The 72,089-nt window shown below is 40.2% G+C and overlaps 1 protein-coding gene and 1 long non-coding RNA gene across 4 annotated transcripts; one reads left to right on the forward strand and one right to left on the reverse strand.

The window, feature by feature from the left end:
* The first annotated feature begins 11,389 nt into the window (after nt 1–11,389).
* On the forward strand, nt 11,390–15,999 carry LOC131243029 (uncharacterized). Of its 3 annotated transcripts, none has more exons than XR_009169813.1 (6): nt 11,390–12,290; nt 13,073–13,193; nt 14,275–14,421; nt 14,523–15,050; nt 15,186–15,321; nt 15,830–15,999. It is a non-coding gene; the product is annotated as an uncharacterized LOC131243029 (long non-coding RNA). The 3 variants fall into 3 exon arrangements; XR_009169814.1 differs by having other exon boundaries at nt 13,077–13,193; XR_009169816.1 differs by lacking the exon at nt 15,186–15,321 and having other exon boundaries at nt 11,395–12,290.
* Nucleotides 16,000–62,948: 46,949 nt separating this feature from the next.
* On the reverse strand, nt 62,949–70,064 carry LOC131243030 (zinc finger CCCH domain-containing protein 32). Its single transcript, XM_058242085.1, has 3 exons — nt 69,732–70,064; nt 66,053–66,163; nt 62,949–65,271 (listed from the first exon to the last, which is right to left on the reverse strand). The coding sequence occupies exons 1-3, from the start codon at nt 69,843–69,845 to the stop codon at nt 63,274–63,276; spliced, it is 2,223 nt and encodes a 740-aa protein (XP_058098068.1). The 5' UTR covers nt 69,846–70,064; the 3' UTR covers nt 62,949–63,273.
* Between the last annotated feature and the right edge of the window lie 2,025 nt (nt 70,065–72,089).

Genomic DNA, 72,089 nt, shown 5'->3' on the forward strand with positions numbered 1-72,089 from the left:
CAGGACCCACGCATCCCATGTGGCACGAATCTCTAGGTAATCATGAGGGTGATGGATGACATCACCCTAGTTATAGCCACCCTACCCTAGCTATAGCCACCCTACCCCCTAGCCTTCTTACAAACATTTATTGCTAGCCACCCTCCCTTACAAGTAATCATGGCCTACCTAAGCTACTCTCTCTCCTTACAACCCCCATCTTCTCTCTTTTCTCATCACTTTTCCCAAGCAAGAGAAGAGGCTCACGTCCAAGCTCCTCCAAGAGAGAAAAGTGATATTGGTGGCCCACTTCCCATCCTAAAAATCCTTCATCCAAGCCATCCACTTCTCATCTCCCTCCATCAAAGTGAAGCACAAGGAGATCGGCTTTCCAACAGACTAAGAAGATCGACGGTGGGTGCTCATTAGGCTAGATTTTTCATATTTTGATGATGGGCCAAGTGAGGCCTACCGATTGATGGTGTGGATCTCACTTTGGACCCTTGATGTGGCCGATGGACCACTTTGATCCTCATGATCATTCCATGATGGGGCCATTCTCCATGGACCCCATCATGATGTTTATTTTCCATGTATGGATAGGGTCATCTAGACCTTACATTTGGTGGAGAAAGGATCTCCACCGTTGAATCCTTGATTTGGTGGGCCCACATGTATTGGGACCCACTTGATGTATGATTGAATGCAAGGGAGGGCTCATAGTGGCGGAGCCCTCCATCACACGGGTCCCACTCCCTCTCTCTCTCTCTCTCTCTCTCTCTCTTTCCCTCTCTTTTCCATATATTTTTGTGTGTATGATGATGTGTTCGCGTGGCCCACTCGGATGGACCCCACTTTGATGTATGTATTTCCCATGCCCTCCAACCCCTTCTTTGGTGGCCCACATCCATAGGTGGGGCCCACCTCAATGTATGTATTATGTCCAGACTGTTGGACGCTGGACGTTGAATGGAAAAAACACAAATATGAGCTTGGTTTAAGACACATTTGGGGTGGGCCACTTGTATAGGCTCCACATTGATGTATGTGTTCAATCCATGCCATCCATCCTATTTACCAACTCATTTTAGGCATTGAGCCAAAAAATGAAGTCCATCCGATCTTTAGACAGGCCATAGCGTGTAAAATAGTGGTTTCTACCATTGAAAGTCACCCAGACATTTTTTATGCGCCGAAAAACATCGGTTATTGGACTCGTTTTGACGGTCTTGAGCCAGGGTGGATTCTTTCGATGCGGGCCCCATACACGAAAAACCTCAGAAAATGCGATTTCAAAAAATAAAATAAAATAAAAGAGGCAGCAGACACTGCTGCTGCCAGAGGCCTGCAGGCAGCGCTTGCCGCGTGAAGGCGGGAAGACGACTAGGCAAGGACCCATGGTCCCAGCCGTGGGCCCCACTATGATGTGTATTTGTCATCCAATCCGTTCATTTGGTAGGCCCCTTCCTGAAGTGAGCCCCCCTTCAAATATCGGCCCGATCTGAAACTCATATGGCCCACATCATAGGAAATAGTGGTGATTGAATGGCTGTCATTAGACCCGTTTGGGCATCTAGAAGCTTTGGGTCAATATAAAATTTATTTTCCTGTCTATCCAGGTCCGTGCGACCTTATCAACAGGTTGGATGGAAAGCAAACGTTATGGTGGGCCCCCACGTGGGACCCACAATGATATATGTGTTTTACTCCCACTGTCCTGTCGGATGGTGGAGCCCACAAGTAATGTATGTGTTTTAGTCACACCGTCTAGGCTGACGGTGGGACCCCCCTCCACTAGGACATATGTGCTTTATTCGTGCGTTGTCCATCTATATGGGCCCACCATGATGTATGTGTTGTATCCAAGCCATCCAACCATTTGAAGGCTTGTTTTAAGGCTTGAGTTCAAAAATGTCACTGATATAGTATCAAGTGGACCACATAGCAAAAGTAGTGGGGATTGAGCGTCTACCCTTGAATCCTTTTGTTTCACAGAAGTTTTGGATCATTAGGAAATTTGTTTCCTCTTAATCCAGGTTTGTGTGACCCTATGGCCAAATTGGATAGAAAATAAATGATACAGTGGGCCTTGAGGATTTTAATGGAGGAAATCATTCTCACCACTGTTAATTGGAGGGTCGTCCAGTTGATCTTTTGATATGATTCATTTATATGTATATATATTTATTATATGTACATATGGATGTACTTGTGGCCATCCGTTAAGACCCATTTAATACACGTAAGGCCCATGTGATTAGGCCCATTTTGATGCCTTCTAAGGCTCATGGGTTATGGCTCATTGCAATGTACATAAGGCCCATAGATGCGGCCCACTTGATTTATATAAGGCCCATGTGATGCGGCCCATTTTATGTATCTAAGGCCCATGGGTCGAGGCCCAATGGGATGTCCTTAAGGTCCATTGCAATGCGTGGTTTGTGTAATGATGTTTTATGGTGGGCCATGCCTTGGGAGCAATGTCGGTTTGACGTCCACATTGTAATAATGTTGGTTAAATGTCCGCATTATGACTCTCCCTTGGGCCCATTGATAGGCCCATACTTGTTATGTGTAGGCCGTCTAGGCCCATCTGCATTGTAAGATTAGTCTATTACTTTATAACATGCTTAGTATAGCTCCATGATTCATGCCCAACGCATCATATGCATGCTTAATATGAGGAATGTTTGATCATAGCATAAGCCGTTGGGCTGAAATATTTACGGGACTCCTTATGAGACGGAGTACCCCACATGATCGCGTGGTACTCGCAGGATTGCTGCATGATTATTCGGTGTGACTCATGCATCTCGCATATGTGTGACTTGATCACTGCACGCGCTAGTGACATCAGGGTCGTGACCTCTACAGACACATCGTGGATGGTCGTATCGGATACCGAAAATATTGGTTCTAGCATTGTGGGCACTTAGGATGTCCTTAGGTGAAAATCTCATAACCTTTTTGGTACCAAGAGTTGCTCCAATATCTAGATTGAGTGGATACACGAGTACCAGAGGGCCGAATACTAGTAGGCCGCGTCTCTCACTATGTCGTGGTCGGTTGAAAGGGGGTGTGGCCTTATCGGCCCGAGTGAGGGGGCTATAAGCTAGGCTGAGTTTGACCAGCTCGCAAATGAATCCGCTATCGACGAGCCGGGTAGGTATTGGCAGACTACTGGGTAGGCAGATAGTGAGGTCTATTCCACTTACTTGGCTGTGCAGCTAGGGAGGACGCAGTCAGTGTGAAGTGTATTAGACCCCGGTAATATCCAGAGAGGGACTGTACTGATATGTGTACTTGATAAGGATTGGCATGCTTGCTTTGCATCTCACATATGACATTTGGCTACATAGGCCTCGCATCGCATGACTCCGGTATGGCCGATAGCATTCATGTCTTGCATCACATAGTTTTAGTACCGTTGATAGCATTCATAGACTTACCGCATATTTTTACATTACTCTGATATTGTATACTTGGCACTCACCTTGCGCACACACTTACACCACCCTCTAAGCTTTTGTAAGCTTATGCACGACTGTTGCGTGCAGGTGTCGTTAGATAATAGCAGCGCTAAGGTAGGAGTGCGTACCAGACTATTTTGGATCTTTTGATCACCCTGTATTTTTCCTTTTTAAATCGTACTTCAAGTTTTTAACATAGTGGATATGTGGTGATATTGTTTTGTGACTTGGTTATGCTTGTGGTTATGCTTCATTACAAAAAAAAATCATACTAAAAGTCCTCCTTGTAGGATCCCAAGATCAGAATCTGGCAAATTTACATGCTCGAGTATCGACTAAAAATCTACTTGCTCGGCTATCGGTTATAAATCCACATTGCCGACTATCGACTATAAATCTACATGCTCGTCTTCGCAATTAGGAACCTATATGCTCAAATATCGTATCTACTAAGTCATCATACACAACCACCCACAAATAAAGCCAAAACGACGCTTGTCACTCTATGTACGACTCCTCATATGGAGATATTGTCGTAATATCCTCCTCGATCACAGTAGCATTCACTTTCCCTTTCTAATTCTCGCATTAACTATTAGGAAACAAAATTGATGAACACACATGGAACGAGCTGACCTCCCTCAATTAGAAATTTAAAACCTCTCGCTCATATATCAGTTCAAATCTGCTTACTTTCCGAGCTCATAAACATAGAACTCAGTAGTAGGGGGCAATTGTTATGGGTGGAATCAAGCTGACCTGATGTATGAGACACGTGGAAAAAAGACCATCAGAGCAGGCCCTCTGAGCTACCAAAGGACTAGCGAAGATGAGTTGACAAGGAGGCTCAATGGACGAGTTGAAATAGTTGACCAAGCTTGGAGATAAGGCTCATCAACAAACCTCGACTACCTTGACTATGGATGCCTACCTTGAGCTATCTCGACCTCGGATACTAACCTCAACCTCAAATACCGACCTCGACCTCAGGTATTGACCTCAACTTCAGATATTGACCTTAACCTCGGATATCGACCTCGACCTCGGGTGCCGACCTCTACCTTGGATACCGACCTCGACCTCGGAATTGAAATATTTGGAGAGAATCTTGTGACATGAAAAGATAAAATCAATCGAATGAGGTTATAGCCGAAAATCATGCTGTTCGAGGAAAAATCAGAGATATTCTCAAAATTAGATTCCAACTCCAATACGGGACCTTTCAGCGTATCCAACAAATTCACTCAGATACGTAGACCGCCTAAAAAGCTTATAAATATACCTCCTGCCATGGGTAAAGGGTACACACAATTATCGCGATTCTACTACGCCTATTGTGAGTCCATACCCCTGACTTAAACATCGGAGGGTCGTCGACTACAACCAGCACTCCAATGTCTCCTTGTTCTTCATCCATTTACAGGTACTCAGCGGCTCGTAGGAGGTGAAGCAGGATCGACCCGATTTGAGCAATAAAATTTTCCATTAGAGTGGCCAGAGTTATTTTTAATGCACTGATCTTTTATGCATATGGTTTGTTTACACCCGGCCAATCACAACCAGATTGAATGGCTCGCAATATGCCAAGTGGCAAGAATGCCACATTTGGTGTAGACAAACTCTAAAGGGAAGGAGGTAGATGCATATATATATATGTATATATTTATGTGAGGAGTATTAAATGCTAGAGTCCCATCAAAGCATCTCTCTAGCAATAATTAAATGCTATAGTCCCATCAAAGGAAACTCTACAAAGCTTCTTATCAAGAGGTCCGGTGATGTGAAGATTCCAACAAAACTTCCTATGCAAGATTCTAGTAACATGAAGACTCCGGTAAAGATTCATATGTAAGAGTCTAGTAATGTGAAGACTCTTACAAAGCGTATAATGCATGTTGCAAGATTGGAATGGTAAGAGGAGAAATGATCACTTTTATACTCATGGCCTAATGTAATAGGCCACACTTACATGGAAACTCAAGAGAATTTACATAGCAGACTAGCTTGATCTCTCACGTTGTTGTACGTTATGCAAAGCTACAACCTCCCTAAGTATATGAAAGTAGAACATGAAGAAGAGTTCCATACCCTCGTCAATACAAATAAATCAATTCTCTTTTCAGATCAACACTGCATATTAATCATTAATCTCTCATGGACACGTATCTCTTTATTTTATTCTAGTTTATCTCATTATCGCTCGCCAACACAACATTGCTCATAGTATGGGGCCATTGTTTTTATTCCTAGTTCCTTATCCATGGTATCCTGTTGAATCAAAAGGAAGATCACTCAGTTTCGAATGGAAGGCTAACTGGCTTTCCCGTTACGTGCTAGGTGATTTCGTTGACCATTTTTTCATGAAGCTTAGTTCACACTAGACGACAAATATATAGTTGAATCACGATTGTCTTGCTACGTGCTTGGTTCTCACTAAGTCCATGAGTGGATTGTCACCCCCACTGGCCATCTCGTCACGGAGCCCAATTCCAACCAAGTTACAAATAAATTGTCGAAGATCCACCCTCCATCAACTGTCTTGCCATGAAGCTCAGTCTTCGATCAAGCAATGAACAAATGACCATCCTGCACTTCACGATTGTTCTACTATGAAGCTCAATCTATGCTGGTGATGGACGAATTGTCGACCCTCAAGTTAATTGTGAGTGTCCATATTGTAAAATCATTAATAAAATAATTTTAGCTTTTATCTTCTTTATCTATTATTCTATTGTTGAAGTACAATTGTAATCACGCCAATATTGAAGTCCTTTCAACCAAAATACAAGAAAAAGAGTGCATTTGAATGAAAAATCGTCTCCTTCGTAAATTGCATGATCTCATATGATTGGTGGTTGGATAGATGAATGATCTTCACAGATGTAATCTTAATTGGTCTATCTTAGCGCCTGGGGTCACAAGGCATTTAGTTCGAATCAAGCCACATTCGGCTCTAACACGCTTAACACACACACACACACACACACAGGGATAAATTTATGCTAAACATAGTCATCATAAGGGTTCTCACCTAATGGACGGAGTAGATTTCACGTATACAATATGATGGGCCTCATAGGTTGAGTGTTATATCCTATGCTTATATGGGTGTTGTCAGCAATTTCAGTCACAACCTAACAACACAACTCACAAAGTGAAGAAAATTTTGATACTCTAACAAACTATGGTGGATGATAGGTTGTAACACCCTGTACCTCTGGTACATGGGTGTTACCTCTGAGAACCACGTTTATGGAACTAAGATCGATTAACGAAGCGACCTAAACTTTACATATGTAGGTTGGGACTTCCAGTCAATAATAAAACCGACCACCAAGAGCTAAAGGAGCCAAATCGAACCCAGCACCAGTCGGAAAGGTAAAACCCAATAAACACTTAAGTTAAGACAGCTTATAGACAAGTTAACTAAGTCACGTTGGCACAATACACCCACTAACAACCCTGGAGGAGTAAATTATGGCCAACCGAATGAACAATGTGCTCTCGACCGCTATTTAACCGTTGAGGCCAACTATCAGGCCAATCCAGCTGTTAGTTTAGTGTACACTAGCTAGATAAGGCTTAAAACAGGTGATGCTACCCACCTGGGCCTCGCATGTGCCCCAAACTGGACCGGGGCCCCTATATAGGGACCCCTAGACAAATGAACAGTGTAGATTTATCATAAACATCATTCTAGACCTCGCACAAGGTGCGTGTGCACCTTATACTGTTGTGCACGACGTGCACTAGACTAAGGGGAACGGTCAAACAATCTTTGACCGATAAACTCCCTCAAATCTCCAGGGACTCTCCCGCCATTTCAAGATTTTGAAATTTTGAGCTTCAAGCCCCAAAGTGAGCCATCCTGGCTACTTTCCGGACAATCTGAACCGTCCATTTTCCTCGTGGGGTTCGCTCGACCGAAACGGTATAGGGGTTTGGACCCGTGAATAGGAACAAAGGAGATGGGCTTGGATAGTCCATTCATTTCATGTGTGGCTAGGATCCGAGGGAGAGGACCATCAGATGGCTTCTCTTGCAAGCCAACCTCCACATTACCCAGGTGATCCAAGCCTTCCACGAGCACAGCTGGGGAGGGTCCTTTCATGGCCAAAAAAGCTAGGAAGGGCTATAATGGTGGAAAAAGCAAAGTTCCATTTTTGGTCTCAGAAGAGCTGGCACGGCCGTCAGAGGTTTCCCTCCCTTGCCTATAAATGGCACCACTACCCTCCTGATTCCAGACATAAAGAGAAGGGAAGGAAGGAAAGAAGGAAAGGAAAGAGGAGATAAATAGAGAGAGAAAAGAGGAAAGAAACAGAGAGACAGAAAAGAGAGAGAGAGTGTCTGGCCAGGTTAAACCGGCCGAACTCCTCCTATTTTCTCCTTCATTCGGAATGGAAGTCATCCGTGATTGGTGGCCATGTTGGTCGTGAGGCATTTTGACAGAGCCAGAAATGAGCTCTATCTGAGGCTCTGTCATGGACTGAAATCCGGTCTGCAACAGGCCTAGATTTGGGCTGCTAGGAGTCCCTTATCTAGGCCCTGCAAAGGACTCAAGCAAGCCGTAAATAGAGCTGGGATAGGGCTGATTTCTCCAGTTTAATGTCAGCTGAAACTTATAGCTGAAAGTCGACTGAAAAACCACTCGAGAACGGCTGTCATGGGTAGCTTGAAAACTGCCGATTTTCAGCCTTAAGGTTAGCTGGAAATCAGCCATTAACAGTTAATAATCCTGCTTTAAAAAAATAGCTGGGTTCCCAGCTTGAAAAACGGCCACAAAGCAGCCCGCAAACGCCCTCCAACCGGCCCTACAACATGCTAAAAACAGCCCTCCTGGCTGGATCGTTAACTGGACTGGGACAGGGCCAGATTCAACCCAAAAAGTAGGCCTCTATGAAGGTTCTAAGCAGACCGAAATCAGGCCTGCAATGTGGCCGACGCAACCATTGGATTGCACCATGGGTTGAGGCCCAAAAACGGCCACCGTTCAGGCCAAGTCATGGCTGAGGAACGGGCTAGAAAACAGGCCGTGCATAGGCTATGATCTTAGTAAAATACACCATAGATGGGCCTGAGTTTGGTCGAAATCCAGGCCTTTAATCAAGGCTGAAACCAGTCCTCTGATGGACTGTGTAACTGTGTTGAAAATGGCATCCTGCCTGGCTGGGGACGTCCTTCAGTTGGGCCCAAAACTGAGCCTCGATCCGAGCTACCAATACTTCACCAGCGGGGCCATGGATGGGGCTGGGAAATGGGCCAACCGCACCTAGCAACAGGTGGGCCGCTTTCCACTGGCCAGCGAGCCCTGCTCGTTTGCAGGTGGGCCTCATCTGGGAAACCATCCCAGTGGGCCACGCCACCTTTAGTCTGTGGGCCTCACCAAACATCAGGGTGGGCCGCACTTGGCCAGTGGGCTGCACCACAGGAAGTTCTATGGGCCACACTCAAAAATCAGGTGAGCCATACCATGCATCAGTGGACTTCATGAAGCTCTAATAACAGGAATGACTCAGGTGGGCCACCCACAATAAAAGGATGTGGGCCGCACCATGTACAGCAAGGTAGGCCGCGCCTGGGATAAAAATCCCATTAGGCCACACCATGTACAGGTGGGCCACACCAAATCTAAACATCTGGTGGGCCCACATTAACCCACTGTAGACTGCACCACCTCAGCACTGTGGGCCCCACCATGAAATGCTGTGGGCCTCGCCATACAAGACTATGGGCTAGCCCCGCTTGGGTTGGTATTAGACACCACAACTGGGCCCACTTAGGCCCAGTCTAGGCCTTGGTTATGGAGATAACCGGGGCCCAAAAAAATGATCAAAGGCTACGGACTATGATAGTTTTTAGTTACGAACATAAACTGTATCTAGATTGCTACGGCTTAAAACTGTAGCTAAAAAGTGCCCAAACCGTAGCTAAAAGATAACACCTCCGCGTTCATATAACTTGCGATAGCCCCATAAGGGACTCTACGAGGCCCATTAAAATGTGTGTACTCCATCAGATACATCTATCCGTTTTGAAAGAGAATGTTAGGGCAAGAGCTCAAAAAGGAAGCAGATCGAACGCTCAAGTGGAACACACGGTAGGAAATAGTGGAGATTAATACCTATTATTAATTGATGGTATGGTTTAATTGAACCTTTGATTTGCCTAGATGTTGGGGTCATTCCCTAAAAAAATACAAAATTAATGGACGGAGTGGATATATCAAATGCATCCCCTCGCGCCCTCTCTCTCTCTCTCTCTCTCTCTCTCTCTCTCGATCTCCCACGCCCCGTGTGAATGCGTTAAAACTTCTTCAACCTTCTATAGAAACCCCAACCTCAGATTCTTCCTCTCTGAAATTTCAAAAACAGAAAAGAAAGAGAGATTAAATAAGATCTCTCTCTCACGAAAATCGGATCGGAGAAAATGAAGCAGTCACTGTAGCGGAACGATAGTGTCGACGAGGAGCAGCTCAGCTTCTTCTAAGCATCCTTTAAACCTCACTTCTCCCAATACCAAACGCTCCAAGGTTCTCTCATCTTTAGGGTTTCTCTCTCTCTGTTTTTTTCTATTTTCAGCATTTTGATTTTGATGAGGGATTTGCAAAACATCAGATGGATATTCCACCTCCGCCAGACGATGCCGGCAACACTAGTTGTACACTTCAGAGCGATTTGTCTTCTCTTCAAGAAGGCCCTCAGCTTCCCTTCGATCTGACCCCTGTCAGCGTGCTGAAGGAGAAATTTGCAAAACATCAGATGTGGTGAATCGACACTGTCCTCATCTTTAGGTCTGATCTCATACTATCTATTTTATTTTCTTATATTTCTCTCTGTACTTTCTCAGTTCTCATCTTGATGACAGTCTGCTCATTAGGATCATAATGTCAAGAACCACATCTGTAGTGACATTGCATGGTTTCATTATCATTACAATTTACTGTTCCAAAATAAACATTAGATTGGTAGAACTAAGTGATGAAAATATTGAACAAACTAGGAAAAACCTAAACCTGTTTTTCCCAACAAACTAAATCCTCATTTAATCAATTCCATCGCAAAACACTCAGAATCTGATAGTCATATTTCATATATTGGATGGCTAAGATTGTCATATTGAAGTCCTTGAGCACCATGGTAATCCAAGGTGGGGCCTAATTAGTAGAATATTCCTAATCATACTAAATCAACGATCAAGATCACTTGATTGGTGTAACAATTGTCAGTCCTGTAACTTTTTTTTATTTTGTAACTAGGTCATGGGAAAAATGGTTCAAACGGTTGGTACATACATTAAACCTTCAAAGCATTTAAACCATATCTATCAAAAGGTAGTTTATGGAGACACTTTGAGGGTGTGTTTGAAGTAAGTTTGCATTGAGTAGCATGGTCATTGGATCAAATGGAAGGTGATGAGCTCATGTCTTCATAATGAACAAAAGAGTTCACTTGCCATTTGGAGCCACTTTCATGTACTTCCTGCATTCCGGTCAATGTGAAACAGGTTTCTATGCTTTTTTTTAAAAAAATTGCTTTTTTTTTTTTTTGTTTTTGTGTGTGTGGAGTATCTCCAGATTCCATCTGGTAAAGAATGATAAGAATATGCGATATGGGTTTTTTCATTCTTTGCTAGATTCTCTTCTATGGTATTGTGATTATTGAATCTTTCCTGGGTATGCTTGGCTGTTTCTGTTTTTTATTTAATTCTGTTTCATTTGGGTTTGATTTTGTATTGATCATAAATCAGATATTATCTTCCACTGCTTCAACTGAATCAAGATGAGAGGAGCCGATGGTGCATTGCCAACTATTGAGGCCAGGCATCCGTCGGCGAGACCGCCGTAAGCATCTTTCTTATATTTTTTCACATTCGATCTTTCTCCTAATTTTGTGCCATTTAGAGCCCAACTATAAGAAGTAAATTTCAGAATATTTATTTTTCTTTTTAAAATTGCATTGTTTTTAGTTTTTAAATAGAAAAAGAATAGTTTTCGCAAGTAATTTGTGAATTTTCACCATAAAAATATGTTGATGCATTTGTGGAGCAGGCATGGATATGATTACATTGAATTATTGTACAAGGGTGTGAAGGGTTTGAAAACAAGAAAATGGTAAGTGTTTACTTAAGTCAGGCAAATCATCTTTTGGACACATTGGATGTATGCACATCAGCTGGACGCATCCAAATTGTGGTCCTCATTTCCAGAAAGTTGTCACCTTGATAATATGGCCATTGGGAATTTTGAGTGTGTTATGGACTATTGATAGCCCATTACCATTTTTTCTTCTCTGCTTTTAGCATTTCATCCGCCATGAATGTAGCATGCATTAATTGCAGAGTCCGGACTGTTTCCTCATCCAAACTTTTATGGCTTAATTTATCCACGGTGATAATTTTGTTTATTGGCAATTTAATGATGGCTTTTTAATTTGGATGGTCGGGATTATTTTTCACTTAAAAATTGAACCACAAGAAATGGGAACTTCTGCTTAGCCTCAGTCATTTGGTTGTGTTATTCGGAATTGATTGTGTTATCATTTGGTTCTTCCTTAGTAATGATATGTCTGCCAGGAAGTTATTGGGGAGGAGAGGCTCTGGAAACTACTATTCTTTACTAAATTTACCAAAGGCACAAGGGATGATTTACATAAATTGTGAATTTGTCATTGCTTGAAATTTGAATCTCCAGTGCTTTAGATGAAAAATGCTATGAAAGTACTCTTTTGTTTTGCTAATTCTTCTATTCTGAGGTCGGCACCATTTTCTGGTAGGTACTAGAAGATGGCTGATGCTGAGGATATTCAACCTCTTGTGTGCAATAATGGAACTGGAATGGTTAAGGTACCATGTAGGACTTTCTATCATAAAAATTGTAATTGAAAACCAAGCTCATGATGTTTGTACAATACTATTTGATCTCATTTCCTACAAGCAAGGCCCATAATTCAGCAATCCAAACCATCAGTATGATTGTCCCCTTTATGGATGACCCATGCTCATCTCCCAATTGGAAAAACCCCGACCCTTTAATAGTTGGCCAAATAAATGGACAGTTAAGAAAGAAAATGCAGCCAACCTTCACATTCAATGGGAAAAAGCCAAATATTATATAGCTAGGATCTTCCAATATAGGGTACTTTTTGTCCATGATGTCCATTGTATCAATGGTTTTGGGATCACTGAAGCATGTGCCCCACCTGTGCAAACTGAACATATTGTACAAGCTCTCAGCTTAAGCATTGTATAATACCTCCTAGTTAAACCAATGACCAGGAGATTCCTCAACATGATATGCTCTATTGCCCTGATTTGATAGTTCAAAAGGATGAAGAGTTTGATGGAAATGTTTCGAATAGAGTTAAAGAGTTGGATGGGTGGGTGAGGAGGAGATGTGCCTATATAGTGTTGGGGTTGCATGCGAATGAAACATGGACGTAGATTTTTTGTTTTACTCATTTCTCTTTCATTAGTAGGTGTATTTCTTTTCCGATAGGCCAGCGGTAGAGCTCTGTAGCCATTTTCTCTAGATAGTTACAATAGCTCCATGGAGGTAATGTTATCTTATCTTGCCATGTTTTATTTGTTTGATCGATTTGTCACTTTCTTTTCGATTTGTGAACAAGGCAGGTTGCACCGGGCGACGTGGTCGAGAAGATTGTTGAGAAGAGGCAGAAGAGGATGATTAAGAACAGGGAGTATGCCGCTCGATAAGGGGCCAGGAAGCAGGTGGGCCTGTAAAATCAGGTGGGACCTACCTTGGTGATCGATAGTGTTTGTCTTGCAGACCCAGTGTTTTAAATAGCGGTAGCATGATGCAAAGCGCTCAGCCCTCTATAGCGTGTAGCGTAAATACATAGCGTGTAGCGTAAGCTACACGATACTTTTATTTTTTTAATTTAAAAATAGGACAAATATAATAAATAGTGAAAAAATAGAAAAAATATAAAAATTCCTAAAAGATGATTCATTTTATCAATTATAAGCATGTTTTAAAAAGTTATTGGTTATCATTTATCAAAAGCCAATCCACATATATGAGCCAAATCAAATAATTATCGCATCGACAACTTTCTAAGCAAACCACTTTAATTAATAATGTCTAATTGAAACCACAAGTCACAATTATAAAAAGAAATAAAAATCTCATATGTTAAAAATATTAAGTATAATACAAGTGTCACATTCCTCAACATTAGAAATAAAGAAAATGTGAAAAAAATAAAAAATAGTAAAAGAAATGCTACATAGCACTATGGCCACGCTACGCTATGTAGTGTACACTACGACCCCTGTAGCGTACTCTATAGGGGATTTACGCTATTTGGGTTGTTACATAGCGCTACGCTACGTAGCGTACGCTACGAGCACTATTTGAAACACTGGGTAGACCCCACTATGGATTGTGATCGACAAAAGATGCCCTCCAGTGAACAATAGTAGCCTTTCAATCAGTAAACTTACTTATAGCATTAACATGTGGACCATTTACTTTATTTGATTTCCAACCTTCCATTTCCAAGGTAGGCATTGGTTGCTTGGTTTCTCCACTATTTTTTCAACATCACCCATCCACATTGGGGCAGACCACATGAGGATCAGGATCCATTTTGGGTGTCTTTACCTATACAAAATTCTAGCATGGACTAAAATGCCACTGGCTCTGATTGAACATTGCATATTTTCTCCCGCTGTAGTAATTTGGAAAAAAAAAAAAAGAAAAGAAAAGAAAAAAAGAAGAATCCTTAAATCATTTAGTTTTAGTAACTACAAAGAATCATGGTTGCATTAATATTCTTATGGGAATGCTTGATTGATTGATTTTCAGGCGATGTTTTGAGCCATAGAGATTGGGTCCTCTCGGTCCCTTCCATCGGCCGCTGCATTGAATTGGGTGCCGAAGGATGGGCTTGGACTGCTTAGCCGATGCATATACACTGCTAGCCTTGGATCTACATTAGATGCCAACTTGAAGGTATGAGTATTGTTACTTGTTTTAGAATTCAATCTTTTGGTGGCATCAGAATTAAGTTTGGTGATTGATCTTGCTATGTGTTGTTTTTGTCTCATATGCAGAGGGTAAGGTTCTCAACATCAATCTTATTTAGCTTGAGCGTTGGAGTTGAGTTGCTGACTCCAATGTTTCCCCAGTATTTTTTGCTTCTTGCAACTATAGCCAACATTTCGAAATCAATTAGTCTGGCTGCCTACCTAGCAACCGGTGTAAGGTTTCAACCTTTTGTATACTTTTGATTCACTAATATACAGGCCTGTTATACTTACATCAAGTTGATGGTAACAACATAAGGGCCTGTTTACAACACCCCTAAACTTTAGGCTGACCAACATGTTCACTGGTTTGAATGAGTATGCCATGGTAATGGGTCTGACCCATTGTTGTGGCATTTCATTTTAATGATTACATGTTCGAGGAGAGTGTTTGTCTGCTCATTAGAGCCACTTGGTTTGTGCCTCTACCATTGGAGGCTCAGGAAGAAGTCTCCTACGAACAAGAAGTTATCTATCAGTATGAGGATGAGGAAGATAACGATCTGGATGATGAAGCTTACTTTGCCAGCTCCTAAAACCTTCGTATTGGTAATCGTAGGTGTTTTATACCTCTTTAGTATATTTGTTTATTCCTAGTGAGATTTTTGTCTGTTGATACTAGCACTCTTTCTAGCATTCAATCACTGCATGATTGTGCCACATGTGCAATGTTTATGTGCATGCATACAGGTTGATATATTCCGCTAGCATCTAGAAATTGACTATTGGATTGAAGAACATTTTCCCCCACTGAAGATCTGTACCATTTTTTACAGATATCACAATGATATTGATGTTCCCGTCTTATTGCAAAGTTGCAATGAAGGTTTCTTTCATTTCTTTTGCTCTCATATGTTTTTGCTTGGATATCCATATGCTTATAAATGTGTCAAACAAGTCTGTTTTAGACTTCATATGGTAACTTTGCTTTTTTGACATTTAAATGCTGAGAAAGAAACCATTAGAGCTATTAAAAGTAAAATTAGGAGTTAGGGGCATGCTAGTGGAGCGATCTGAACTGTCGATATGATGGACTCCACTATAAATTATTGCTAATGGCGAGTTCTTCTTTGCAGATGCTTTCAGACAACCAAACAAGCTGTAGTTGTTCATCAGCCAAGCAAAAGTCATACCCAAATCTTGCGTTGTGACTTTGTATTATTTGTATAACCTAATGTTGTGTAACAATGTTGTGTAACAGTTTAATTGAGTTTGTTTTGAAAACTTTAAATAGATCGTTGTTAAATGTTTTGTTGGTATTGTGGAGCGATCTGAACTGTCGATATGATGGACTCCACTATAAATTATTGCTAATGGCGAGTTCTTCTTTGCAGATGCTTTCAGACAACCGAACAAGCTGTAGTTGTTCATCAGCCAAGCAAAAGTCATACCCAAATCTTGCGTTGTGACTTTGTATTATTTGTGGAACCTAATGTTGTGTAACAGTTTGATTGAGTTTGTTTTGAAAACTTTAAATAGACGGTTGTTAAATGTTTTGTTGGTATTGTGGCTTTCATGATTGATTGTTTCATGAGTGGATTGAATGAATGGATTAGTAGTTTAAATAAATATTAAAAAAATTAAATATTTTTAGCCTCAATTTGTAACCAAGGCTTGGATTTAGCCTCGGTTGTTGAGAACCAAGGCTGAACTTCTCGTGGCTAAAGGCTTTAGCCTCGGTTGTTGAGAACCAAGGCTGAACTTCTCGTGGCTAAAGGCTTTAGCCTCGGTTGTTGAGAACCAAGGTTAAAAATAGATTTAGCTTCAATTGGAGGCAACTGAGGCTAAAATTTGGATTTAGTCTCACTTGAAGAACCGAGGCTATAAAAGCCGTTTTAGCCTTGGTTGCTAAAACCGAGGCTAAAGCCTTTAGCCACGGGGATTTCAACCTCGGTTTGGATAACTGAGGCAAAACTAAGACTAAAGGCTTTATGCTCAGTTTTTAACCTTTTTAGCCACAGTTTTAAACAAAGGCTAAAGCCCCCTTTTCGTGTAGTGCTAGGTGGAGCTGATATTCCGTTTCTTCTAATGACAAGCTGCTTGAGTGTATGTGAAATCCAGTTAAGAGTCATCCTACATAGATTAATTGCATTTAGCTGATCAGATGAAAAACTATCTACAATAAGGCTAAGCTGGAAGTTAACTAAAGTCAACGCCGGTTACAAACTGATAGTATGAAGAAATTGTTTTGTCTAGCTTTATCTTGCTTAAAACCATCTTTCTTACTTTGTTGATTTTTTCCTTCTATTTTCTTCTTCTTTCTATTGAAACTCGACACCAATGGAGAGAACAATGTATGCTAAGATTGTTTACACAATGCAGGTATTCTTGCTTCATCATGGAAAACAATGAATTTTTGGGTTCATCAAAGCAGGATTCCCCTGAAGAACTTCCATCTCTTTTCCAGAATAGAACATCCCATTCAATGCCCGGCTTCGATAATATTGGAAACAGTGGTGGCCTGAATTATCCATATCAGCCAACTGTGACTCCAACAAATAATCCTTCACCCAATCATACATCGGTTAAAGTAAGCCAATTTTTCAAAGATCAATACAATTATCGGATCTTAAATGAATTTGATATGATAATTATACTATGTGGAAAAGGATATTGGTTCTTAAATTTGTTACTGTCTGCATAACATGTTGGCAGTGCACATGCTTGTTTCGATGTGTTTGCTACCGATGCACGGCTAAGAATGACTTTGGTGTTAGGCCTATCTTTATTTAAATTTATTGTTGTTCCTCTTCTTCTCATGTATTTATTTATTTATTTATGTCATTTACAACAGGTAACAGAAGCATCAGCCTATCCAAGCTGTGCATATTCATCAACGGACTCGGATTGGGGTTGGAATTGGAATTACATTACTGTCAAGCATAATTCAAAAGCCTGTAAGCTCAGCTTGACTTCATGATTTAATATTTAAGTTAGATAATTGGAAAATGTTTGGGGTAACATGTGTAGATCCTGGTTAAAGGCATTACTCTCCCCACTAGAGGTGGGAGTTTTGAAGGGCCCTAACTTTTACTAACAGACACCTTGACCATGTGAATGACTCTACCCAATTCATTGGCGGAGTTTAGTTGAAATGGTTGATCTATTCTGTTTTTGCAAATTTAGTTGGTATTGCTATACCTATATTAGTTGGTATTTTGAATAGCTGAATGTTTATTTTGTCTTTGGCTGTTGCAAAATTTGCTTGTTCAGAAATGAGAAGATCAGTGTATGCTCCCTCGAGTATTGTCTTTCTTTTTTATGTCATCTCATCATCGTCTTTCTCTATAATTTAGTTCTTCAATTTCGAAGTGTAGCTTTTTCATATGACTACATCGTTTGTATGATGAAATTGATTTTCAACCATGTGCAGTAAGCTTTCGGATCAAAGCGAAGCTAAGAATGGGTGTTAGTTGATTGCAAATTGATAACTAGTAGAGGCACATCCATGGGGTTCTTGCTTGCGATTGTTGAGAAGCTATTTGGCTTGCGAGAATGCATTGGATTTTGTTATCAATGAGAACTTTAAATAGACATATAACTATTATGTTGGCATTGTACTTTTGTGAATGGATTAAAATGACTGATTGCATGAATGAATGATTGTGTTTGATTGAATGAATGAATGATTTAGTCATAAAGTATTTATCTATATTAGCTTATATGAGTTGATCTATTACGGCATATACTACAATGGTAAGAGATACCATTATTATATTATGTTTATTTTTTAAAAAAAATAGGCATTAGCTACGGCTATTAACCGTAGCTCTTCATCTGGAAATCGTAACTATCAATGATTTCAGCCTATTGCTACGGTTCTCGTTCTACTTTTAGTTACAGATATAATCCGTAGCTGTATAAACTTTACAGTATGGAAATATTCCTACGGATTTAATCCGTACCTATTATTTCTATAGCTACGGATTAAATCCGTAGCTATAGCCTTAAGACCTATGGCTACGGTTGGGCTACAGACTTTAACCGTAGCCATAGGCTTTTAGCTACGGCTTTTATCCATAGCCTTTGCCTGATTTTCTGGTAGTGCGGGGCCCAATTTGGGCCACTTATTGGATCAAGATTTGGTGCGCCTGGTTACCACAAATTCTGGCCCCAAATGCCCTATTTATAGGGCCCTCCAAAATTCACACAACTCCAATACTTTAACCTTAGAATCTCTGGCTATAACTGTAGGTGATCATTGCGTGAATTGAACCAAGGCGTGCACAGGAACATGAACAAGGGACGGTTAGGAACTCTTCAAGGTGATGATTTTTCTTCCACTTGAGTTTTCCATCACTACGCTAGATTAAGGATAAACTTTTATAACATTTGTTAATGATAGGATTATAACATTTGTTAATGATATCCTAGGAGTGTATAATCATTCAAATTATTGGATTAGAATATATGTTCCGTTTAGACATTGGCCAACTATTGCTTATAAAATTTAGTAGTAATCAAATTCTGTATTTATTTTACCACATATCATGGGACCAATCAGTTGAATTGTTTTACTCTACAATATGTCTTAGATTCTGTTAAAACTGCTGATTTGTTTAAAAACATGATTCAGGCGCATACTTTAGAACTTGATAAGATAAGAATATATGATTCTTGAACCAGTTGTATAAATGAGTTCTACTTCACATATCAAAGCATGCCTGAATCCTCATAAAATTGTATTGATTTTAAGTTATACATCATTTGAAACCTCTCTATGAAACTCCTATTAAAAGAGAGTCCGAGCTTAGGGTGTAACGGAACGGATGTGACGAATGGACCCTTAACATGAAGGTTATGCTTAGTGGAAATTGAATTATGGGGCTCACCATTTATGGAGTGATTCCACTTACCTGACTGTGGAATGAACCACGCTATGTTTATACTCACCGTTGTTTACTCGCATTGATCCATACATACCGTCTTGCTTTGGTCGCTGAATTTAATGATTTCTATATTTCATTCCTAGTCAGCATACGGTGGTAGTTCCCTAACACTGAGAGTTGATTGGCCCCGTGTTGATGGGTTCTATACACACCCTAAGGCGGTAGCCTCATGAGCCGAGGATGGTGGTATGAGACCTATGCCCGAGCTGTTGGCCTACGCTGACAACTAGCCCGCGTAGTGACCTTTGAGCTTATGTAAATTGGCTGATTGTAACTGGAATAATAATAGTTTGGCTAATCATGCATACATGGCACAAACCAGCATCTATTGCTATCGTACGTGATGTACGTATTTGTCCAACTGGATTTTTTCCTAGGGGCAGAGACCGACATCTATTACTATCGTACGTGATGTACGTATGTGTTCGATTGTATGTTTTTCCCAGGTCGATGATTGCATGGGTGACGAGCCGACTTCCGCATAGATGTGCATCCCCAGGGCGATGACTGCATTCACGCATCCATGCACATAATAAGACTGCATCTGCTATGTTTTGGATTGCCTATATGTTTTATGTTATTTCTTGTCTAAGGCGGCGGTGTGTAATCTTGAGGGGAGATCACACTGAGCTGGCCACTCATTCATCAATGTTCAACTATATAGATGAGACAGCATGAGCACTGAAGAACGCGGGGCGAACCCGGGACCTGCTACCGCTGAGGAGGAGTATTACGACAAGGAGTCGCAACAAGAGGCGGCTGCCTACTTCAGTTTAAACCAATAGTTTAGTTATTATGGTTACGTTTTGGACAATTATGTTTTTGAGATTTTGTATATGGGCCCAGCTGAGTGGCCCTGAATATTCATTTGAGTTGGGATATATTTATGCTACGTTTGTTTTCACAAATCGCACTTTGATAAATTATCTATTTTGATCATTATTTCGAAAACCGAGGCGTTCCATAAGCAAGCAATCAAAGACACGAATTATAAACAATTAGAAACTATCGAAATTTATGGGACCTGATTTATGTGTAAGACGAAGGAAAAAATAAACTTATTTGATCATCTAAATATTGGATTAGTAAACTTTTATTCTACGGTTAAAATGAAAAACCTCCACAATTTTGCCTATTAAATACCATCGTCATGGAAGGGCCAATGAAATGGGTAGATAACTGATCAGTGCATAGCTAAACCCTTTTCGAAACCCAAACCTAGGCCCATTTAGTCATTGACCCTCAACAACTCAAAGGAAAGAAGCTAAAGGAGTTACCCAAGTCTCACCAAAGCTCCCAATGAATTTTGGGAGCAATTCATGAGGCAGGCGGCTTACGTGTGTCATTACAAAAATCGATGTCTGCTAAGATGGAGGAGAGAGAATTCTACCCCTCACATCGATTGTATCGCTTAGGCTAAAATGACTACTCTGCCCTTGGGTTTCCACAAAGTTACATTCTTACCACCCCTCTCAACCAACGTCAAGATGCCACATAGCACACCCATCCCCTTGACCAATCACAACCTTCCTAGCCATCTTTTACTCCAAACATCACCAAAATTACCAAAATGCCACCATCCACACCTATAAATACTCCTCTATTTTTCATTTCCTGCATCCACACTCATTCTTAAGAAATGGAGTAAAGGAGGGAGAACCTTAGCTCATCCCATCCATCCACCAAGGAGAGAAAGAGAGTGCAAGGAAAGAGTCATTCCAGCCCACAAGCAAAGCTTGGATGTGTCCAAATCCTAGTTTCCTGAGCTATCGAAAGGCCAATCTATCCACTCAAGTAGATCCTTTCAACAATTTGTTCATCCATCCTTTAAAAAAAAAGAAAAGAAAAAGAGTGCATAAGCCACCGATCATTTGCATTCATCTTCATATCAACATTTGCATAATTATTTCCTTTCTCAACCCCCCTGCTTCTCTAATCTATTTGAGTGTATGCTTTAAAGCTTGTCGGATTTCCAAATTTTGCCACATCAAAAGTCATGTTGAATGGAGTCTTTTCTATTTCTTTATTGTCTCTCTTAGTTTGATAGACCGCCTCTGTTTCGATCCCTCGCTCTAGCTCTTAAGTTGGATATTGCACATCCTCATTCGCATCAACCTTGCATTTTTCATAGCATATCTCTTCTCAACCCCTTTTCTACTTAACTTGATTCAAGTGCATACTCGATGGTTTTCTAGTTCTTAGGATCCCGCCACATCAAAAACTTGGACTGACTAGTCCTTTTTAAAATCTTTATTGTCTTTCTCAAGTAAGTGGGTCCTGACGAAACGTCTTTATTTCAATCCCTCATTCCTACTCCTAAGTTAGACATTGCACAATTGTATTACATATCATCCATTCACTGTACAATTTAATGCTAGGCTAATCAAATCTCTTATAATTTATTGAGTTCTGCAAAGTAAAGACCACACATTTGTGAGGGATGAGAAAGTGCCTAATACTTTCCTTCTTTGTCACCGTAGTTCCTTAGAATCTTAAGTTGTAGATCATATGTCATAATAAGACAGGGAATCTTCGGACTTTCTGATTTCTAAGGATTTTGCAGGTTTTTACTGACTGTGGAAATCTAAGTTAACTGGCTGGTGTCGATTGCAAGTTAAATATTTCATATCCCAGGTCAAACCGCAAAACCACACAAGTAAAAAGCTTGAAAAGAACCCATAAGCATGATTCTGCAATCTAATGTTAACAGACTCACCCGAGGAAACAATGAACAATCATCTGAAAACCATCAAATTTATATGTGATGACCTATATCATGGTTGGATCGGCCTAATTTTTGGGGCATCCAAATTTCATGATAATGCTCACTCAATTCACATGTTGGGTGTCATATGCACACTTCAGTGGCCCCAAGCCCAACACTTGTCCTACTAGGCCTCTCTAGGAATTTGCAATTTTTTTAACAAAAAAAAAAAAGAAGAAGGATTTTTACTACAAAATTCCTCCCAAGTTTTCATTTACACTTGATTTTACTTGCTTCCGGTGCTCGATATTCCTAGGTGAAATTATATTACTACCCTCCTTTGCCTTTTCTTTACAACAAAGTAGAAAATGAAAAGTTATGGCCCATGTGGCATGTCTCTCATCCAATCCATCCAATCCAATAGATGCAAACCAACATTATTATTAGATGAACCAAAAAATGGCAGATCCATTCACAAAGTGGGCCATTCCATAAAAAGTAATGTACATCGCTCAAAATATCCCAATTCAAGTTAAGCCCATCCAATGATTTGATTGAGATGATGTTTTATTCGCGTTATCACTATAGTGTGGGACATACATTGAATGGGTTGGATGTTATACACATACTACGTGGGCCTCACAAGTTTTGACTTTCACTGCTTTTTAAAGAAAAACTAAATGGTGATATTTTTGTAATTTCATCACTCAAAAAGTATTTGCAGGCTTTATTCAAACCTAATGAATCATTTTGCTGTAAATCCCTAAAAAAACTAATGCCACTGCAGTTCTAAATTCTTTTTGACGAAGAATTACCAAAATTTCCTTGACTATTAGGGCTGCACAGTATCAAAATCCAAGTATTGTCATGGATGTGTGTGAGATCCAGCCATCTTTTTGGCGAGCATCAAACTTGCAAACGCAATGGTCTAAACAAACAGGTCGGTCTACTCAAGTTAGGTAGAAATTAATATTAAACTGTAGACACATCTTTCAAAACGAAAATAAACTACAAAGCAAGAATCTTTAACACCTCCAGGAAACAACCAACGGTCCCGATTGGCGGATCTTAAATCCAATTTATCAAATCTGGGCTGATTACCTAAGCCCCATGGGAGCTCTAATTGCCTGATTATCTCCATAAAATGTATCCAGCCGGTTCAAGGGAAGCATACAAAATTGAGTAGCTAGGTAGAAAGGAACCTTACCTGACCCAGAAATATTTACTGGAATGAATTGACAAATCTGAAGCTCAGCCAATCAGAATCGACTGAACATCCAAGTCATGCAAGAATCCTAATCACGTGCCACTCTAATCAAATTGCTTTTATATGGTTCATCCGCACCCTCCAGAGCTTCTGAAAACTCCTGCATGCAGCAATAGGTGTTTGAAATGACACCTAATACCTACAATTAAGGGTGTACACGAGCCGAGCTAGCTCGGTTAGCTCGCTCGACTCGACTCGAAAAAGCTCAATTTGACTCGGTTTGAAGCTAAGTTCGAGCCAAATCGAACTGATTTTTTGAGCTCGAAAATGAGTTCGAGCCGAGTTTGAGCAAGCCCCAGCTTGACTTGACTCGGATCGAATCCAGCTCGAATTTAGCTCAAATCAAACTTGGATCAAACCAGTTCGGTGACTCGGTTACTTGCTCACCAATTGTTTGATGAAATGACTCAACGAAATGTGGCTGGTGGCAAGGAAGGTATGTTACATACCCTCGATATTCTATCCTGAACGAGGGTGTTGGCTGAAAACAACTATTGTACAGTGCGTCCAAACAAGTCCTAATGCAACTTGACTCAAGCCCTAAGGGTTCGGACCAATTGTCAACATTTGCAAAATCATGCTTATCGGAGGGAGCATCAGTTGTTGACGAAGGAGCATGACGAAAGGTGGACGGTGCAGCAACATAAAAAGGGAACACCTCAATCATACCTCATAGCGTGTATGTATGAAACAAATACCTTTTTTCCTCTTTGTTTTTCTTACTTTTTATGTTGCTTAGAAGGTGTTTGATAAAATTCCTGTAAAACCATTGCCTCTATTTGTAAAACAGTGGAATTTTGAAGTTGTAGTTCAGGTGTTTGTGGAAATGCCTCAATGATGAACTCAGCTCGATCTTGGCTCGAACTCGGCCCGAGCTCGCTCAAGCTGCTGACCGAACTGAGCCGAGCCGAGTTTGAGCTAAGGTCAGCCAGTGGCCGAGTCGAGTCAAGCTGAGGCCAGCTCGACTCGGTTTGACTCGATGTACACCTCTCCTACAATTGTCTTTAAAATGTCTTTTTTTTAAATATTAAAAAAAATAAAATGATGGCCCTTGCATGAGAGGCCTTTGTGGTTTGTATAAAGGACTTCGCACATAGCCTCATGATGGCGTAGGAACATTCCAGGGAAATTGGGAAGAGGGGTCAAGAAGAGTCTATGGTAGCCAGGGGTCAATGGTTTCTTTCCGAGGTGCCTAAGGTATCATAAATATTTCTGACAATGCTGAGGTGCTATCCAACTCAGGAGACCAAAACAATCTACTGAAGAAGCCATAAAAGTCAAGAGTATGGTTGGAATTGGAGATATCAGACTATCCCTTTGCAAGAAAAAAGTATTTTGCTCTTCTTTTTTCCTCTCACATCTCAATCAACTGAGTTTGTTTTCCACTCCACACATCCCTTGAACATATATAACATTGATCTACATTATTTCTTTTGTCATTCTTTATACACATAATTTCTTTTCTTTCGCTCACCCAAGACCTTGAGTTCCATGATGTAAGGTTAGTATCATAGCCTATCTCATATGCTGCATTTTCCTCACATCTTTTTTTTCTTTTCTTTTGCTTACCGGAGGCCTTGAGTTCTATAATGTTAAGCTAAGATCATAATCCATCTCATTTATTGCATTTTCCTCACATCTTTTTTTTTTTTCGCCTCTTCATTGTCATCTGGCTCTGTGAAGTCAATATGAAATAGCTCATTGGTTTTACCTGCCCGATCCCTCATGGGTTATGCCGAGTATAGTTAGATACTGTTGAAATTTTATAAAAAAAATTATAAAAAGTCATAAAATACTATGAAATAGAGACTATATGTTGTGTGGACACAAAAGTGTGCCTAACCCATTTCTCTTTTGTTACCGAGACCTTTATTCAAAATTTATAATTACAGGTTAATCGCAAGAGTCACTCAAATAGATGGATCTCGAGGTTCTTTGATTCACTATCAATTCTATAGATTTTAGCCGACCGTAGATTTTAAATCTTTTTGCAGACAGAGACAACTCCAAAATTAATATAACAATTCATATTTGAGTCATTCCCGATTGCATAATATAACCAAGGAAACAAAAGAACTTACATCGTTACTCTTGCGCCGGCAACAGCACAAACAACAAGGGAGTTATTGGCCAATGGTACTCCACATTCAATGTCCCCGTATACCCCAGCTGATGAGTGAACAGTCCTGGTTCCGAGGTCAATGCATCTTCATGTTTGGGTCCGGATAATAGATTGGTAGGATCTCCCACGTGTGTGTCACATGAGTCCATGTCAATGCTCCTATAGTCATTTTTGTTTTCCCAATCCATGGATGGGATGGTTATGATTATCTAACAAAAGTGATTTGAAATTTTAATTTTTAAATAATCACAGATGATGTGCCACAACATTTAGATAGATCAGATTCTTGATTGAACCTAATTTGTGCAAGTGATATATAGATTGTCAATATCAAAGACAACTGATCCAACGGTTAATATTTGTAGGATCGGTATGAATTTTTCTTGGTAGGTCATGAAATGTGAGCTGGATCTAATGAACAGTCTAGATCAATTAATTGAATGTCTAAAAGGCCAGTGTAAGTAGGAGCTCTCGGCGAGCACCGGAGCATTTCTACTCGTTAGAGTAATTTCCAACTGTACGACCCATATATCGCCCATCAACCTTTTGAAGCCCACTGGCTTTTTACCTCCCAAGAATAAGCCCCAGCTGTACGGCCCCATTTCTCAGGTCGAAAATGCCCCTGCTTATTCAGATGACTTGTGATAAAGCTGCGGCTATTTTTAGCTACGGATTAAAACCGCTATAGACACCCATAGGACAGCAAGTTGGCAGCCAACTAGGTTCAAGTCACTGTCCCACTGACCAGGTCAACCGGGTCCTAACCGGATCGACCCCAACTCACTGTTCCACCTTTGTACTTTTTATTTTATTTTTATTTTTTATTCAAGGAGAACTTTTTCTCTCTTACATTTTTCTCTAATACATATCTATATAAATATGTATATATAAGCATATAATTTTTTTTTTCTCTCTTTTTATTGATTTCGTTCTTTATTCATTTAATAAACATATCTCTTAAACCAGAATGAGTTACTTGACGTACCATATAGGTTTTGGGGGTAGGAGATGCTACTTTAGCTAACCAACCTACTTATTTTCCAAAATTCCTTCAAGTCGATGGTCGAAAATTCATTTCATTCACTTCGTGGCCAATTTCAATCAGCTCATGGTCAATTTCATTCATTTCATTTCACGGTCAATTCCATGCATTTCACGGTCAATTCCCTTCACTTTCACGGTCAGTTCGCTTCACTTCATGATCAATTCCATTCATTTCACGATCAATTCGCTTCACTTCATGGTCAATTCCATGCAATTCACGGTCAATTCCCTTCACTTCACGGTCAATTCGCTTCACTTCACGGTCATTTCCATGCATTTCACGGTCATTCCCGGCGATTCCGTGTTGATTCACGGTCATTTCCATGCATTTCACAGTCATTCCCGGTGATTTCGTGTTGATTCACGGTCATTTCCCTTCACTTCACGGTCAATTCCCTTCACTTTACGGTCATTTCCATGCATTTCACGGTCATTCCCAGTGATTCCGTGTTGGTTCACGGTCATTTCCACGCATTTCACGGTCAATTCGCTTCACTTCATGGTCATTTCCATGTATTTCACGGTCATTCCCGGCGATTCCTTGTTGATTCACGGTCATTTCCATGCATTTCACGATCAATTCCCTTCACTTCACGGTCATTTCCATGCATTTCACGGTCAATTCCCTTCACTTCACGGTCATTTCCATGCATTTCACAGTCATTCCCGGCGATTCCTTGTTGATTCACTGTCATTTCCATGCATTTCACGGTCAATTCTCTTCACTTCACGCTCATTTCCATGCATTTCACGGTCATTCCCAGCGATTCCGTGTTGATTCATGGTCATTTCCATGCATTTCACGGTCAATTCGCTTCACTTCACGGTCATTTCCGTGCATTTCACGGTCATTCCCGGCAATTTCGTGTTGGTTCACGGTCACTTCCACGCATTTCACGGTCAATTCCCTTCACGGTCATTTCCATGCATTTCACAGCTAATTCCCTTCATTTCATGGTCATTTCCACGCCGGGAATGACCGTGAATCAACTTGGAATCGCCGGGAATGACTGTGAAATGCATGGAAATGACCATGAAGTGAAGCGAATTGACCGTGAAATGTGTGGAAATGACCGTGAAGTGAAGGGAATTGACCGTGAAATGCATGGAAATGATCGTGAATCAACACGGAATCGCCGGGAATGACCGTGAAATGCATGGAAATGACCGTGAAGTGAAGCAAATTGACCGTGAAATGCGTGGAAATGACCATGAAGTGAAGGGAATTGACCGTGAAATGCATGGAAATGACCGTGAATCAACACGGAATCGCCAAGAATGACCGTGAAATGCATGGAAATGACCGTGAAGTGAAGCGAATTGACCGTGAAATGCATGGAAATGACCGTGAATCAACACAGAATCGCCAGGAATGACCGTGAAATGCATGGAAATGACCGTGAAGCGAAGGGAATTGGCCATGAAGTGAAGGGAATTGACCGTGAAATGCATGGAAATGACTGTGAATCAACACAGATATGCCGAGAATGACCCTGAAATGCATGAAAATGACCGTGAATCAACACGGAATCGCCGGGAATGACCGTGAAATGCATGGAAATGACCGTGAATTGAAGCGAAATGACCATGAAATGCATGGAAATGACCGTGATGTGAAGGGAATTGACCGTGAAATGCGTGGAAATGACCGTGAGTCAACACGGAATTGTTTGGAATGACCGTGAAATGCATGGAAATGACCGTGAATTGAAGCGAATTGACCGTGAAATGCATGAAAATGACCGTGAAGTGAAGGGAATTGACCGTGAAATGCGTGGAGATGACCGTGAATCAACACGAAATTGTTTGGAATGACCATGAAATGCATGGAAATGACTGTGAATTGAAGCGAGATGACCGTGAATTGCATGGAAATGACATGAAGTGAAGTGAATGGAAATGTCCGTGAATTGAAAGGTCAAGTCCCTTCACTTCACGGTTAATTCCATGCATTTCACGGTCATTGTCATGAATGACAAAATTCGTCACCGAGATTGTAGAACTAGGGCCATGGTTGGTTTATCCAAGCCATTGATGTGAACATTCTCACCATGGATGGATCACGCCCTCTAAATCTCCTAAATTATAAGATCTTAGCCACCAAATCATTCTTAACCATGCTGTTTTATACGGACACAACAATGAGGTTAGAGTTAACCAATTAGGGAGATTTCTCAGACATGATCCATTCACGATGGTTTCCTCCATATCAATGACTTCGATAAATATACAGGGTCAGGTGAAATAGATGGTTCTTGTGAGCTATTTTGGATGCTTAGCTAAAAGCATAAACTTCTTTAACTTAGCCACAGAATGTTGTGGTTAAACTTAGCTAAAAGAATCTAAGCTTAGCTAAAAGAATGTTATGGTAGAGTGGTTAAGGAATCAATTTGCTTCATTTCACGGTCATTTCGCTTCACTTCACGGCCAATTCAATGCATTTCACGGTCAATTCCCTTCACTTCACTCTCATGTACCCAAAAATGATGTAGATCCAAAGCTCAATGGGCCACATGATAGAAAACAGTGGAGATTGAATGCCATCACCATGGAAATTAGTCGGGGTCACCCGGGTCTGACCTGGTCGACCCCAACTCGCTGGACAGTTACCCGGTCGACCCCATTTACATAAAATTCACATAAATGGGGTCGACCGGGTAACTGTCCAGCGAGTTGGGGTCGACCGGGTCATACCCGGTCGACCCCGACTGTTTTCCATTGTGACGGCATTCAATCTCCACTGTTTTCTATCATGTGGCCCACTTGAGCTTCTTATTTCCATGCCAATTTGGAGACATCATTTTCATCAATAGAGAAAGGGCCAGTTTCATCATCTGGTGGAGGATCTGAAGTGGAGGAGGTGGGCCACCATCTTCCAATTGAGAATCTCTATTTGCATGAAGGGGGAGGAGATGGTAGTGATTTAGAGGGTATGTTATTCCACCAATCAAGAGTCTTGATTTTCTTGAAGGGGCAGAAGGAAATGGTAATGTACTGGAGGGTATGTTACTCCATCGATTCAAAGATAAAGGGTCGTCATTATGTTCTTCATTATGTTCTGGTGAAGGATTCCAAGTGGAGGAGGTGGGCCACCATCTGCCTAGCAAGGAGTCCTGTTTATATACAGATGAGGGTGTAGGAGATGTTAATGGACGCGAGAGTGCGACAAGGTGGGCCATCATCTGCAGATCGAAGAACTTGAGTCGCAAGGAGAAACCACAAACCACGAAGTGACGTGGAATCAGCGAAATGGACCGTGAAGTGAAGCAAAATGACCGTGAAATGCGTGGAAATGACCGTGAAGCGAAGGGAATTGGCCATGAAATGCGTGGAAATGACGTGAATCAACACGGAATCGTCGGGAATGATCGTGAAATGCATGGAAATGATCGTGAAGTGAAGCGAATTGACCGTGAAATGCGTGGAAATGACCGTGAAGTGAAGGGAATTGACCGTGAAATGCATGGAAATGACCGTGAATCGACACGGAATTGTTTGGAATGACCTTGAAATGCATGGAAATGACCGTGAATTGAAGCGAAATGGCCGTGAAATGCATGGAAATGACCGTGAAGTGAAGGGAATTGACCGTGAATCCACACGGAATTGTTTGGAATGACCGTGAAATACATGGAAATGACCGTGAATTGAAGCAAAATGACCGTGAAATGCATGGAAATGACCGTGAAGTGAAGGGAATTGACCGTGAATCAACACGGAATTGTTTGGAATGACCATGAAATGCATGGAAATGACCGTGAATTGAAGCGAATTGACCGTGAAATGCATGGAAATGACCGTGAAGTGAAGGGAATTGACCGTGAAATGCGTGGAAATGACCGTGAATCAACACGGAATTGTTTGGAATGACCGTGAAATGCATGGAAATGACCGTGAATTGAAGCGAAATGACCGTGAAATGCATGGAAATGACCGTGAAGTGAAGGGAAATGACCATGAATCAGCACGAAATTGTTTGGAATGACCGTGAATTGAAGCGAAATGACCGTGAAATGCGTGGAAATGACCGTGAAGTGAAGGGAATTGACCGTGAAATGCGTGGAAATGACCGTGAATCAACACAGAATCACCGGGAATGACCGTGAAATGCATGGAAATGACCGTGAAGTGAAGCGAATTGACCATGAAATGCGTGGAAATGACCGTGAAGTGAAGGGAATTGACCGTGAAATGCGTGGAAATGACCGTGAATCAACATGGAATCGCCGGGAATGACCGTGAAATGCATGGAAATGACCATGAAGTGAAGCGAATTGACCGTGAAGTGAAGGGAATTGACCGTGAAATGCATGGAAATGACCGTGAATCAACACGGAATCGTCGGGAATGATCGTGAAATGCATGGAAATGACCGTGAAGTGAAGCGAATTGACTGTGAAATGCGTGGAAATGACCATGAAGTGAAGGGAAATGACCGTGAAATGCATGGAAATGACTGTGAATCAACATAGAATTGACGGGAATGACCGTAAAATGTATAGAAATGACCGTGAAGTGAAGCAAATTGACCTTGAAATGTGTGGAAATGACCGTGAAGTGAAGGGAATTGACCGTGAAATGCATGGAAATGACCGTGAATCAACAAGAAATCGACGGGAATGACCCTGAAATGCAAGGAAATGACCGTGAAGTGAAGCAAATTGACCGTGAAAGTGAAGGGAGTTGACCGTGAAATGCATGGAATTGAACGCGAAATGAAATGAATGAAATTGACCACGAACTGATTGAAATTGGCCACGAAGTGAATGAAATGAATTTTCGACCATTGATCTGATGGAATCTTGGAAAATAAGTAGGTTGGTTAGCTAAAGTAGCATATCCTACCCCCAAATCCTATATGGTACGCCAAGTAACTCATTCTAGTTTAAGAGATATGTTTATTAAATGAATAAAGAAGGAAATGAATAAAAAGAGAGAAATTTTTTTATATATATACTTATATACACATTTATATAAATATGTATTAGAGAAAAATGTAGGAGAGAAAAAGTTCTCATTGTAAGTATATATACATAAATACAAAGGTGGAACATCGAGTTGGGGTTGACCGGGTTTCAACCCTGTCGACCAGGTTAGTGGGACAGCGAGTCGGGTCGACCGTGTTGGGTCAGGCTGGTATTTTTTTTTTATACCTGTTGTAATGCCATCGCTGTTTATGGGTTCTATTATGATGTATGTGTTATGTCCAAACCGCCTATCTATTTGGCGAACTCGTATTACGGCTTGAGACGAAAAATAAGTCAGATGTAGTTATCAAGTAGACCACACCGTAAAAGGCAGTGAGATTGAACCGTCTACCATTGAAATCCTTTCATGGGTCACAGAAGTTTTGGATCATTATGAAATTTGTTTTTCCTCTTCATCCAGGTCTTTGTGACCTTATGAATAGATTGGATGGAAAATATATGTTATGGTGGGCCCTACAAAATTTTTAACGGTGAAAATCAATTTTCCCGCTGTTCGTTGTGGTGTGGTCCAATTGATCTTTGGGTATATATATATATATATTTGGATAATGCTCCGAAATGATCTCGAAATATGGATGAACGTTGTGGATATAATAAATACATAACTGTGGGGCCCATGTAACTTTGATATCTTTTGAACCGTTTGTACAACTCGGAGTTCGAGGAGCGTAAGCGCTCGTCTTCGAGCACCAGGCGATCCGCCTCAGGAAGGAAAGAGAAATTTGCGACTGTACGACCCATTTATGGCCCATTTAGGAAACTACGCCCACCTCATTTTCCTTTGCGAGAATACGCCCGAGTTGTACGGAAGGCTTGCCAAAGGTCGAAAATGCCCCTGCTCGTTCCTTCAAGCGGATATGTGGTGCTCGAAGACAAGCGCTGACACTCCTCGAACTCCGAGTTGTACGAACGGTTCAAAAGATATCAGAGTTACATGGGCCCCACAGTTACGTATTTATTATATCCACAACGTTCCTGCATAGTTCGAGATCATTTCGGAGCATTATCAAAAAAAAAAAAATCCTATCCAAAGATCAACTGGACCACACCACAAAGAGCAACGGGAAAATTGATTTTAACCGTTAAAAATTTTGTAGGGCCCACCATAGCATTTATTTTCCATCCAATATATTCATAATGTCACAAAGACCTGGATGAAGAGGAAAAACAAATTTTGTAATGGTCCAAAACTTCTGGGACCCCTAAAAGGGTTTCAATGGTAGACGTTCAATCTTCCACTGCCTTTTACAGTGTGGTCCACTTGATAGCTAAATCTGTCTTATTTTTCTTCCCAAGCGTTAGTACGAGTTCGCAAAATAGATGGACGGTTTGGATATAACACATACCTCATAAAAGGACCCACAAAGGCGGTGGGGATTACAACAGGGAAAAAAAGAGCTGGTATCTTTGGCTACGGATTATAACTGTAGCGATAACCGCAGCCAATGCTTTTTCAATATGTCCTCTACTATACATCGAAGGTCTTTCGATATATACTTCGATGTATCGAATGTCTTTCGATTGATCGGAAAAGGTCCAAAACTGTCCAGCAACTTTGCATAAAAAATCCTGCAATTTTCGATTAATCGAAGTGTATTCGATATGTATCGAAGATATAGCTACAGATTATAGCTGTAGCCATAATTGTAGTCCGTAAAAGTCTATGCAAATTTTTTTATTTTTTAGTTTTTATTTTTTACATGGAGAACTTTATTCTACCTACAATTTTCTCTAATACATATTTATATAAATATGTATATATAAGCATATAAAAAAAAATTCTCTCTTTTTTTCATTTATTTCTCTATTCATTCAACAAGAATATCTTATAAACCAAAATTAGTTACTTGATGTACCCTATATGATTTTGGGGTAGGAGAAGATACTTTAGCCAACTAACCTAGTTATTTTCTAAGATTCCATCAGGTCGATGGTCGAAAATCCATTTCATTCACTTTGCGGTCAATTTTAATCAGTTCGTGGTCATTTCCATGCATTTCACCGTCAATTCCCTCCACTTCACGGACAATTCCATGCATTTCACGGTCATCTTGAACTATTTCGTGTTGATTCATGCATTTCATGGTCAATTCCTTCACTTCACGACATTTGCATGCATTTGTGACTGGAAAAATCCGCTTCAATCCATTGATCATCATTCCTCTGCACTTCACGGATCATCGCCAAATGATTCCATGTTGATTCAGGCGAATGTGCAAGCAGCGATCAAGCGGTCAAACTATCCTGATCACTTCAACGATTGACACTAATGCATGGACTTGATCATGGTTTGAAACAATTTGACCGCGAAATGCATGCAAATGACCATGGAGTGAAGGGAATTGACCACGAAATGCCTCAAAACGACCGTGAATCAACACGAAATAATTTGGGACGACCGTGAAATGCATGGGAATGATCATGGTTTGAAGCGAATTGCCCATGAAATGCATGTAAATGACCGTGAAGTGAAGGAAATTGACCGCGAAATGCCTCGAAACGACTGTGAATCAACACGAAATTATTTGGGACGACCGTGAAATGCATGGGAATGATCATGGTTTGAAGCGAATTGCCCATGAAATGCATGTAAATGACCGTGAAGTGAAGGGAATTGACCGCAAAATGCCTCGAAACGACCGTGAATCAACACGGAATTGTTTGGGACGACCGTGAAATGCATGGGAATGATCATGGTTTGAAGTGATTTAACCGCGAAATGCATGCAACTGACCGTGAAGGGAAGGGAATTGACGGCGAAATGCCTCGAAACGACCGTGAATCAACACGGAATTGTTTGGGACGACCGTGAAATGCATGGGAATGATCATGGTTTGAAGCGATTTGACCGCGAAATGCATGCAACTGACCGTGCAGTGAAGGGAATTGACCGTGAAATGCCTCGAAACGACCGTGAATCAACACGGAATTGTTTGGGTTGATAGGGAAATGCATGAGAATGATCATGGTTTGAAGCGAATTGACAGCGAAATGCATGCAACTGACCGTGGAGTGAAGGGAATTGACCGCGAAATGCTTCGAAACGACCGTGAATCAATACGGAATTGTTTGGAATGACCGCGAAATGCATGGGAATGATCATGGTTTGAAGCGAATTGACCGCGAAATGCATGTAAATGACCGTGGAGTGAAGGGAATTGACCGCGAAATGCCTCGAAACGACCGTGAATCAACACGGAATTGTTTGGGACGACCGTGAAGTGCATGGGAATGATCATGGTTTAAAGCGAATTGACCGCGAAATGCATGCAACTGACCGTGAAGTGAAGGGAATTGACCGCGAAATGCCTCGAAACGACCGTGAATCAACACGGAATTGTTTGGGATGATAGTGAAATGCATGGGAATGATCATGGTTTGAAGCGAATTGACCGCGAAATGCATGCAACTGACCGTGGAGTGAAGCGAATTGACCGCGAAATGCCTCGAAACGACCGTGAATCAACACGGAATTGTTTGGGATGACCGTGAAGTGCATGGGAATGATCATGGTTTGAAGCGATTTGAGCGCGAAATGCATGCAAATGATAGTGAAGTGAAGGGAATTGACCGTGAAATGCCTCGAAACGACCGTGAATCAACACAGAATTGTTTGGAATGACCGCGAAATGCATGGGAATGATCATGGTTTGAAGCGAATTGATCGCGAAATGCATGTAAATGACCGTGGAGTGAAGCGAATTGATCGTGAAATGTCTTGAAACGACCGTGAATCAACACGGAATTGTTTGGGACGACCGTGAAGTGCATGAGAATGATTATGGTTTGAAGCGAATTGACCGCGAAATGCATGCAACTGACCGTGAAGTGAGGCGAATTGACCGCGAAATGCCTCGAAACGACCGTGAATCAACACGGAATTGTTTGGGATGACAGTGAAATGCATGGGAATGATCATGGTTTGAAGCGAATTGACTGCGAAATGCATGCAACGGACCGTGGAGTGAAGCGAATTTACCGCGAAATGCCTCAAAACGACCGTGAATCAACACGGAATTGTTTGGGATGAAAGGGAAATGCATGGGAATGATCATGGTTTGAAGCGAATTGACCGCGAAATGCATGCAAATGACTGTGAAGTGAAGGGAATTGACCGCGAAATGCCTCGAAACGACCATGAATCAACACGGAATTATTTGGAATGACCGCGAAATGCATGGGAATGATCATGGTTTGAAGCGAATTGACCGTGAAATGCATGTAAATGACCGTGGAGTGAAGAAAATTGACCGCGAAATGCCTCGAAATGACCGTGAATTAACACGGAATTGTTTGGGATGACCGCGAAATGCATGGGAATGATCATGGTTTGAAGCGATTTGACCGCGAAATGTATGCAAATGACCGTGGAGTGAAGGGAATTGACCGCGAAATGCCTCGAAACTACCATGAATCAACACGGAATTGTTTGGGACGACCGTGAAGTGCATGGGAATGATCATGGTTTGAAGCGAATTGACCGCGAAATGCATGTAAATGACCGTGAAGTGAAGGGAATTGACCGAAATGCACGGAAAAATGATAGTGAATTAACACGGAATTGTTTGGGATGACCGAAATGCATGGGAATGATCATGGTTTGAAGCGAATTGGCCGAAATGCATGCAAATGACCGTGAAGTGAAGGGTATTGACCACGAAATGCTCGAAACGATAGTGAATCAACACGGAATTGTTTGGGATGACCGGAAGTGCATGGGAATGATCATGGTTTGAAGCGATTTGAGCACGAAATGCATGCAAATGATCGTGAAGTGAAGGGAATTGGCGGCGAAATGCCGAAACGACCCTGAATCAACATGGAATTGTTTGGAATGACCGCAAATGCATGGGAATGATCATGGTTTGAAGCGAATTGACCGAAATGCATGTAAATGACCGTGGAGTGAAGCGAATTGAGCATGAAATGCCTCGAACGACCGTGAATCAACACGGAATTGTTTGGGACGACGTGAAGTGCATGGGAATGATCATGGTTTGAAGCGATGCGAAATGCATGCAATCGACCATGAAGTGAGGCGAATTGACTGCCATGAAATGCCTCGAAACGACCCTGAATCAACACGAAATTGTTTGGGATGACGTGAAATGCATGGGAATGATCATGGTTTGAAGCGAATTATCCGCGAAATGCAATCCGTGGAGTGAAGGGAATTGGCCGTGAAATGTCGAAACGAATGTGAATCAACACGGAATTGTTTGGGGTGACAGGAAATGCATGGGAATGATCATGGTTTGAAGCGAATTGACGAAAATGCATGCAAATGACAGTGAAGTGAAGGGTATTGAGCGTGAAATGCTGGAAATCATCGTGAATCAACACGGAATTGTTTGGGATGACTGTGAAATGCATGGGAATGATCATGGTTTGAAGCGATTTGACTGCAAAATGCATGCAAATGACCATGCAACTTAAGAGACTAGAAGAAGTACGCTATGAACACAACTTGAAAAACATGGAGTGTGTACCGACATGGGTGTGTACTAACAAGCTAACCTAAAAAAGTAAAACAAAAAAAATATATAAAAAAAATAAAAAAAATACATTAGAAAAAAAATAGAAAAATTACACTTCGATATATCGAATAGAACACGATATATCGAAACTCTTCGATATAATCGAAACCTAATCGATTAATGGTAGAGTAAGTTGTCGATTATATCGAAATCTAGTCGAGATAATATTAGTAAGTCATCCTTACAACCGACCGATATATCGACTATTATTCGATTGATCGAAAATAGTCACACACTGTCCAGCGACAAAATACTTTTTAAATTGTATTATCGATATAATTGAGTAGATGTCGATATATCGACTAGATTTCGATATATCAAAAATTGTCAGAAAATGTCCAGCGTCGAACTGCTTTTTTAGTGCAATTTTTTTGTTTTTTTCTAATGTGTTTTTTTTATTTTTTAATATATTTTTTTTGTTTTACTTTTTTAGGTTAGCTTGTTAGTACACACCCATGTCGGTACACACTCCATGTTTTCCAAGTTGTGTTCATAGTGTGCTTCTTCTAGTCTCTTAAGTTGTATGGTCATTTGCATGCATTTTGCGGTCAAATCGCTTCAAACCATGATCATTCCCATGCATTTCATAGTCATCCCAAATAATTTCGTGTTGATTCATGGTCGTTTCGAGGCATTTCGCGGTCAATACCCTTCACTTCACGGTCATTTGCATGCATTTTGCGGTCAAATCGCTTCAAACCATGATCATTCCCATGCATTTCACAGTCATCCCAAACAATTCCGTGTTGATTCACGGTCGTTTCGAGGCATTTCGCGGTCAATACCCTTCACTTCACGGTCATTTGCATGCATTTCGCGGTCAAATCGCTTCAAACCATGATCATTCCCATGCATTTCGCGGTCATCCCAAACAATTCCGTGTTGATTTACGGTCGTTTCGAGGCATTTCGCAGTCAATTCCCTTCACTCCACAGTCAGTTGCATGCATTTCGCGATCAATTCACTTCAAACCATGATCATTCCCATGCACTTCACGTCAACAATTTCGTGTGATTCACTTAGCATCGCACGCTCACCCAGGCATTCTATCAACAGTCCCAAACCAAATAATTCCGTGTTGATTCACAGCTTTGAGGCATTTCGCGTCAATTCCCTTCACTCACGGCTTGCATGCATTTCGCAGCCAAATCGCTTCAAACCATGATCATTCCTATGCATTTCTGTCATCCCAAATAATTCCGTGTTGATTCATGGTCGTTTGAGGCATTTCGCGGCAATTCCCTTCACTCCACGGTCATTTGCATGCATTTCGATCAAATCACTTCAAACCATGATCATTCCCTAGCTTCCGATCTCCCAAACAATTCCGTGTTGATTCATGGTCGCTTTGAGGCATTTCGCGGCCAATTCCCTTCACTTCACTGGTCATTTGCATGCATTTCGCTCAAATCGCTTCAAACCATGATCATTCCCATGCATTCGGCATCCCAAACAATTCCGTGTTGATTCACTGACGGTTTCGAGGCATTTCGGGATCAATTCCCTTCACTCACGGTCATTTGCATGCATTTCAGCGTCAAATCGCTTCAAACCATGATCATTCCCATGCATTTCGCGCTTTTCCCAAACAATTCCGTGTTGATTCATGGTCGCTTCAGTGCATTTCGGTCAATTCCCTTCACTCACGGATCATTTGCATGCATTTCAGCCAATCGCTTCAAACCATGATCATTCCCATGCATTCAGTCATCCCAAACAATTCCGTGTTGATTCACTCGTGGATCAATTCTTCCATGTCATGATTTCGTAGTTGATTCACACTTTGGGCACGGTCAATTCCCTTCACTCCACGGCCATTTGCATGCATTTCGCGGTCAAATCGCTTCAAACCATGATCATTCCCATGCATTTTGCGGTCATCCCAAACAATTCCGTGTTGATTCACGGTCGTTTCGAGGCATTTCGCGGTCAATTCGCTTCAAACCATGATCATTCCCATGCATTTCGCGGTCAGTCCAAACAATTCCGTGTTGATTCACGGTCGTTTCGAGGCATTTTGCGGTCAATTCCCTTCACTCCACGGTCATTTGCATGCATTTCGCGGTCAAATCGCTTCAAGCCATGATCATTCCCATGCATTTCGCGGTCATCCCAAACAATTCCGTGTTGATTCACGGTCGTTTTGAGGCATTTCGCGGTCAATTCGCTTCAAACCATGATCATTCCCATGCATTTCACGGTCGTCCCAAACAATTCCGTGTTGATTCACGGTCATTTCGAGGCATTTCGCGATCAATTCCCTTCACTTCACGGTCAGTTGCATGCATTTCGCGCTCAAATCGCTTCAAACCATGATCATTCACATGCATTTCACGGTCGTCCCAAACAATTTCGTGTTGATTCACGGTCGTTTCGAGGCATTTCGAGGTCAATTCCCTTCACTTCACGGTCATTTGCATGCATTTCGCGCTCAAATCGCATCAATTCATGATCAGCGGTCGGTTGCATGCAACTAACCGTGAAGTGAAGGGAATTGACCGCGAAATGCCTCGAAACGACCGTGAATCAACACGGAATTGTTTGGGATGACCGTGAAGTGCATGGGAATGATCATGGTTTGAAGCGATTTGAGCGCGAAATGCATGCAAATGATCGTGAAGTGAAGGGAATTGACCGCGAAATGCCTCGAAATGACCGTGAATCAACACGAAATAGTTTGGGATGACCGTGAAATGCATGGAATTGTCCGTGAAGTGGAGGGAATTGACGGTGAAATGCATGGAAATGACCACGAACTGATTGAAATTGACCGCAAAGTGAATGAAATGGATTTTCGACCATCGACCTGATGGAATCTTAGAAAATAACTAGGTTAGTTGGCTAAAGTATCTTCTCCTACCCCAAAATTATATAGGGTACATCAAGTAACTAATTTTGGTTTATAAGATATTCTTGTTGAATGAATAGAGAAATAAATGAAAAAGAGAGAATTTTTTTTTTATATGCTTATATATACATATTTATATAAATATGTGTTAGAGAAAATTGTAGGTAGAATAAAGTTCTCCATGTAAAAAATAAAAACTAAAAAATAAAAAATGAAAAAATAAAAAAATTTGCATAGACTTTTACGGACTACAGTTATGGCTACAGCTATAATCTGTAGCTATATCTTCGATACATATCGAATACACTTCGATTAATCGAAAATTGCAGGATTTTTTATGCAAAGTTGCTAGACAATTTTGGACCTTTTCCGATTAATCGAAAGACATTCGATACATCAAAGTATATATCGAAAGACCTTCGATGTATAGTAGAGGACATATTGAAAAAGCATTGGCTGCGGTTATCGCTACGGTTATAATCCGTAGCCAAAGATACCAGCTCTTTTTTTCCCTATCGTAATCCCCACCGCCTTTGTGGGTCCTTTTATGAGGTATGTGTTATATCCAAACCGTCCATCTATTTTGCGAACTTGTACTAACGCTTGGGAAGAAAAATAAGACAGATTTAGCTATCAAGTGGACCACATTGTAAAAGGTAGTGGAAGATTGAACGTCTACCATTGAACCCCTTTTAGGGGTCCCAGAAGTTTTGGACCATTACAAAATTTGTTTTTCCTCTTCATCCAGGTCTTTGTGACATTATGAATATATTGGATGGAAAATAAATGTTATGGTGGGCCCTATAAAATTTTTAACGGTTAAAATCAATTTTCCCGTTGCTCTTTGTGGTGTGGTCCAGTTGATCTTTGGATAGGATTTTTTTTTTTTTGATAATGCTCCGAAATGATCTCGAACTATGGATGAACGTTGTGGATATAATAAATACGTAACTGTGGGGCCCATGTAACTCTGATATCTTTTGAACCGTTCGTACAACTCGGAGTTCGAGGAGTGTCAGCGCTTGTCTTCGAGCGCCACATATCCGCTTGAAGGAACGAGCAGGGGCATTTTCAACCTTTGGCAAGCCTTCCGTACAGCTCGGGCGTATTCTCGCAAAGAAAAATGAGGTGGGCGACTACGTAAATGGGCCATAAATGGGTCGTACAGTCGCAAATTTCCCGGAAGAAAAGCAGGGGCATTTTCGACCTGAGAAATGGGGCCGTACAGCTGGGGATTATTCTTGAAAGGTAAAAAGCAAGTGGTCCTAGAAAGGTTGTGGGTCATATACTGGTCATATAGTTGGAAATTTTTCTATTCGTTATAATACACCATCGCATGGAGAGCAAGAGAAAATAATAATAATAATAATAATAATAATAATAATAGATCGATAGATAGATAGATTGATAGTTATATACTGAGGTTCCTTTTCTCCCCAATTTAACTTTTTTTCTTTGCATGATGGGAGGCGTAAGCAATTAAATGTGGGACCCACCTGATGGATAATTCAAAGGTCACGTGCATTCTAAGTACAATAATCGATGTGGATCCTTGGCCATCAATTGGATGCTTCAGATTGTCAGCTTAAGCTAATTTTCTGAGAGGATGGGCAACCAAAAGTGGGGTCCACATGATGGAAAGTTTCTACCGATGATTTCACCTTTCCCAATATAACCAATTTGGACCGTAAACGTACTTAGCTATTGTTCCCATTATTACAGTTGTCCCAATTAAAGAGAACTCTTGAGAATTAAGGATAATGAAAGGTGGGGCTTAGGTTGGTTGAAAAACCACAAAGTCTAGCCGAGAGGTGTTGAAGGATAAGTTCGGACAGTATTTATTACAGATACAATGCAACGAAAATCTGATCTTTCAGTATAATTTTCTGACCCTTCAATTTCCTGGCTGTTGACTAGATGGTTAGGATCATCCGATCAAAGTAATTCTTCAGGGGCATGAACAATCAAAGGTGGGTCTCATATGAGATCCTTGCAACCTTTTCTACTATAATCAAATTAGACCGTCCAATATCTTGCCCCCATTATCCGATGGTTTAGATCATCTGGTTAAGCAACTTTTAAGGTGTATGGGAAATCAAAGGTGACTATGACATGATAGATGACCAAGATTGAGGATGAAACCTTTTCCCATATGATCAAGGGCTGTTGATGGAATGGGATAGAATGTTCCATATGAGTTATTCCTGGTGGCACCCAAAATCAAAAGACGGGTCTCACATGATTGATAGTTCTCATCTTCATCAATGAGACCTTTTACAGTATAATCAATCTGAACCATCCATTTTTCCAGTCGTTTCTCCGATAGTTAGTATCCTTCTGTCAAAGTGATCATTAAGGGCCCATTTGGATCCCACCAAATAAGTTACTTTTTCTACTTGTAGTAGATGAGTAACTTATTTTAGATAAGTAAGTTTGGTTTATGATTAGCTATTACCTTTTTACTTAAAATGACCTAATCACTTCAGCTAATATATATATATATATATATATATATATATATATATATATATATATATATATATATATTTTAAAGCTTTTCTACTTTTCACAGGTCCTTGGAATCACGAGAGACGAAAGAGAAGAAAAGCCGGTAAGTATGTTACCCGTTGTAGATAAATAACTTATTTTAGGTAAGTTTAGTTTTTGATTAGCCGTTACTTTTTTACTTAAAAAGTTATTTTTAGCTTTTCTACTTTTCATGAGTCTATAACCAAAGGAATCAAGAGAGACAAAAGAGAGGAAAAGCTGTATGTCATAGAAACTAAAATATACTACTTAAGGCATGAGCAGCTTTATCTTTGCTTTATCTTTAATAACTTGGGATCCAAACACCCCCTAAAGGCGTGGGCGTTAAAATATGGATTAGATGGATCAATATTAAGGTCATTTCAATATAATCAATCTAGAGCACCCATTTCCTTAGCCATTGATTGGATGGTTAAGATCGTCAGACCATAGCTACTTTTGTGAGGAATGGATAATAAAAGATGGGCCACACGATGGGTGGTCCAGATCAACGATCCGACTTCTTCCAGCATAATCAACAGGGACTCCCCATTTTTAAATCCATTAACAAAATGCTTAGAATCATCTGATTAAAGTGATCACTGGGAGTCATGAACAATCTCACAAGTGGGTCCACATGGTGGACAGTTCAATGCGGTGATCCAACCGTCTGGTATAATCTATTGATGTAGCCTCCAAGAGTTAAGATATCAAATGAAATCACTCCAATATATGGGGGTTTTCTTTTTCTGTCCATGATAAATCTTACAAATAAACGGTTTGGATCGTAAAAACATGACCTTGGATCAAACAATTGTCTTCAAAATACTTGCAGACGAACTCTTAAAACCATTATAATGGTGGCCCATGTAATGATTGGACAATGGCCTGAACCTGGCCCGGCTCAGATGTGGCCCTGCCCCAGCCCTTGGGCCATGTTCAAGAAGTCAGCTGGCCCATTGCTGCTGGTAATTAAAAAGTACTTTAATTAAATCCTAAGCAAAAACTACCAAACAACCTAATAATCTACTTAGAAGTAAAGATTTATGGTAGTGATTCTCAATAGAATAATTTTTAAATTTTAATTTCGTCCAAAAGCAGCTTATATTTGGAACTTCCAAATTTTTAAAAAAAGAAAAAGAAAAAAAAAAAGAGCCTATTTTGGGGCCAAAATGTGCATGGTCTCTAGAGTTTCGCTGAACCAACACCAGTGTATAGCCTGCCCATCTACACTCGAGTGCACGTGTCAATATGGCAAACGTGTGTAAGATCGTAGCCGTGTGTCAGGTGGACCACTTGTAGAATTCTGACCTAAAAAACAGGCATTTTCCACTCATCAGATTGAGTATAGTGTATCAAACAAGTGCACAAAGATAAGTCTTTTCCAGCCGTTGATTTGATGTATGCACTGGCTCGCCCGACAATTAAACCTGCAGGATTTTCAGCCTAGAGAATCAAAATGGCATGAGACACCTAATGAACTGGTAAAGTGTCGGAATCCAATACAAATGGATGCTTGTGAAACCCAAACGGATACCTTGTATGAGGATTTTATGTGCCCAAAAACGGTCCATAGATCACCAAAACAGAAATCCCCTTGCAAGGTTCACAGGCAATTGCTAGGGATGGAATATCCACTATGATTGTGGCCATTGAATCTAGTTGGCCACCACTTTGACATGCCACTGCATAAAAACTAATGGTCATTGGTCGATTTTAGCTGTTCCTTCCTTGGGTTACTTCTTGTTCTTTGTTCATCGAACGAGGACCGTTATTCTCTGCCTTTCGCTTTCCAGGCCACTACTGCAGTAAGTATGATAGACAACCATTATTGTTGGGTGCACAGGCGGACAGTGTGATATTTATTGTTATTGTATTATTATTGTGGACTGAGTGATACGATTAAATGACCAATTTGAGAGAACAAAACAAGATACCTAGTGGCTTGCTCAAACCAATCATATGTAGAAAGAAAAGTCAATTCACATCCTCGACCTGATGATAAAAGTGGTATGTTACGCTCAACTCATGAGTAGAGGACCCAGATGACATATATATGTTACCTCATCCCCTTGTTCCCTCACTTTAGATGTCAATCTTACAACAGGGTTGGCACTGTTGTACCATATTGTAACATTCTGAATTTTTCCTATCTTGGATTGCCAAAAGTTCTTCTTCTTTTATATATATATATATATATATATATATATAAAACTAGACCACGTCGTCACTCACTGACCCTTGATGCTCGAAGTAAGCATATACGCGGGTGGTACTAATAAAGAACCACACAAATTCGATTAACCAACCGTATGAAACCAACAAATCTGCCCGATCTCTAAAACCTAAGTTTAGCCTTATGAATTGTTCATCTAGGGCCCAAATCAAACCAACCTATCACTGACTAATCAAGACAACCGTAACTAAATTAAAGATCTACCCAAAACCGAGCCGACTATGGGCCAGATCTTAACTAATGAACCAAGTCAACCTATTTACTCATTTAGCTTAAGAACTAATGGTTTAGAGTGATCATGACCAAATCACCATTTTCGCTAATTTCGAATAGGCTACACTGTGGATTTAGTTAACACAGACCCTAACAACTGCGCCCAAGAAATCTCCTTACCCAATTCATTCGAAAAATGCCTCGATTATTCGAACAAGCTCCAAACTGCTCATTAGTGGTCTATTATTTTCGAAATTATACAATAATATCCGTCTCACTGGGCTTGACGTCCATTGCTAGTGGCAAACCAAGATAGTGCCCAGAATTGCTCAACTTGGACTATAAGTCAAGTGCTTAAAACGCGCGAATCCCCTAAGCTAAAATCTAAAAACTTAAGTGAAGTAAATCTTTCGCTCTTTCATGAAGTTGTGACTTTCTGACTGTTAGATAGCAACCAAACTCGGGCCATGAGTCAGATATTTCCCTGCTCATATCCGTATAACTAGGGCCTTGATTGAACATCAGTGATCGTTGATCGCAAATAAGGCCCCCACAGTAAATTGAGTCATCCGTTTGCCACCAAATTTAGACTAATCGCTCATCTAACAATGGGGCACTTGCCCTATGACACAGATGGGCCAGGGGGCCATTGGAATGGTCCTAGAGATCAAAAATCAACCCACTAGGGGCATGCATGTTAGAATAAGAGCTCTTAGGGCCATTTAGATGAAAATTTCAGTACATAAGTCTAAGAAATTCACTCCCTTACTCCCATACGAATTTTGCTGTGAGAGAGAGAGAGAGAGAGAGAGAGAGAGAGAGAGAGGAGAATGGAGGAAGAGCTCCTTGGAGGAGTTGATTTGGGGAAAATCCCCCTTGCTGTTGCCCATAACGAACCCTGCAACTTCGCGCCACCATAAAGAGCGGCCTACCGACAATAGAAAGGTAAATCCTTTAGCTCTTTTCAAATTTCAACCTCATAGGTCATTTGCATGCGCCTTAACAAGCTAATCCCATCGATGCAAGGCTTCGATACACCCATTCATGGACCCGAATCCTAGTGGCAGCGCTAGAAACCCAACGAACTACTCCCAAGTGCAAACCATTACCCTTAGGTTGCCAATTACTGAACCTATGTCACAAATAATGATTGTGTAGTAAAATTTGGAGTTTGCATGCTAAACATTGAGAAATTCTTAAGTGTAATGCCTTCCATGAATTATGAATTTTATTTAGAATAGTTGATCCTTGATTGCATGGTAAAATAGATTTTTTTGCTGAAGTTTCCATGCCCATATGCTCAACATTCTCCCCTTGATACTTGTGCGTAATTATCTAGTTGTTGTAAATTGTGCACTGATTGAAAAATACACTCGCATGCCTTTGTTTACCCATATTAAATAGAATATCCTGAGGTACTGATGAATTTGATTGCTTATTCTTGAGTAGAATTGTTTGTGGTATGCTATAGAATTTTAGTCAAACGGTAATTGGGTTGGCCAAGAAAATTAGAAAGATTCGTACGGGCAGCCCTGCTGGATCGGCTGCCTTGGGCCAATTTGACCGATTCAGGCCGAAGACGGACAACTGACAGTAGTTGGACTACAAGGGATGCTTGCACCCAGTGCCAGTTGCGCCGTAGTTCACCTAAGTCAACCGAATTAATGCACTAGTTTGCCAACCATGTATGGTCACGCCTGCCTAAATCTGAAGCTCCCGATACCTTTGAGAGGCCTACTCATAACCGCTAGTGTTACGATCCCACTAAGACTCATGAGCCAGGCATGGTAGAATGAGACATTGTGTCCGAGCTGTCGGCCTACGCTGGGGTGACAAGCCTTCCCGTAGTGACCAGTGAGCAACCAAGTCTCGGGAACCAGGCATGGTGGAATGGGATAATGTGTCCGTGCTGTCGGCTTATACTGGGGGGAAGAGCCTCCCCATAGTGACCAGCAAACATAAGAGGTGACATGTCCTTGTTCGAATGACCCTCGTCAAATTACCTGACCAATGATTTCATGCCAGAGTACAGTTCGAATGACCCGAGCATAAATGAAATTGGGTGACAAGCCCTTCCTTATGGTAATTTGGTTATCTGACAAGCCCGCACCTCGAAAATGAGTGATCATACTTGGTGTTTGGTGACGACCCATACCGAGTTGATCCTCATACATTTGGGTATCATGCCTTACCTTCGGAATTATTAATTTGTGAGAGAGATGGATGGTACCTAAATTTAGATTACGGATCGCAGGCTCAGAACTGCTACTGCCGCCTTGGGCCAAGTGATCTGGATAAGGCCATTGATTAAATGGATGTGTTTTAGCTTCCCCAATCTTGCTGGATGAACATACTTAATTAAATACTCGGCTAACATGAATATTCATGGCATTGCATTAGCATAGGTTGGTGACTTGGCAGTAGAGGTTACATTGAGGGAGTGTTGGGCATTGCGAACATAAGATGGTACGCTCGAGGGAGTGTTGGATGGCGAGGGCATGTATCATATCATAATAACATGCATATGCATTAAAAAGAGTAGTTAGGAACTTTTTATTTGATGCTTTTCATTAATTGCACTTATGGAATTGATAAAATGTGTAACTCATTGCTAATGGAACCCACTGAGTTGATCACTCACTCTCACTTTGGGATGACACTTTAAAACACAAACCAGAATCTATCTTAGATGTAGGTACTAGAAATCCGATGCGTTGAAGGAGGCTCACATGGACTCAAAGGAGTCCTCGTACTTCCATTAGTTGGATGGACCAATGTAGGAAACTTTCAGGACGTCAATGAGATTTTTGAGTTGATATATTTTACAATTTTGAAACTGTATATATTGTTCAGTTGTAGTCCTATACTCTGGATAAACATATTTTATTGTTGGTCGATTTACTTGCGTTAAAATTTTCATTTATTCTAGAGTACTTTACATAGTCTAATTTAATTCAATGAATTGCTCAAATGCTAGGTGAAACGAACTATAGAACTCCGCTTCCGCAAAGCATAAGTGGCACTTGGGATATCGAGAGTCGAGTATCTACTCGGTCCACAAAATCCGGGGCGTTACACCTATTTTTAACCTTCATGGAATAACCAATCAATGAATGAATCAAGGAATGACATGAGTTGTTGCACAAAGAGGAGATAACATGCGGAAGGATCTTCAAAAATATTTGGAGCACTTTTTACAAAAGCACAACTAGTGTTAAGGTGAATAGTACACATCATTTAATTACGAGGCATAACCGAGAAGCTCAAGGGATAGAAAGCGGTCGAGGGAAGAGGAACAATTAGAAGAATACAAAGAGTCAGAATGATATGGAAGACTGGCGTAGCAATGATTCAGCTACCGTAACCGTTGAAACAAAGAACATAAATAAATGAGGAGTATTTGCATAACAGATAAACTTATAAATAAAAGGAGAAATCAACAGAATAAATCGTCTCATACCAACTAAACAAACCAATCAATTTATCTTTCCTTATTATGGCTCTAGTTCTATCTTAGGAGTAACGATAATCTTTGGCGGTAGTCTTTAATTATAATCTAAGTCTACACTCATATGATGGACTATTTCTGTATCAGTACAAACAATTCCTCATTCAGGAAGGATCCTTATAGTCCCACCCTGCGATTGATTGTGGGTATTCTTTTTTCTGTATGATTATTTTTTATTGCTTGGTATACAAAAATTCCTTTCGTACAGAAGGCATGGTGTAACCCACCTCCGGAAGAAGAAACCCACCCTTTGACAATCGCCTGATCGTCTCATAACAATCTTATGAGAGTGGCTGAATAAACGACTGATCTTCTCAGGTCTTGATCATATACAATCATGTAGGACATATCTACCTATTTTGGTGCTTGGGGTCAAAGTTGTTCAGTTTGAATCGAGACACACAATCAGTTCTAGCATGCCCGGAAACACCACATGTGATAAAAAAACAAACCAAGTGCCAACAATTTTTAAAATGCCCGGTGGGACCAAAAAACTGCTAGGTTGTCATAAATATTCATTGTGCACCGGCACAATATGAGTCAAAGAGTTTGTAACACTTCTAGCGCTAATGATCCTCTTACATAAGAGAAAGAAATGTAGGTGCAACCAGTGCCTGAGATGGTGTCAAATTCGGCACCCAATCCTTTAAATCAAGATAGGGTGTCTTCATCTCGGACTGATCCTCTTAAGATAATGTTGGCTAGGCTACGTGATATACAAATAGGAATTCAACATATTGTAGAACAATCACGAGTTCAGGCTAATCAATCTTGAATTCAGGATAAAACTTTCAATTGGTGGATGGCTAATCAAACCAAGAGCTTGAATCAGATGATGACTATTTTTGTTGAAAGATTACCTGCTGTGCCTCAGCAATTTGTGCCTTAACCAACCGCTTATACTAGCTCCATCGAAAATTTGGCACCAGCATTGCCAGCATCGACAACACCGCCAGTACTTGTATTATAATGCAACACGCATCTTGCTCCCGGTATAGGAAGTGTGGAATATCCCTCAACTTGTTGAGGTCAGACAACCTAAATGAGAGAATATGAATTTTATTCCCGAGGTTAGGAACAAGGATTACTTATGGGGCAACTATTTCCTAAGAATATCCCTCACAATAAAAAACAATTACCTATAGGTCCTTAGCCACCTCTAATAGCCGAGCCTCATCATGTGGACTGTGACCAAAATTTTCAAGTGGTATAGGAGGTTGTGGGCTAAATTATTAGCCGAACTACCACTCCCGTCTATCATAAACTATATTTTAAATGGATCGACTAACAATATCTATTATTGAGAAATTATTAACTTGATTTCATACTATTCACAAGTGATATTGGTCAATCGACCATAGAACACATAGGTCGATTTACTATGCATTGTGGTGAATTGACCAATAATGATTATCACAAATTATAACTATTTGACCATTCATTAACGACAATAGCTTTTACTTGGTACTCTAATTTATTGTCAGATTTTATTCAAAATTGACAAGAAATGAAAGAGAAGTTTTGCGCCCAGTTCTTTTACAGGAACATGGAGATTTCTATGGCCAACCTTGTACATTTTCGGCAATTGACAGGAGAATCAGTTGAAAACTATATCGCTCAGTTTAAAAGAGCCAAAAGATGATGTAAAGTAGTCACGATCGAGGCCAAATATGTACAATTGGCCCAAGATGATTTGGAATTCAAACTCCGTTAAAATTTTATCGGAACGAAGTTTGCTGAATTTTATGATTTAACTAAAAAACTATCTCAGTACAAAGCTCTTCTTGAAGAAAGAACGAGGCAAAAGAATTCGTTGGCCGAAACATACTATTATTATCATAATTATGATGTGGTAGTGGCTAAAGTAGTCGCAGAATAACCATTTGTCTCTTCGGCGTTGGTTAAAACAAAAGCAGAATCGCCGTCCACGCAAAAATCCTAAAGGACATACATTTGATATTACCTGGGCTGATGAAATCTTTGATATAATGCTACTCGGGAAGTTCATTAAAATTTTCATCAATCATAAGATACCGATGATAAAAGAATTGAAAAGATTAAATACTGCAAATGGCTTGGAACTCGGTCTCATTCTACTAACAAGTGTTTTGTTTTTAGGAACGTTATCCATGGCAATATCAACCGAGGGTTGTTGAAATTTCCTAAAAAGGAAAAAAAAGACAATGCTTATTAACACCAACCCATTTCCATTAACATGGAGTTTAATATGGCCACAGTCAATCCTCATAATTTGGTTTAATGGCGATAAAAAATTAACATTGGGTCGAGCAACAAACAAGATTTGGAATGACAATCTAAGAGAAGATCCAAGATGACATGGTGAGTGGTAATGAGTGTGGAAACACAGCCAAAAGCAATATCCTTAGCTTACCGTGAACCACACTTATGCAGTCAATGCGTAAGATCGATTCGACTGACTAAAAAATTTTCTCGCTTGAATATCCAAGCAAATGACTGAACCAAACCACAGTTAAGGAAGAAAAATGAAAGAGGTAGAATCTTGTCATCATTCCATTAACTACCCTCGATCGATTCCAATACTAGGACGTAGTTAAACCTCTCCTTACCTAAGGAGGAGTCTGGAGAAGGGACAATCACATTAAATTTTCAACTGTACCTAAAGGGATGAATCACACCTAGAAATGACATTGACAAAGGCAATAGGCTACCAAGCGATGAGAGTTGGTGGATGTGGAGAGCAAAACCCAGAAAATGGTATTGCGGGTGATGTGATCATGGCCGATGTTGAGGATTCCATAATTATAGGATGGACATATAACTATGAACATTGTAGACTTGACTATGGAGCCTCATCCTCACAAGTTCACCGAGAATAGTCAGTAGCTTGATAGGGAAGGTATTGACTTTGAAGGACAAGTCGAGTACCTTAGTGATGAATGGTTTTTGGGTGATGATCTATTGATCAAGGAACTCTCAGCAAAAGAAAGATTTGTTAAAAGAAACTTCACCAAATACTGAGGAAAAAGAAAAAACCTCAGTCGACAGCATATAAGAACAATTGAATTCAAAAATGCATGGGGGGTAATGTTCGAATTCGGTGATACAGTTTGGATCATTTTCACTAGTTGTTTTGGACTGCAATATGGTGCTTACTCTACTATTGAGCTTTTAAACTAAACTAACACAACCAAGCAAGATGGAAGGAGACATGAAGGAACTTAGTCCTCCTATAATTATAAAGTATGGTTCATTTACTTAGAAAAGAGAACCAAGAATGTGTCAACTATTATGGTTGAGCCCAGCATACCATCTAAGAAAATAGTGATAGAGAGACTTACTCACACTATAACTCAATATCTGAAACCACTATATATCTTTGTCCATTTAGAAGGATGCCCAGCTACTAGAGTTTTGGTCGACAATGGAGCAACTGTGAATATTCTCCCAACCAGGATGATGGAAACATTGGGAAAAACTTTTGATGATCTAATTCCGACCGAAGTCATAGTCAATAACTTCCCTGGATGGGTGACACAGGCATATGGTTTCCTACTGATTGACTTGATGGTGGGGACTAAGAGAGTGTTGACAACCTTTTTGTGGTTAACACATCACCAAATTATAATGCCTTGTTGGGGAGAGATTGGATACATTCTTTCTCATGCATCTCATCATCTTTACACCAATTCATAATTTTCTAGAATAAAAATAAAGTCGAATTGGTGTTGAATGACAACAAAGCATTCTTAGCCACATCCAATGTGGCCAAGGCCTGTTTCTATAGAGACAATCTCGAGCCGATACATTTTACTAGAAGGGATATGCATGGATGTCCAACTTGTATAGATGTTAGAACCAATTCGAACAACATAGCACAAGATATTGCTAATATGCTACGATTGAGCAACGATCTGTCGAAAGTTATAGTACCCTATCGACCAACTCCATCCTATATTATTGAGTCAGTCACTAGTTAAGGGAAGCATGACCAAGATCATGGCTAGAATAGAGAAAATTGAAGAAAGTTCGAGAGAGTATGAAGATTGATGTTTTGTCGATATGACCGAAATTGTAATTCCCGTCGATGAGATAATTGAGGATGGTATAGACTTGAAGGATCTCAAATAGGCCCTAGAAAAGTTGGACGATTCTCAGGCTCAAGTCCATGATCCTCTGGTTAAAATAAACTTGGGGATAGAACAAAACCCTAGGCCTACTTTTATCAGTGGATTATTGAAACTAAAAGTACATGTTAAAGTCATTGATTTACTCAGGGAGTTTGCTGATAGTTTTGCATGAGATTATCACGAAATGCTTGGTCTAGATCGAAACCTGGTGGAGATCAGGTTACCAATAAAAGGGGTATCGACCGCGTAAACAACTGCCTAAATGAACGACAACCGAAGTTACTTGAAAAATAAAAGAAGAAATCGAACGACTATTAAAGGTAGGATTTATTAGACCCATAAAATATGACAAGTGAATTTCCAATATAGTGCTCGTCATTAAGAAAAATGGTAAGCTCTGAGTCTATATTAATTTCAAGAACTTTAACCAAGTTATCCTAAAGATGAATACCCAATGCTCATGGCTAACCTATTGGACGACCAAGCAGTAGTAGGCCATAAAATGGTTTTTTCTTTTTTCATGGATGGCCATTAAGGATATAAACAAAAAAGTATTACACTTGAGGACGTGCAAAAAATAACTTTCAGATGTTTGAGACCGATCGGGAATTTCTATTGGGTAGTGATGCCATTTGAACTAAAAAATGTAGGGGCTACTTATCAAAGAGCCATGGATGTGATTTTTCATGATATGATTGCCTACTTCATGGAACTCCAAATTAATGATGTAGTGGTCAAGTCGGCAGATGTGTCTGAGCATTTCACTCACTTGCATAAATCATTTGAGAAAATGAGGGTCCATAGTTGAGGATGAACCTACTCAAATGTGCATTTGAGGTTTCAGTTGGAAATTTCTTAGGATTCTTGGTACATCAACGATGAATTGATATCGACCAAAACAAGGCTCGAGCATTAATTGATGCTCAGTCACCGAGAAACAAAATAAAATTACAACGTTTTCTCAGCCAAATTAATTTTCTACGTATGTTTATTTCCAACTGTGCAGGAAAGACTAACATCTTTTCTTTATTAGTAGAGCTGAAACAATGAGATGAATTCAAATGGGAAGCAAAACATCAGTTGGTTTTTGATAAGATCAATAATTACTTGATGAAGACACTAGTGTTAATGCTGCCAGTTAAAGGTCGACTTCTCAAGCTGTATGTCGCAGTTGCTGCAGAGTCGATTGGTGCCCTACTAGCAGAAGACGATGATGATCGAAAGGAGCATGTTGTTTACTATCTCAGTCAAACATTGTTAGATACTAAAAGACGGTATTTAGCGATAAAAAAATCATGTTTGTCATTGTACTTTGTGGCCGCTAAACTATGACATTATTTATTGGTCGAATCGGTTAGTCTAAATGCGATCACTAATTTAATCAAATATATTTTGAATGGGCCTATTCTGAATGGCCGAATTGGCAAATGGGTGTTAGCACTATTTGAGTTTAATATTAAGTATGTATCTCAATGATCAGTAAAAAGTCAAGCCATAACCAATTTCCTGGCCAATCATTCCTCAGACATTGAAAAACAACTTCCTCTAGAAATCTTAGATTTTTATACAGTACATCCACCGTCCTCTTGATTTTGTATACCTATTTATTTGCAATTGCTTTACGGCCAACGGAAAGATTGACTAACTCCCAAATGTGATTATATATATATATATATATATATATATATATATATATATATATATATATATAAAGAGAGAGAGAGAGAGAGAGAGAGAGAGAGAGAGAGAGCGAGAATCAATTTCTTTATTCATTGCAAGAATCTATTCTCCAAATTTTTTTGACGCTAGCAGTCTTGCTACAAATCAAGTTCAACTTCATTAACTGTAATTAATACAACAGTATGACTCACTCTATATCTGAAAATGTCTTTTTGGGATTCTACCTCTCAAGCTACGTCGCAACTTAGATATATTGAATGACGTGCTCCTACTATTATCACGAACCGTAGGAACACCTTGACCATCATGCCACTCCCACTTCTTAGAATTTCATCCGGCATCTCATAGAGCTCTATCTCTATTCGGAGCCTATTTTTACTAGGATATATATATCCTCTACAAATATTACATCTCGGGATTCAATTTCAATTCATTTACTATAGTTTTTGTACATTAACACATATCATTTCGAATAGACATGATTCTTAATTTTTTTTACACATGCGCTCACACTGATGCACTCCCATGCACTCATACCTCAATGGGATTTCACCATAATGGGTACTCGAACCCATGACCTCATGTTAGAGCTCTTATGAGTCTACCACTGTGGCATGAGTAAGAACCCAACAACTCAATGGTTCCTTATCTAACTTATTTCCGTTTAGAGCATGGATCAAGAATGAGCCATCGAACCCCATGGACGTAAGTCGCTTAATGAAGATTTTCTACTAGTCCACAACTTGAAAAGTATTTTGGAAACGGGTTTGGAAGGAACCCAATTCAACTCAACATATAAACAACTATAAGCACAACATCTCCCCAGAAGGTGGTCAACAGATTTACATGAGTTATCATAGATCTGACCATATCTATTAATATCCCATTTCTTTTTTCAGCTAAACTATTTTTCCAAGGAGTATACGGTATGTTGTACGGTTGAGCAATACCGAAATTTTCACAATATAATTTAAAGATGTCCAATGTGTAACTCCACCTCTATCTGTTCTCAATACTTTGATCCTTTTATCCAGTTGATTTTCAACTTCCAATCTATATTTCCGAAAACAGTCGAGGGCTTCTGACTTTTGAAAAATAATATACATTGTACTGTACTGTGAGTATTCATCAATAAAGGTATAAAATATTGGCGGCCATTTTGAGCTCGTGCATTTAATGATCCACATATATCACTGTGCATAACTTGTAAAAGTTCTTTAAATTTAGTTGCCTTAGGGAATGACTTTCTGGTTGCTTTTCCTGACACACATTGTTTATAAAAGGATAATTCTATTCTAATCAATGTTCTCAGATTAGCCTTGTCATTCGATCATTTCCTATATGACCCAATCAGTTATGCCACTTAATATATTCAGATATAATACTAGCATTAGATATACCAATAAAAAAATGAGTTGCTTGCTGTTAGTGAAAAATTATTTACATCTTCTAATTTAAGCATGTCTTCTAATAATTCTCTCCAGGCAAGTATTGTTTTATATCTCCTCAATGAGATTCTGGCTTTACAAAATTTTACTTCAAAATTCTCATTTACTAAACATGTGACAGATACTAAAATTTTCTCATCCCAAGGGAAAAAGTGTTTTTAAGAAATTGAGAATGGTCCTCCTATCTTTGACTCCAGGCGATAAGCGACAACTCTGATGACTTCCTCTGATGCATTGTTTCTCATGTACGACTTATGACTTCTAAGTGGGATGGTATGAAAATATATAGATATTATTTATCCTTTATCACATGCCTTGTAGCCCTTGAATCCAAAATCCAATCATTAAAATTCCAATTTAACTATTAATACTCTTAGGGCCTGTTTGGATTCGCACATAGTATTGTATTGTATTGTAATTGGGTACTGTTCATGTATACAATGGACGGTTTTGTGAATACACCCAAATCAGCATGCCATTATTCAATGTTTGGATAGGACGTATTGTTCGGGCAAGTATACAATTTCTTGTACTATGCAATGTTTGGATATGATGTATTGAGCCTGCGTATTGTACTATCGTACAACATTTGGAGGGTTATTACCCCAGTGAAGAGGAGCAGTGACCTCAATCTAGGCCGTCCGATTTGCTGGCCTTCCGACGGATTCGGGTTTTTTCTTTTTCCCTCCAAGAACAAAAATGAACTTAAAAAAAAAATAATCACAAATCTAAGAGAGCTCTCCTCGTCTGTGAGTTATTGCAGTGTCTCTTTCTCATCATCAAGATCAGACGTTATTGCTTTCACCGCATGAAGATCAGAATTTTTGGCATTCTCAATCTCTTTCTGCAAGGCTTCAATCTCAGCAGCCGTTTCAGCCAGCTTCTTGTCAAGGTTCCTACCCATTTTAGGATCAAATTCTTTCTTCAAAGACTCTAATTTAATCTGGGTTTCTTCTATTGCATATCTTGCACTCTACTGCTCAGCATCTTTTTCTGAAAGGATCTTTGCATGCTCTTCTTGGGCTTGCACAGAGGCCAGCTTCACATGCACTAGTGACTCCTTTGTAGCTGCAATCTCTTTGGAGAACTCGCCTATCCTCTCCTTATTAGCTTCCGTCATATGCTTGGCATTTTCTTCTCGCTGGAAGGTAAGAAGTGTTGAATGGAAGCAGGGATCCAGATCCCTGAGAGAGAAAATGCCATCTTAACCAATGGTGTATAGATTATCAATACTAACAGAGAAAACTATTCCGCAGCTGAATGGCCGCATGCACTGGAAAGAAGATGATCTTCTGCAATGATGGAGTAGGATATCTCCATTCTCCACAGTTGAAACATATAATATCCAAAGGGATAGACGCCGCCCGATAATACTAAGCATTAAAGAGACTGCACTGCACGATGCAGTGGCGTCTCAAATCAATTTACCGCCTTTTGAAAGTTTTGGATTATTGGTGTATTCGCACACATGGTAAACGCTGGAAGCCAGCTCCAATCCAAATGCTGTATAATGGGTATATTCGAGAATATTCTATTATAATACCATAAAACGCACCCTTAGACACGAATCCAAACAGGCCCTTATGTGAACACAACTAATAGATGGAGAAAATGTTATTGTTTTATGTTCGGGGCAAGTCTTAGTCCAGTAGCCTTATTTTCTACATAGGAAACATGAACCATTACTCTGTCTCCTAGGTCATTTTCTATTATTTTTCCTTGGCTGCAAGGTTCCATATATATATATATATATATATATATATAACGAGTCCGAGATTATTTTGAAGGTTTCATTGGATGATGCTTAAGTGGGTAGAAACAATTTTGAGGTGGGTATGAATGATATTAGGGTGGTTGATGTTGGGAATCGGGTAGATGTGGATGGGAACGAGGAGTGGGTGGTCGATAGGATATATTGGGTTAATTTATGGGAGGATTTTTTTTTTTTATTTGTGTCATTTCTATCTACGTGAATTCCTAACTCTTCTTTTCGACTGGCTAATTTTGTTACTACTTTTAATAACATAAACTGCAATTTTACTTTATTAGACAACCTTGGACTCAATCTCGTGTTCTAGACGATGGGCTACATATCTAAAAGTTTTGATCCCCTCATTACGATTCAAAATATCCTTGATGTGGGATAATGAGTCTAGAGGGTTCAAAATATCGCAATGATTTTCTGATTTTTGGTAAGAGTGTAACCTACATTCCATCATTTGACCATCATCTATTCCATTTTTCTGATTTGGTCCCTAATGGTGCACACAATCGGCATTTTATATGCATCAAATTTCATTTCCATCATCTTAACCTTGGCATACGATTCAACATCCTACATTTTCTTAGCAATCTTATGGACTTTGTATGTAGGGATTAAATCCTTATGCATATAACTAAGTAAGATTTTTCTTAGCAATCCTATTATGTTTCTTCCACGTTTTGTATTTCCGTTGAGAGACTTTCAAGTTGCCTATGAGAACATTTGCATCCTCTTTCTCCAGCCTTTCCTTGATCGTTTTTAATGTATACAATACATTTTCTTCATGTAGCAATATTTTTTACGAATTTGTGCTAGTCATCAAAATTATTCATGTCAAACTTCTCTTCTCTTAGGAGTCAGCCACAATGAATTTGGACGTCGTTTTTAGTCACTACATGAAGTGACGGAGGGCTCTATTTAAGTCAATCAGGAAACATATCCGAAACTCTTAATATTAAATATTTATGCGCAATCACCATCATTGGTCTAAGGATCCAAATTGGTATCACATAAACCAATTGACACAAGGGTAGTTCGGTCATTGTCAATTCAGCCCAAAAGTTTCACTTACTTGATTGGGTGTAATAGAAACAATCAAAGTTAGAAGGACAATAAAAGAATCCCTCCATGGCAATGGTTATGTGACACTTACACTAAACATGACACACATCAAATTTAAACAACCATGCTATGAAGCAATTCAATGCCATTATGCACGCATGTGTCATAATTGACACTCATATGTCACACAAACAAAAATACTACATGTACCACAATGAAAACAATAAAAGATGTATCAGCAAGCCACCTCATCATCTACTAGTCAAAACTACATTAGACAATGCTCTAATATCACTTTGAGTGTGCAACAGAACAATGTGGCATTTATTATTATTTTATTATTAATATAGACCAAGCGATATGATTATGCAATCAATTCGAGGAGCCGGAACACAATACCCGATGACCCGCTCAAATCAACCACATGCGGGAGATAAGCCAATTCACATCCCTGATTTGACAGTGGAAGTGGTATATTGACGGCACGATCCCGCTCAAGTTGTGAGTGGATGGGCCCTAAATAACATATATATATAGGGAAACTTTCCCCCAGGCTGCTCACTAGGCGTCTGGGTCGGACCATTTGCTGGTTGCATGAGTTAAATAATGGATACACACACATACACATTTATGTGCGGTGATAGATGTATGACTAGAATTTACTCAGATTTCTGATGTGATAGGATCCGGGTGCCCGATAAGTCACAGCGCATGTCTTTTGTAAACCTAGAAGATTGTATGCTTAGTTGATACGGGCAACAGTATATGAAGGTTCAAATTCGAAGTCTCTCCAGATCCAGTGAAATTCATAGTTAAGACCTTCATACCTGAACATCATGGAGGGGTTGAGAAGAGAGTTTAATGATTTTAAGTGCTTGGTTGATACAGGCAGTAGTGTATGAAGGCCTAGATCCGAAGTCTATGTAGATCCAATAAAACCCGTAGGGAAGACCTTTATACCCGAACCTCATGGAGGGGTTTATAAGAGAAACTAATAATTATACTTGTAACATTCATAACTCCTCATGTTATATGCTCATATCCTCGAACGCCAGTGACTCCTGATTTGATCTGCACCATGGATTTTGAGTAAGAGTCTCGGTTACGAAAAAGGAAGAAGTTAGGCACCATTTTATCACTCGTGTGAAACATGACATTTACTTTGTCACTCTCTATACTTTCAAAGGAGATTCAAAGAACTTCCAGTAAAATACTAAAATTTAAATGTTTAAATTATAAAAGATAAATTGAAAATGAAATGATAATGGTAGGAAAAGAGTTTTCCGATAGAAGTACAAAAAAGGAAAAAACACAGAGTTTTCGGTTACTTATTAAGTTTTGTATTCTGATACAGAAAATCCTCAAGAGAGGCAACAGTAGAGCATATTTTATATAATGTCATAGCAGAGCCTACTACCTCAGGTGTTTAAAGCGGTGGAGTTGGAATATACAGATTGAAAAAGGATAGGTCGAGAATACTATAGGTTTTGAAAGTATGATAAAATAGAATCAAGTCGAAAAGATGAGAGAGACTGAGAGAACATAAGAGTCAATACGACGTATCTGTCTCATCTCTGTGTAAGAACTGGGAGCAGAGCCCTCAACTATGTAAATGTCGCAGGCTAGGAGGTAGATTGTCTCTTTTCCTAATTTCTTCTAAGCTCTCAGCTCTCTAGACTCTCTGCTAAAACTCTCTCACCAGACTCTCCCCTTTGTTTGTGACCGTGGGGCCTTTTTTATAAGCATTTAGAGAGGGACATATAACCAAGTCTGGCTGTCCCAAGCTGTAGAATCGTTCTGAGAAAGAGGCTTGTGCAAACCGAGTCTGAATGAGAGTATATTGAGCGGAAACCGAAGCTGAATCAGGGAATCTCGAGCCTACAACAAATCCAGCAACCGGTGGTAATACCACCGCGTATGCTCATAACCGGGTGAGGCTTTGCCGGCTTTGTGCAATGCCGGCTAAGGTTCCACCTGCTATGGGTGTCTACAATATCTTACCTTATATCCCGTTCCCTCACTTCAGACGTTAGTGCGGCTGCATAACAAGGGTGGCGCAGCTTTTCCCAAAATAGGGTTGGGGCAACTTTTTCCAAAACATGATTGGCACGACTTTTCCTCAAAACAGGGAAGGCGCGGCTTTTTCCAAAACAGGGTTGGCCCGACTTTTCATTAAAAAAGAGAGAGAGAGAGAGAGAAAAGAGTCAGAGGATGAGGGGTAGAGAGATACATGTGAGAGAGAGGGAGCAGGGGTTATATAGGCCCCCATACGTGGAGCTGCGCCAAGTAGTGGGCCTCATTAGGGATTGACTGCGCTACCCTTCTCTCTCCTCCATTTCCAACAATTATTCTTTGATCTTTCTTTTTTAACTACCCAAGATGCAGGCCGTGAATGGTAGAGATGTTAGGGAGGGATGCGAATTGCCCCTGTAACTCTTGGTTGACGTGATCCACGTCCACGCATCAGATGTAGCCCATAGTGGAAATCAAATATTTCACTATAGATGAAATAACAATGTTGCCTTTTTCACTAACTGATATAAGTGACGTTTTTTCATTTGTTCATGTTTGTCAGGAGTTAAAGAGCCCTTGTAATTAATGGTTAAAAGTAATTTGCACCAAGCAAAGATTTTTTTGTATGAAATGACAATATTGCCAAATTTTACTTCGATGCAAGCACATGATACTTTTTCATCAGGCTTTGTTGGGTGTTGAGGGGTCCTTATAACGAAGGGTTACTGGCAATTCACCTAGGGTTTACAAGGCCTTGTAATCAGGAGTGTGAGTCCTCATCCAATGGTAAGCTTGCACCCCAAATAAAATAAATAAAAATGATAGGTCTCTCTTTTCTGCTTGAAGCTTGTAATATGATTCTGTATGCGTGGTGCACATCCATAAAGATACTCAGCATGTGTTTATGCAGAAATCGAAGCAAGATGGAAGTGGTTCAACTGGGCCAAACGTCGTGTCTTGGTCGAGAATCAAGATGAGCGGAAGTTAGCTATAATTTACAAAAGAGGAGTCCCAAAACTAAGATACTCTAATGTTAGCTACACTTGTATGAAAGCGGAGCCCAAACGGAATCCATCAAAAGGTTAAATGCCAAAAACCAAAGCAAAGCTCACATCATCGATCTTAAACGCTTGTGACATTGGTAGAGGGCTGCCACATAGGCAGCTCTAGATGGATTAATTGTTTTGAAATAACAAGTTGGAAATTTGCTGAAATACATTTAAAAACTTTTTTATAGGATACATCAGGACTTGCATCTGACGAGATACATAGATGAAAGATGACTGCCTCAAAAATCTTTAAGATTGGATGATCTTATACTTTCAATCAATGGCCAGCAAAAAAATGATCAAGGAGACTGTCTATATTCAAAGGAAAATAGATAAAATTGAAAATTAATTTTGAGAGTTTCATAGTGTAATTTTTTTTGCCCAGGGCAATTCTCATTATACATAGAGACATTGTCTCAAATTCTCAGTAGTTACAGCCTTTTAAGATGGCTCCCTCTTTTGATGTGTAGTATCCTCCGACATTGGGTTTGCAGTGGGGCCCATGTTGATTAATCTGGACTTAGCTGATCTAATGGACCTATGGATGGACCTTTAATGACAAATTTCCCAGATTTAAAAATTCCTTACCATCCAATCTTTAGCCTCTTTGTTGAGTGTCAAAATTGCTGTAATCCTTCTTTAAGTTGTTAAAGTGGGGAGATCAATGATGAAGAGCTCCTTCCAATATCTTTCATTAATTTGGCGTTGTGCTCCAAAGGTGGAGGTGTTTGCTTGGTTAGTGAGAAGCAAAAAAGTGTTAACAGTTGATAACCTTATCCAGCAGAAGTTGATTCTCCTGAATGCTTGTTTGTTGTGCTACTAAGATGCATAGCCTGCAGATCATTTTTTTTTTTTTATCAATTTATTTAGAATAGTATAGGTGATAATGTGTTCTATTGAGCAATTTTTCTTAATGTACCATGGTGGGAGCATAAGAAATGTTGGGAAGAAGGTGTGGCGTCTTTGTTTACTTGCAGGTTTATGGTTTCTTTGGCTAGAAAGAAATGAACAATGCTTTAAGAATCGAAAGGGAAAAGTTTTGAAGGTATTTCAAATGGCTAAATCTCATGTCATGGAATGGGTGTTTAACATCTAAGATTCACGTTTTAGTCTAGTTGTAATTTGATTTTTAGTTTTTAGCCTTTGTATTCTTTGGCTGCAGCCTAATCAATAAATCTATCAATGTCCAAAAATAAAAAAATAAAAATTATCAGGCCACCAATTGAAGTGACAGGATTGTCCCATCATATCCTATCCAAGGCGGAGTCCGTATCATCAGCTTGGAAAATTGAATCATGGGCCCTACTCGTAATGTTTCCATGGGAATAATTTCCTAAAGCAGACAAAATTCTCAGACTTTGTATGGGCAAAGGCCAGGGCCCATGAAAAAAATAAATGCAAACATCCATAAAAATAAAAATAAAAATAAACAGACACAAACAAGCCAATGCAGAAGGAAATTCATAAACTTATCCATAGAGACGCATAGATAACCAAATAAATTTATCTATGAATCCGTTTCACCGTGTAATACAAATCCAAGATTCCAAAGGAACCCAGTTCAGGGGGGTAAAAAAATAAAAATCTCCTGCAAACAAAATACAAACACAAAGGCCCACCAAACCTGCCTGGACCCCATCTGCCACCACCCATAGTTTTAGCTTCCAATTAGCTCATTCATGCGGGAAAAAGGCTTCCTTACTGCCCGGACTACATTGGATGGGACGGTCCTGCATGGTGACAACAAAAAACCAACCTTGATAGTATTTTCTCTTAAGACAACATGGCCCCAATCCTCCTTGAGAAGTCATCACCATCGTCGTCGTCCAAGTATTCATCTTCCAGGTCCGGATTTTCATCCCCACCCTCGTTCGCCTCATAATCAAACTCCTCATCTCTTTGGTCAGAAGTCTCAGGCTCTTGATCTTCTTCCACCGTTTCGATCATCATACCGTCGTCCATCTCCAACATTTCTTCCTTCTGAGCAGAAGATTGACCTTCATGAACCAATTCTCCACCTTCAGCAATGATCAGACCTTCATCATCCCCGTCTTCTCCTTCCACTGTCCCAACTGTGCCAGCTGTAACTCTTGGTTCTTCATAGCTGCTGTGAGCATGGTCTTCTTTCTGAAACTCTACTGCACGCGCAGCTGATGCTTCTGTAACTGCTGTTGCTAAGCTACCTACTGGGTCTGCTCTGTCACTCTGACTGCTATTGTCTCCATCACTAGAAACCTTGCCACTCCCTGTCTCGGCTCCTCTCTTCCTCTTCAGAATCATACTTAGAGGCTTTGGGCCCTCGAACGAAAGAGAACCATCAGATTCCTGATGGCCCATTTTCCCCGACTTCATTTTCTTTTGCTCCCCAACAACTTGGGTCTTAAATGCAGTAACATCGGTGTTATTGGTCAATCGGTCTTTGCTGCTATCAGAAGCTTTTGCGCCTTTAAGTTCTGCAAGGCTTTTTGGACCGGAGAAATCTAACGTGTCATTCTCATCTCTTCTGATCGGATGGCCCCTAAAGTTTCTTGCCTCTGCAGCAATGTCCTCTAGGGTCCGTCGGGTTCTGTCATGGTGTCTTCCCTGGTAAGATATTGGCCTGCCTGGTGATGATCTTCCCCGGTTTCGACCCCTTTCCATTTCTTTATCAGAACGTGAATCATTTGGTTTATCTGGTGAAGACCTTCCTGGAAGTATTATTCTGCCTTGTAGACGGCTGCTTATGGAGGCATCAAGTGGAAAATGCTGTTGGTCTCTGCGGGATCGACCCCCGTATCTTTGTTCCTCAACACGGCGGTCATCCCTTCGATAGAACCCGCCATGACGATCGGGACTAGCAGCCGATCGCCCATCAACCCTTCTTTGCTTTGATAGCCGATGACGCAGATCCGACCTGTCAATTCGATCAGGGCTTTCTTCCCTTGGCAAACCTCTTCTTTCCATAGATGGTCTCTCGAAAACCCTCTCAGGAGAGGCCCTGCTATGTTCCCAACCGAATCGATCTTGTACCCGTCCATGCCTGTCATAATCCCGAAAATCATTATATGGTTCCCTGTCAAATTTAGCAAGAGAATCCTGTTCAGCAGAGGTCAAACGCCTTCTGGTGGTACCCGCTGTTCTTCCATATTCATCCTCGGGGCGATAGTAGTCAGAGTCTACGAGCTCGTCATCTACAAGAACATCGAAACCAGGAGAAGACTCACCCAAGAACTCCCCAGCCTCTGTACCATTCTGGAAAGGCTCATCTAGCGGCTGAATCTGATGGCTAAGAGGTCTACTTACAGCATTTCCACTGATGATTGGAATACTGCAGGGTTTGGGTCGAGGAAGCTCTTCATACAATGGGATAGGGGGCATATTTCTTGCAACTGCTATTCCATTGTTGAGCATGATTTCAGCTTGGGCAACAGGTCTTGCCGCTGGCAACACTTCAATTGGCTTTATGATATTTACCCGTGGAATTTTCTGCTGAGAGGTGGACTTTTCAAGGGAGGTGGTAGCCTTTTTGAGAACCTGGGGCGGTTCAGCAACAGTAGTAGCAAGATTTGGCATCTGCTGTGGAGCTGAATTACCAACAGGCTGTGATCCATGCATAAAAGGGCACCTGTCACCCTTTAGACAAAGCCCTTTCTGAAAATAAATGCAAGGGACGGTTTGCTTATTTGAATTATAAGCAGGTGCTGCTGGTATTTGTGCAGATGTTGTGGTTTGCGAGGGTGGAAGAGATGATCCGGCAATTGCCCCCGGAGTTCCCAACAAGCCCTCAAGTCGCTGAAAAGAGAAAAAAAATGAAATTAAAACTCAATTATCCAGTGAATATTGATCCAGAAAAAAAATTAAAAAAAATTGACCATCTGTGTGCATGGTCATGGTTTTTTTTTTCTCCCTCGAAGTTCCTGCCAAAATGGGAAAGAGCAAGCTGACAAACACATGCATTTAAGAGCTTTTACATGCACCTACACATGCCAACCTGGAAAATGTGGAGAAAATCTAACCGATGCAAAAGGTGGGCCCGACTACGTGAGATGACCTGACCCCCAAATCAGGCAGATCAACTCATCGGGTGGGCAACAAATGAACAAGAACAGCAGATAGTTTAAAAAGATTCCAAATGACCTACAATATATTTACTGATGTGGCCCACCTGATGATCATACAGGCCTGATATTTGATTGAGAATCATGTACACAAGCGGGCCCATCTCATTCACGGATCGCATGTCCTCCACATATACCAGATTTGCATGTATGGCCACATGTAGAGCACGTGTAGAGGTACACAAACTCTACATTAAATGTGAGTAGTGAGCACCAACACAAGCAGCAGAAGCATTTTCACAAGCATAACATAGAAGCAGGCATCCACTTGCATTTCATGCGCTCCCAGCATAGACATGGAAGGAGGAGCCATATGTGCAATCAGTTGATTGCGTATATAGTAATATATAGATGTATGCATGAAAGAAAGAAAGAAAAAAAAACCGCTCAGAAAAAAGAATTCAACAAAAACATGAAGAACACCAGGAAGGGCAGACAACAGAAAGAAGACTCACCGGATGCCGGAACGAACATTTCGGATTCAAGCAGTTACCATTTAACCAGTACCAGCAGTCCCTGGGGTTCATCCTAGCAGCTTCACTGTGGCGATATTCGCACTCATTTCCCTGAGTAGGAAAAGAAAATCCATCTTAGATGCAATTTTAAGGTCAAACATTATGAAAACAAACAGATCTGCAACCATTGCACAATGGTATATGACCTCATCTGATCTTTAATAAGAAACTACAGATTAAGTTCAGAAGCCATAAACAAACGTTTTGTCTGTTTCCATCCATGTCAACACTATCTGCTACTTCTCAACAATCCATCATCATATTCCAGAGACATGGATTTCTTTCGACTAAAAGCTTTCATGAATTACTGAAAGAAAGTACTTTCTGTGAATCATCAACCATTTGTATATCAGGTATGATTAAAATAATAATAATAAAAAATAAATAAATAAAAGTTCATTACCTCAAGAAAGGAAAAGATAACCATAACTGTTGAAGGCATGGATCAATATATGTAACCAGAAAGTTATTTTGAGACTCAACGAGTAGAATGGTTTCGAAAGGATTCAATCACCAATATCTACTAGTACAACCAGCACAGTTCATAAACATAGCCATTGTCAAGTTCTTTATCAGCTAGCTGTTTAGCCATTGTCAAGTTCTTTACCAGCTAGCTGTAGGAATCAGATGCTGAATAGACAATAAGAATCATTTGATCCCCAAAGCTAGCCAGTGAAAATTCAGGAAGGAAATTTGACGGAAATGGAACCATTAAAAAGAATGGCGTGAATGGCCTTTGTCCTCCTAGATGTTTATTAGCTTAGTAAAAACAAGGTTCCTCAACACAAGCATGCCCTTGATCTAAGCAGCAGGGATGGTCTGCACACACACACGCGCGCGCCATACCATCTGAAATTGTGTGAAATCATGGCTAAAACATCTAAAAGCACTTGGTGGGCACACCTGAGTTTTGGATATAGCTGAAACTTGGTGTGATCCCTCATCCCAAGTGGGATACACACAATGGATGAGCTGGATGTGTGAACCACATCTCAGTGGGCCCTATAAGCAATCATGAAGGTTTCAATGGGTGAGTATCCACTCTCAACTGTTGTCTGTAATGTGGCCAACCTAAGTCATGGATTGGCCTGATTTTTAGGCCCATCGTCCACCACAAAAGGGTGCATCTGACTGATGGAGTGGATGTCCGATACACATCGTGGTGGTGCCCACACAGCTCAACCTCATGGGAAGCATCATAGTACCTTTTCCCACACACACACACACACACACACACACACATATATGTTGAATGGAGAGGGGAAGCTAATTGCAGAATATCGATTTCTCAGGAAAGGGATCTAGCACCACAGAGTTGTAAAATGCTGCAACACCTCAAGATCAAGTCAAAAAGAAAAGAACTGTTTTTTTAAGCAAATAACTAGACATCATTAAAAAAGATCAGAAGATCAAGGCATACCATGCCGAATGCCAAAATAGGGGGACAAAGAAGAGCCCAGGGCACCCATTTAAATGAATTGTTTAACCAGGGGGGCATTGGAAACTCTAACCAGCACTATTATTCCATACACGTCCTATCCCCGACATTGCTGAACCCCTGAGCTTAAAAGACAGCTGCCCATTCAGTAATCAACCCTTTAATTTTCTCTTTGAGGCTTGTGATGAAATCTGCCCATCCTTGAAGATCCTGTTGTTCCTATCTTTTCAGATTTGCCAACAAACGGTGAAGGGAACCAGGTTCCATAGGATCATGAGATCACCATGTCAGGCTGTCACACCAACTGATGAATTCTTCTAGTGACATGCTCCTCACCCTGGCTATGCTGAACTCCTTGATAATAGAATTCCAAACTTTCCGCAGCTAGGCAGTGAAGAAGCAAATTGGTAGGTACTTTCTTCATTCGATTTACACATTATACATCTGTTTGATATACTCAAACCATGCCTCTGAAGTTTATCTACCATCAGAATCTTTTGCCCGACTGCAAGCCGCATGAAAGTGGAAAATCTATGAGGGGTTGTCATCTCCCACGGGTGGGCAGCATACTTGGATTTACTGCTGCTGTGCATGTGACGGAACAGGGATTGCACAGAAAACTTCCCCAAGGCTGAACATAGAACTATGGCAGATCCAAAAGTGACAAATTCATTCAACTTCAGAATTTTGAAACATTTCAAATCATCTGCATACTGCAATTATATATATTATAACCAGTGTTTTAAATAGCAAATAACGTGTAGCCTAATGTTCACCCCTCTGAAGCATGAGGCGTAAGCTACATAGCATGTAGTGTAAGCTACACGCTGCTTCTAATTTTTTAATCAAGGTGGTGCTTGGTTGCTCCAATTCATGATATTGTGCACCAAATTAGACCAACTAATAATGAAATTTAACAAAATTTCATCATATATTGTGCAACCAAACGCAACCTAAAGTACTATGAAAGCGCAATGCTTAAATATAAAGGTAAAGAAAGAGCAATAAAACTCATTTAATATTGTTATTTATATTATTTACTAAAAGCATTGAAAAGATTAACTAATTTTTATTGAATATAAAAAAATGTAACCAATTATGAAAACATTGATTGATTTTAATATTGTATTGAAACATAACTTATAATGTAAGCTATGTAGCGTGTAGTGTATACAAATTATCATATAGTGTAAGCTACACGCGACTTAAACTATTTTCATGAGTTATGTAGTGTTAAGGCTAAGCTACATGCTAAAAAGCGTAGCTATTAAAACACTGATTATAACCCACATACAATCCATATCCATGCCTCCCAGAATGTCTAGATACATAAAGTCATAAACACCTTCCAATGCATAGTCGCCCTTCCTTTCCGTACTAGCATACATTCAAGCAGACCCCACAAACCAATTCAATATAACAAGAGAAGCATCAAAGAAAGGATTCACAGTCTCACCCAAACATCTCATATCAATAAAGACTTGAAACTTCCAACAAAAGACCAAGCTCCACAATGAACACTCACTATAATATCAGCTTCCTAACGTTCTTATTTAAGATCGGACTACAATCAGGCACCAAAAGTCCCTTCTCGTAAACTCACAAATGGATCACATGCAAAGAATCAGTCCACTAAAGATTTGAAACTTCCAACCAAAAACAAAACTCCATCCCAAACAATCAGTACAAAATCAGCTTCCCAATGCTCCTATGAAGATCGGATTACAATTGGAAACCAAAAGTCCTTTTTTTTTTTCTAATAAACTCGCAAATCGATCATGTGCAAACAATCAATCTACTAAAGCACCACACACCACCACTGGGAATAGTTATAATATCCAAAATCCCCCCAACATATTGTAATCTCCTTATTCAAAGCAAACAATCACACAATAAAATATTTTTAAAAAAATGCTGTCTTTTACGCTGCATTGCAATTCTAGTCTAATATAATCCATCTACAGTATCTTTGTTTCACACATAGGATTAAAAGAATCAGATTTCTATACCAAGATGGAATTCAAAAACCCAATTTTTTCTTTTACAAAGTCGATTTTTTTGACGTCCGAAAAGAAGTCGATTCCGCTGCCGCAATCTAATCCGATTTTTATGTATAGAAAAGAAAGGGAGATTGAAGATTGGATGGAAGGGAAAACTGTAGAAACCCTAGAAAGGGAGCACCTTCTTGCAGGTCAAAGGCGAGGCGAGGAAATAGACGCAGTCGGTGTTGCGCTTGACGGCTTCTTCCTCTGGCGTTAGATTGAGGTTGCTTGGATCTTGAGAGATGGATTCCATGATCTGGGGGCGGAGATCTTCTACGGAATCACTAGAGGAAGGATGGATTTGGAAGAGATTGGAGTAGTAGAAGAATAGTAGAGAGAGATCTGAGATTCCTCAGATCCGTTCATGTGATTTCTAAGAGAGAAAAAATACAGAGAGAAGGAGAGTTTGCATCTGCTGTTGTTGTAGATGAACCTTCACAGCTTCTCACTCTTTTCTTGTTTGAGGAAATGTACGGTCCGGACGCATCACAGGATGGATGGTGTAGTGTACCTCGACCACGCGGTTTGGCTCCTGACCCGAATACAAGACAACTATGTGGTGTCGAATCCATGTGGGACCTACCATTATGTATGTTCTTTATCCATACCGTCCATCCATCTTTTCATATTATTTTAGTGATTGATCCCAAAAATGAGACAGATACAAATCTCAAATGGACCACACCACAGTAAACAGTGGGGATTGAACTTGAAAACTTCCTGGGCCACGAAAGTTTTAGATCAAATTTATATTTGTGTTTTCCGGTCGTCCAGAGGTCTGTGTGACCTTATGAGCAGGGGGGATTTTTATTTATATTTATTTATTTATTTATTTATTAAGGGGGAATTTTTATTTTTATTTATTTATTTATTTATTTATTTTTAACACACGCAGAGGGGGATTACAAATAAACATTACTGTAGGCCTTAGAAAGGCTTCAACGTTGGACATCATTTTCCTTTTACTATGGTTTGGCCCACTTGAGCTTTGGATCTGCCTCGGTTCGTGGTCTAAAATGAGCTGTAAAAATGGATGGGCCCATTTTTGGTGATCTGGACCCTTGATCTTGATATAGTAAAAAAAAAAAAAAAGTTTGAAATATTCGAAGTAGCGGATAACCTGCCCTCCTCACCCAACACGGTGCGGCCCTGACCCTGGGGCCCACCTTGATGTACAATCTATATATACATGCTGTCCATCCCTTTTTATATATTATTTTAGGGCATGAGACAAAAATTGAAGTAGATACAAATCTCAGGTAGACCACACAATAAGAAACAGTGTTGATCAATTTCCCACCATTAAAAAATTCCTACCCACCAAAATGGCCACGATAATGTTTATTTGCAATGCAACCGGTTGATAAAGTCATAAAAACCTGGATGAAGGGTCAAAACAAATATCAGCTTATCCAAGAGCTTTTGTGGCTCACAAGAATCTTTTAACGGTCAATCACAACTTTCTAATGTTTGGCCATTTTTTTTCGACAGTATTTATCTATTATCTACTTATTTCTCGGACACTTGTGTAAGGGCCAGTAACCTCTGATCTGTCTGATTTTTTGCGGATTCCCCATCCACCGTGGACCGTGGACCGCCATATGAACGGCCTGGATCACTGAAACATGGGCTTCCTTAGGTATGCGAATTGTGTAGTGAGTATAGCGTGCTGAGTAAACTCCGTGGGGGCCACCTTGGTGTATATGTTTTATCCACACCATCCATTTATTCTCTGGGATCCTTTAAGAACAAGAGATCAAAATTAAAGCATGTCTAAAGCTCAAGTGGACCACACCAATGGAAAACTTCTTGGTGCTGCAGAAGTTTCAGATCAAGCTGATATTTATGTTTTCCCTTCATCGGCATCTCTGTGATCTTATGAACAGGTTGGATGGCAAACAAACATCATTGTGGGCCTTAGGAAGGTTTCAACAGCATACCTCATTATCCTACTTTTTTTTAATGTGGTGTGATTCACTTAATCTTTCTATATGATTATGTTGGGCTCATGCCCTAGAATAAGCTAGGGCATGGAAAAACGGATGGATTGTTGAAAATCAGTGGTTTAAAAATAATAAAAATAAAAATTTAAATTTTTCAAAATTTCAGAATTTTTTCGCCAAAATACTTTTTGAATTTTTAAATTAAAAAGTGCGGTGTATGTGCTTTGTCCCACATCGGAAATGCAAAGAAAAGTTTTGTGGTTTATATAAGATGTTGAGAAGGGTATTCTTACTTAGAGCTTTTTTGAGGAGATGAAACACGGATTCGTACTAGAACACACGCACGCACGCAAGCACGCTCGCGCTAGGGCTCGGGCTCAGGCACGGGCACGGGCATGGGCGCGGGCGAGGGCGAGGGCGTGAGCAGTGAGGCAGTGTGGCTGTAGATGGCGCACTTTGCACGGTGCGACCTCGGTGCGATCGCGGTGCGATGGGTCTGGTCAGAGCCTTAGGGCGGTGTGGATCTGAAATATTGAAAATGAGCCTGGGTTTTA

The sequence above is a fragment of the Magnolia sinica genome, chromosome 4 (genome assembly GCF_029962835.1).
Source record: "Magnolia sinica isolate HGM2019 chromosome 4, MsV1, whole genome shotgun sequence".
NCBI lineage: Eukaryota > Viridiplantae > Streptophyta > Magnoliopsida > Magnoliales > Magnoliaceae > Magnolia > Magnolia sinica.

Excerpts from the sequence above, each read along its gene's own strand:
- LOC131243030 (XM_058242085.1), bottom strand. The coding sequence starts at position 69,845 with ATGGAATCCATCTCTCAAGATCCAAGCAACCTCAATCTAACGCCAGAG. Across the intron at positions 66,164-69,731 it reads CGCCTTTGACCTGCAAGAAG|GGAAATGAGTGCGAATATCG; the intron begins GTGCTCCCTTTC and ends TTTCCTACTCAG. Across the intron at positions 65,272-66,052 it reads AATGTTCGTTCCGGCATCCG|CGACTTGAGGGCTTGTTGGG; the intron begins GTGAGTCTTCTT and ends TTCTCTTTTCAG.